The sequence below is a fragment of the Schistocerca gregaria genome, unplaced genomic scaffold (genome assembly GCF_023897955.1).
Source record: "Schistocerca gregaria isolate iqSchGreg1 unplaced genomic scaffold, iqSchGreg1.2 ptg000256l, whole genome shotgun sequence".
Taxonomy (NCBI): Eukaryota; Metazoa; Arthropoda; class Insecta; order Orthoptera; family Acrididae; genus Schistocerca; species Schistocerca gregaria.
Window position 1 is genome coordinate 4184888 of NW_026061762.1, and position 72089 is coordinate 4256976.

The following is a 72089-nucleotide window of genomic DNA, read 5'->3' on the forward strand; positions in this document are numbered from 1 at the left end:
GCAAAATCGTATGGTCCTAGGTCATGTCATAGCCACCAAAGCCGGCTAAAAAGTGAATAATCGACAACTAATACTTGAATTGTACTACTTCTTACTGGCTATTACTTCAACTTAGAACCTTCTTCTGGGTTCTACTATGGTGCTTTTAGTGTTTTGGCATACCGTAGCACGCGACATAGCTTTGCAGACGATAAATGTAACCGTTTGAGAGAGAAGAATGGCCAATGTGACGATCTGGCTTTAAGTCGATTCGATAACAAATGACGAAAACGGACGGATTTCTCAGGTTTTTACTACATATGAACACTTTTTACATTCTACCGTGCAACGCGGCTGCTAGTCCTCCTTTCATGCAAAATCCTAAGGTCCTAGGTCATGTCCAATCCACCAAAGCCGGCTAAAAAGTGAATAATCGACAACTAAAACTTGAATTGTACTACATCTTACTGGCTATTACTTCAACTCAGAAGCTTCTTCTGTGTTCTACTATGGTGCTTTTAGTGTTTCCGTATATCGCAGTACGCGACATAGCTTTGCAGACGATAAGTGTAACCGTTTCAGAGAAAAGAGCGGCCAATGTGACGATCTGGCTTTAAGTCGATTCGATAACAAATGACGAAAACGGACGGATTTCTCAGGTTTTACTACATATGAACACTTTTCACATTCTCCCGTGCAACGCGGCTGCTAGTCCTCCTTTCATGCAAAATCTTAATGTCCTAGGTCATGTCCAAGCGACTAAAGCCGGCAAAAATGTGAATAATCGACAACTAAAACTTGAATTGTATTTCTTCTTACTGGCTATTACTTCAACTTAGAAGCTTCTTCTGTGTTCTACTATGGTGCTTTTAGTGTCTCCGCATACCGCAGCACGCGACATAGCTTTGCAGACGATAAATGAAACCGTCTCCTGGCTTTAAGTCGATTCGATAACAAATGACGAAAACGGACGGATTTCTCAGGTTTTTCCAACATATGAACACTTTTCACATTCTCCCGTGCAACGCGGCTGCTAGTCCTCCTTTCATGCAAAATCTTAAGGTTCTAGGTCATGTCCAAGCCACCAAAGCCGGCTAAAAAGTGAATAATCGACAACTAAAACTTGAATTGTACTACTTCTTACTGGCTATTACTTCAACTTAGAAGCTTCTTCTGTGTTCTACTATGGTGCTTTTAGTGTCTCCGCATACCGCAGCACGCGACATAGATTTGCAGACGATAAATGTAACCGTCTCAGAGAGAAAAGCGGCCAATGAGACGAGCTGGCTTTAAGTCGATTCGATAGCAAATGACGAAAATGGACGGATTTCTCAGGTTTTTACTACATATGAACACTTTTCTCATTCTCCCGTGCAACGCGGCTGCTAGTCTTCCTTTCATGCAAAATCTTAAGGTTCCACCGCATGTCCAAGCCACCAAAGCCGGCTAAAAAGCGAATAATCGGCAACTAAAACTTGAATTGTACTACTTCTTACTGGCTATTACTTCAACTTAGAAGATTCTTCTGTGTTCTACTGTGGTGCTTTTAGTGTCTCCGCATACCGCAGCACGCGACATAGCTTTGCAGACAATTAATGTAAACGTCTCAGAGAGAAAAGCGACCAATGTGACGATCTGGCTTTAAGTCCATTCGATAACAAATGACGAAAATGGACGGATTTCTCAGGTTTTTACTACATATGAACACTTTTCACATTCTCCCATGCAACATGGCTGCTAGTCCTCCTTTCATGCAAAATCATAAGGTCCTAGGTCGTGTCCAAGCCACCATAGCCGGCTAAAAAGTGAATAATCGACAACTAAAACTTGAATTGTACTACTTCTTACTGGCTATTACGTCATTAGAAGCTTCTTCTGTGTTCTACTATGGTGCATTTATTGTTTCGGCATACCGCAGCACGTTACATAGCTTTGCAGACGATAAGTGTAACCGTTTCAGAGAGAAGAGCGGCCAATGTGACGATCTGGCTTTAAGTCGATTCGATAACAAATGACGAAAACGGACGGTTTTCTCAGGTTTTCACTATATATGAACCCTTTTCACATTCTCCCATGCAACGCGGCTGTTAGACCTCCTTTCATGCAAAATCTTAAGGTCCTAGGTCATGTCCAAGCCACCAAAGCCGCCTAAAAAGTGAATAATCGATAACTAAATCTTGAATTGTACTACTTCTTACTGGCTATTACTTCAACTTAGAAGCTTCTTCTGTGTTCTACTATGGTGCTTTTAGTGTTTCCGCATACTGCAGCACGCGACTTAGCTTTGCAGACGTTAAATGTAACCGTTTCAGAGAGAAAAGCGGCCAATGTGACGATCTGGCTTTAAGTCGATTCGATAACAAATGGCGAAAACAGACGGATTTCTCACGTTTTTACTACATATGAACACTTTTCACATTCTCCCATGCAACGCGCCTGCAAGTACTCCTTTCATGCAAAATCTTAAGGTCCTAGGTCATGTCCAAGCCACCAAAGCCGGCTAAAAAGTGAATAATCGACAACTAAAACTTGAATTGTACTACTTCTTACTGGCTATTACTTCAACTTAGAAGCTCCTTCTGTGTTCTACTATGGTGCTTTTAGTGTTTCGGCATATCGCAGCACGCGACATAGCTTTGCAGACGATAAATGTAACCGTTTGAGAGAGAAGAATGGCCAATGTGACGATCTGGCTTGAAGTCAATTCGATAACAAATGACGAAAATGGACGGATTTCTCAGGTTTTTACTACATATGAACACTTTTCACATTCTCCCATGCAACGCGGCTGTTAGACCTCCTTTCATGCAAAATCTTACGGTCCTAGGTCATGTCCAAGCCACCAAAGCCGCCTAAAAAGTGAATAATCGATAACTAAAACTTGAATTGTACTACTTCTTACTGGCTATTACTTCAATTTAGAAGCTTCTTCTGTGTTCTACTATGGTGCTTTTAGTGTCTCCGCATACCGCAGCACGCGACATAGCTTTGCAGACGATAAATGTAACCGTCTCAGAGAGAAAAGCGGCAAATGTGGCGATCTGGCTTTAAGTCGATTCCATAACAAATGACGAAAACGAACGGATTTCTCAGGTTTTTCCAACATATGAACACTTTTCACATTCTCCCGTGCAACGCGGCTGCTAGTCCTCCTTTCATGCAAAATCTTAAGGTCCTAGGTCATGTCCAAGCCACCAAAGCCGGCTAAAAAGTGAATAATCGACAACTAAAACTTGAATTGTACTACTTCTTACTGGCTATTACTTCAACTTAGAAGCTTTTTCTGTGTTCTACTATGGTGCTTTTAGTGTCTCCGCATACCGCAGCACGCGACATAGCTTTGCAGACGATAAATGTAACCGTCTCAGAGAGAAAAGGGGCCAATGAGACGATCTGGCTTTAAGTCGATTCGATAACAAATGACGAAAACGGACGGATTTCTCAGGTTTTTACTACATATGAACACTTTTCACATTCTCCCGTGCAACGCGGCTGCTAGTCTTCCTTTCATGCAAAATCTTAAGGTTCCACCGCATGTCCAAGCCACCAAAGCCGGCTAAAAAGTGAATAATCGACAACTAAAACTTGAATTGTACTACTTCTTACTGGCTATTACTTCAACATAGAAGCTCCTTCTGTGTTCTACTATGGTGCTTTTAGTGTTTCGGCATATCGCAGCACGCGACATAGCTTTGCAGACGATAAATGTAACCGTTTGAGAGAGAAGAATGGCCAATGTGACGATCTGGCTTGAAGTCAATTAGATAACAAATGACGAAAATGGACGGATTTCTCAGGTTTTTACTACTTATGAACATTTTTCACATTCTCCCATGCAACGCGGCTGCTAGTCCTCCATTCATGCAAAATCTTAAGGTCCTAGGTCATGTCCAAGAAACCAAAGCCGGCTAAAAAGTGAATAATCGACAACTAAAACTTCAATTGTACTACTTCTTACTGGCTATTACTTCAACATAGAAGCTTCTTCTGTGTTCTACTATGGTGCTTTTAGTGCTTCCGCATACCGCAGCACGCGACATAGCTTTGTAGACGATAAATGTAACCGTTTCAGAGAGAAAAGAGACCAATGTGACGATCTGGCTTTAAGTCGATTCGATAACAAATGACGAAAACGGACGGATTTCTCAGGTTTTTACAACATATGAACACTTTTCACATTCTCCCGTGCAACGCGGCTGCTAGTCCTCGTTTCATGCAAAAACTTATGGTCCTAGGTCATGTCATAGCCACCAAAGCCGGCTAAAAAGTGAATAATCGACAACTAATACTTGAATTGTACTACTTCTTACTGGCTATTACTTCAACTTAGAAGCTTCTTCTGTGTTCTACTATGGTGCTTTTAGTGTCTCCGCATACCGCAGCACGCGACATAGCTTTGCAGACAATAAATGTAACCGTCTCATTGAGGAAAGCAGCCAATGTGACGATCTGGCTTTAAGTCGATTCGATAACAAGTGACGAAAACGGACGGATTTCTTAGGTTTTTACTACATACGAACATTTTCACATTCTCACGTGCAACGCGGCTGCTAGTCCTCCTTTCATGCAAAATCTTATGGTCATAGTTCATGTCCAAGCCACCAAAGCCGTCTAAAAAGTGAATAATCGACAACTAAAACTTGAATTGTACTACTTCTTACTGGCTATTACTTCAACTTAGAAGATTCTTCTGGGTTCTACTATGGTGCTTTTAGTGTCTCCGCACACCGCAGCACGCGACATAGCTTTGCAGACGATAAATATAACCGTCTCAGAGAGAAAAGCGGCCAATGTGACGATCTGGCTTTAAGTCGATTCGATAACAAATGACGAAAACGGACGGATTTCTCACGTTTTTACTACATATGAACACTTTTCACATTCCCCCTTGCAACGCGGCTGCCAGTCCTCCTTTCATGCAAAATTTTAACGTCCTAGGTGATGTCCAAGCCACCAAAGCCGTCTAAAAAGTGAATAATCGACAACTAAAACTTTAATTGTACTACATCTTGCTGGCTATTGCTTCAACTTAGAAGCTTCTTCTGTGTTCTACTATGGTTCTTTTAGTGTCTCCGCATCCCGCAGCACGCGACATAGCTTTGCAGACGATAAATGTAACCGTCTCAGAGAGAAAAGCGGCCAATGTGACGATCTGGCTTTAAGTCGATTCGATAACAAAAGACGAAAACGGAAGGATTTCTCAGATTTTTAGTACATATGAACACTTTTCACATTCTCCCATGCAACGCGGCTGCTAGTCCTCCTTTCATGCAAAATCGTAAGGTCGTAGGTCATGTCTAAGCCACCAAAGCCGGCTAAAAAGTGAATAATCGACAACTAAACTTGAATAGTACTACTTCTTACTGCCTATTACGTCAACTTAGAAGCGTCTTCTGTGTTCTACTAAGGTGCTTTTAGTGTCTCCGCACACCGCAGCACGTGACATAGCTTTGCAGACGATAAGTGCAACCGTTTCAGAGAGAAGAGCGGCCAATGTGACGATCTTACTTGATGTCGATTCGATAACAAATGACGAAAACGGACGGATTTCTCAGGTTTTTACTACATATGAACACTTTTCACATTCTCCCATGCAACGCGGCTGCTAGTCCTCCTTTCATGCAAAATCTTAAGGTCATAGGTTATGTCCAAGCCACCAAAGCCGGCTAAAAAGTGAATAATCGACAACTAATATCTGAATTGTACTACTTCTTACTGGCTATTACTTCAACTTTGAAGCTTCTTCTGTGTTCTACTATGGTGCTTTTAGTGTCTCCGCATACCGCAGCACGCGACATAACTTTGCAGAGGGATAAATGTAACCGTCTCAGAGAGAAAAGCGGCCATTGTGACGATCTGGCTTTAAGTCGATTCGATAAGAAATGACGAAAACGGACGGATTTCTCAGGTTTTTACTACATATGAACACTTTTCACATTCTCCCGTGCAACGCAGCTGCTAGTCCTCCTTTCATGCAAAGTCTTAAGGTCCTAGGTCATGTCCAAGCCACCAAAGCCGGCTAAAAAGCGAATAATCGACAACTAAAACTTGAATTGTACTACTTCTTACTGCCTATTACTTCAACTTAGAAGCTTCTTCTGTGTTGTACTATGGTGCTTTTAGTGTCTCTGCATACCGCAGAACGCGACATAGCTTTGCAGAGGATAAATGTAACCGTCTCAGAGAGAAAAGCGGCCAATGTGACGATCTGGCTTTAAGTCGATTCGGTAACAAATGACGAAAACGGACGGATTTCTCAGGTTTTTACTACATATGAACACTTTTCACATTCCCCCTTGCAACGCGGCTGCCAGTCCTCCTTTCATGCAAAATTTTAACGTCCTAGGTGATGTCCAAGCCACAAAAGCCGTCTAAAAAGTGAACAATCGACGCCTAAAACTTGAATTGTACTACTTCTTGCTGGCTATTGCTTCAACTTAGAAGCTTCTTCTGTGTTCTACTATGGTTCTTTTAGTGTCTCCGCATCCCGCAGCACGCGACATAGCTTTGCAGACGATAAATGTAACCGTCTCAGAGAGAAAAGCGGCCAATGTGACGATATAACTTTAAGTCGATTCGATAACAAATGACGAAAACGGACGGATTTCTCAGGTTTTTACTACATATGAACACTTTTCACATTCTCCCGTGCAACGCGGCTGCTAGTCCTCCTTTCATGCAAAATCTTATGGTCCTAGGTCATGTCATAGCCACCAAAGCCGGCTAAAAAGTGAATAATCGACAACTAAAACTTGAATTGTACTACTTCTTACTGGCTATCACTTCAACTTAGAAGCTTCTTCTGTGCTCTACTATGGTGCTTTTAGTGTTTCCGCATACTGCAGCACGCGACATAGCTTTGCAGACGATAAATGTAACCGATTCAGAGAGAAGAGCGGCCAAGGTGACGATCTGGCTTTAAGTAGATTCGATAACAAATGACGAAAACGGGCGGATTTCTCAGGTTTTTGCTACATATGAACACATTTCACATTTCCCGTGCAACGCGGCTGCAAGTACTCTTTTCATGCAAAATCTTAAGGTCCTAGGTCATGTCCAAGCCACCAAAGCCGGCTAAAAAGTGAATAATCGACAACTAAAACTTGAATTGTACTACTTCTTACTGGCTATTACTTCAACTTACAAGTTTCTTCTGTGTTCCACTATGGTGCTTTTAGTGTCTCCGCATACCGCAGCACGCGACATAGCATTGCAGACAATAAATGAAACCTTCTCAGAGAGAAAAGTGGCCAATGTGGCGATCTGGCTTTAAGTCGATTCGATAACAAAAGACAAAAACGGACGGATTTCTCAGGTTTTTCCTACATATGAACACTCTTCACATTCTCCCATGCAACGCGGCTGCTAGTCCTCCTTTCATGCAAAATCTTAAGGTTCCACCTCATGTCCAGGGCACCAAAGCCGGCTAAAAATCAATAATCGATAACCAAAACCTGAATTGTACTGCTTCTTACTGGCTATTGCTTCAACTTTGAAGCTTCATCTGTGTTCTACTATGGTGCTTTTAGTGTCTCCGCATACCGCAGCACGCGACATAGCTTTGCAGACGATAAATGTAACCGTCTCAGAGAGAAAAGCGGCCATTGTGACGATCTGGCTTTAAGTCGATTCGATAAGAAATGACGAAAACGGACGGATTTCTCAGGTTTTTACTACATATGAACACTTTTCACATTCTCCCGTGCAACGCGGCTCCTAGTCCTCCTTTCATGCAAAGTCTTATGGTCCTAGGTCATGTCCAAGCCACTAAAGCCGGCTAAAAGGTGAATAATCAACAACTAATACTAGAATTGTACTACTTCTTACTTGCTATTACTTCAACTTAGACGCTTCTTCTGTGTTCTACTATGGTGCTTTTAGTGTGTCCGCATACCGCAGCACGCGACATAGGTTTGCAGACGATAAATGTAACCGTCTCTGAGAGAAAAGCGGCCAATGTGACGATCTGGCTTTAAGTCGATTCGATAACAAATTACGAAAACGGACGGATTTCTTAGGTTTTTACTACATATGAACACTTTTCACATTCTCCCGTGCAAAGCGGCTGCAAGTCCTCCTTTCATGCAAAATCTTAAGGTCCTAGGTCATGTCCAAGCCACCAAAGCCAGCTAAAATGTGAATAATCGACAACTAAAACTTGAATTGTACTACTTCTTACTGGCTATTACTTCAACTTAGAAGCTTCTTCTGTGTTCTACTATGGTGCTTTTAGTGTCTCCGCATACCGCAGCAGGCGACATAGATTTGCAGACGATAAATGTAACCGTCTCAGAGAGAAAAGCAGCCAATGTGACGATCTGGCTTTAAGTCGATTCGATAACAAATGACGAAAACGGACGGATTTCTCAGGTTTTTACTACATATGAACACTTTTCACATTCTCCCGTGCAACGCGGCTGCTAGTCCTCCTTTCATACAAAATCGTATGGTCCTAGGTCATGTCATAGCCACCAAAGCCGGCTAAAAAGTGAACAATCCACAACTAAAACTTAATTGTACTACTTCTTACTGGCTATTACTTCAACTTAGAAGTTTTTTCTGTGTTCTACTATGGTGCTTTTAGTGTCTCCGCATACCGCAGCGCGCGACATAGCTTTGCAGACGATAAATGTAACCGTTTCAGACAGAAGAGCGGCCAATGTGACGATCTGGCTTTAAGTCGATTCGATAACAAATGACGAAAACGGACGGATTTCTCAGCTTTTTACTACATATGAACACTTTTCACACTCTCCCGTGCAACGCGGCTGCTAGTCCTCCTTTCATGCAAAATCTTAAGGTCCTAGTTTATGTCCAAGCCACGAAAGCCGGCTAAAAAGTGAATAATGGACAACTAAAACTTGAATTGTACTACTTCTTACTGGCTATTACTGCAACTTAGAAGCTTCTTCTGTATTCTACTATGGTGCTTTTAGTGTTTCCGCATACCGCAGCACGCGACATAGCTTTTGCAGACGATAAATATAACCGTTTCAGAGAGAAGAGCGGCCAATGTGACGATCTGGCTTTAATTCGATTCGATAACAAATGACGAAAACGGACGGATTTCTCAGGTTTTTACTACATATGAACACTTTTCACATTCTCCCGTGCAACGCGGCTGCTAGTCCTCCTTTCAAGCAAAATCGTAAGGTCCTAGGTCATGTCCAAGCCACCAAAGCCGGCTAAAAAGTGAATAATCGACAACTACAACTTGAATTGTACTACTTCTTACTGGCTATTACTTCAACTTAGAAGCTTCTTCTGTGTTCTATGGTGCTCTTAGTGTCTCCGCATATTGCAGCACGCGACATAGCTTTGCAGACGATAAATGTAACCGTCTCAGAGAGAAAAGCGGCCAATGTGACGATCTGGCTTTAAGTCGATTCGATAACAAATGACGAAAACGGAGGGATTTCTCATGTTTTTACTACATATGAACACTTTTCACATCCTCCCGAGCAACGCGGCTGCAATTCCTCCTTTCATGCAAAATCTTATGGTCCTAGGTCATGTCCAAGCCACCAATGCGGGCTAAAAAGTGAATAATCGACAACTAAAACTTGAATTGTACTACTTCTTACTGGCTATTACTTAAACTTAGAAGCTTCTTCTGTGTTCTACTATGGTGCTTTTAGTGTTTCGGCTTACCGCAGCACGCGACATATCTTTGCAGACGATAAATGTAACCGTTTTAGAGGGAAGAATGGCCAATGTGACGATTTTCCTTCAAGTCGATTCGATAACAAATGACGAAAACGGACGGATTTCTCATGTTTTTACTACATATGAACACTTTTCACATTCTCCCGTGCAACGCGGCTGCTAGTCCTCCTTTCATGCAAAATCTTAAGGTCCTAGTTTATGTCCAAGCCACGAAAGCCGGCTAAAAAGTGAATAATCGACAACTAAAACTTGAAATGTACTACTTCTTACTGGCTACTGCTTCAACTTAGAAGCTTCTTCTGTGTTCTACTATGGTGCTTTTAGTGTCTTCGCATACCGCAGCACTCGACATAGCTTTGCAGACGATAAATGTAACCTTCTCAGCAGAAGAGCGGCCAATGTGACGATCGGGCTTTAAGTCGATTCAGTAACAAATGACGAAAACGGACGGATTTTTCAGGTTTTTACTACATATGAACACTTTTCACATTCTCCCGTGCAACGCGGCTGCAAGTCCTCCTTTCATGCAAAATCTTAAAGTCCTAGGTCCTGTCCAAGCCACCAAAGCCGGCTAAAAAGTGAATAATCGACAACTAAAACTTGAATTGCACTACTTCTTACTGGCTATTGCTTCAACTTAGAAGCTTCTCCTATGTTCTACTATGGTGCTTTTAGCATCTCCGCATACCGCAGCACGCGACATAGCTTTGCAGACGATAAATGTAACCGTTTCAGACAGAAGAGCGGCCAATGTGACGATCTGGCTTTAAGTCGATTCGATAACAAATGACGAAAACGGACGGATTTCTCAGCTTTTTACTACATATGAGCCCTTTTCACATTCTCCCGTGCAACGAAGCTGCTAGTCCTCCTTTGATGCAAAATCTTAAGGTTCCACCTCATGTCCAAGGCACCAAAGCCGGCTAAAAATCAATAATCGGTAACCTAAACTTGAATTGTACTACTTCTTACTGGCCATTGCTTCAACTTCGAAGCTTCATCTGTGTTCTACTATGGTGCTTTTAGTGTCTCCGCATACCGCAGCACGTGACATAGCTTTGCAGACGATAAACGTAACCGTTTCAGAGAGAAGAGCGGCCTATGTGACGATCTGGCTATAAGTCGATTCGATAACGAATGACGAAAACGGACGGATTTCTCAGGTTTTTACTACATATGAACCCTTTTCACATTCTCAGAAGCAACGCAGCTGCTAGTCCACCTTTCATGCAAAATCTTAAGGTTCCACCTCCTGTCCAAGGCACCAAAGCCGGCTAAAAATCAATAATCGATAACCAAAACTTGAATTGTACTACTTCTTACTGGCCATTGCTTCAACTTAGAAGCTTATTCTGTGTTCTACTATGGTGCTTTTAGTGTCTCCGCATACCGCAGCACGTTACATAGCTTTGCAGACGATAAATGTAACCGTCTCAGAGAGAAAAGCGGCCAATATGACTATCTGGCTTTAAGTCGATTCGATAACAAATTACGAAAACGGACGGATTTCTCAGGTTATTACTACATATGAACACTTTTGAGATTCTCCCGTGCACCGCAGCTGCTAGTCCTCCTTTCATGCAAAATCTTAAGGTTCCACCTCATATCCAAGGCACCAAAGCCGGCTAAAAATCAATAATCGATAACCAAAACTTGAATTGTACTACTTCTTACTGGCCATTGCTTCAACTTAGAAGCTTATTCTGTGTTCTACTATGGTGCTTTTAGTGTTTTCGCATACCGCAGCACGCGACATAGCTTGGCAGACGATAAATGTAACCGTTTCAGAGAGAAGAGCGGCCAATGTGACGATCTGGCTTTAAGTCGATTCGGTAACAAATGACGAAAACGGACGGATTTCTCAGGTTTTTACTACATATGAACACTTTTCACATTCCCCCTTGCAACGCGGCTGCCAGTCCTCCTTTCATGCAAAATTTTAACGTCCTAGGTGATGTCCAAGCCACAAAAGCCGTCTAAAAAGTGAACAATCGACGCCTAAAACTTGAATTGTACTACTTCTTGCTGGCTATTGCTTCAACTTAGAAGCTTCTTCTGTGTTCTACTATGGTTCTTTTAGTGTCTTCGCATCCCGCAGCACGCGACATAGCTTTGCAGACGATAAATGTAACCGTCTCAGAGAGAAAAGCGGCCAATGTGACGATATAACTTTAAGTCGATTCGATAACAAATGACGAAAACGGACGGATTTCTCAGGTTTTTACTACATATGAACACTTTTCACATTCTCCCGTGCAACGCGGCTGCTAGTCCTCCTTTCATGCAAAATCTTATGGTCCTAGGTCATGTCATAGCCACCAAAGCCGGCTAAAAAGTGAATAATCGACAACTAAAACTTGAATTGTACTACTTCTTACTGGCTATCACTTCAACTTAGAAGCTTCTTCTGTGCTCTACTGTGGTGCTTTTAGTGTTTCCGCATACTGCAGCACGCGACATAGCTTTGCAGACGATAAATGTAACCGATTCAGAGAGAAGAGCGGCCAAGGTGACGATCTGGCTTTAAGTAGATTCGATAACAAATGACGAAAACGGGCGGATTTCTCAGGTTTTTGCTACATATGAACACATTTCACATTTCCCGTGCAACGCGGCTGCAAGTACTCTTTTCATGCAAAATCTTAAGGTCCTAGGTCATGTCCAAGCCACCAAAGCCGGCTAAAAAGTGAATAATCGACAACTAAAACTTGAATTGTACTACTTCTTACTGGCTATTACTTCAACTTACAAGTTTCTTCTGTGTTCCACTATGGTGCTTTTAGTGTCTCCGCATACCGCAGCACGCGACATAGCATTGCAGACAATAAATGAAACCTTCTCAGAGAGAAAAGTGGCCAATGTGGCGATCTGGCTTTAAGTCGATTCGATAACAAAAGACAAAAACGGACGGATTTCTCAGGTTTTTCCTACATATGAACACTCTTCACATTCTCCCATGCAACGCGGCTGCTAGTCCTCCTTTCATGCAAAATCTTAAGGTTCCACCTCATGTCCAGGGCACCAAAGCCGGCTAAAAATCAATAATCGATAACCAAAACCTGAATTGTACTGCTTCTTACTGGCTATTGCTTCAACTTTGAAGCTTCATCTGTGTTCTACTATGGTGCTTTTAGTGTCTCCGCATACCGCAGCACGCGACATAGCTTTGCAGACGATAAATGTAACCGTCTCAGAGAGAAAAGCGGCCATTGTGACGATCTGGCTTTAAGTCGATTCGATAACAAATGACGAAAACGGACGGATTTCTCAGGTTTTTACTACATATGAACACTTTTCACATTCTCCCGTGCAACGCGGCTCCTAGTCCTCCTTTCATGCAAAGTCTTATGGTCCTAGGTAATGTCCAAGCCACTAAAGCCGGCTAAAAGGTGAATAATCAACAACTAATACTAGAATTGTACTACTTCTTACTTGCTATTACTTCAACTTAGAAGCTTCTTCTGTGTTCTACTATGGTGCTTTTAGTGTGTCCGCATACCGCAGCACGCGACATAGGTTTGCAGACGATAAATGTAACCGTCTCTGAGAGAAAAGCGGCCAATGTGACGATCTGGCTTTAAGTCGATTCGATAACAAATTACGAAAACGGACGGATTTCTTAGGTTTTTACTACATATGAACACTTTTCACATTCTCCCGTGCAACGCGGCTGCAAGTCCTCCTTTCATGCAAAATCTTAAGGTCCTAGGTCATGTCCAAGCCACCAAAGCCGGCTAAAATGTGAATAATCGACAACTAAAACTTGAATTGTACTACTTCTTACTGGCTATTACTTCAACTTAGAAGCTTCTTCTGTGTTCTACTATGGTGCTTTTAGTGTCTCCGCATACCGCAGCAGGCGACATAGATTTGCAGACGATAAATGTAACCGTCTCAGAGAGAAAAGCAGCCAATGTGACGATCTGGCTTTAAGTCGATTCGATAACAAATGACGAAAACGGACGGATTTCTCAGGTTTTTACTACATATGAACACTTTTCACATTCTCCCGTGCAACGCGGCTGCTAGTCCTCCTTTCATACAAAATCGTATGGTCCTAGGTCATGTCATAGCCACCAAAGCCGGCTAAAAAGTGAACAATCCACAACTAAAACTTAATTGTACTACTTCTTACTGGCTATTACTTCAACTTAGAAGTTTTTTCTGTGTTCTACTATGGTGCTTTTAGTGTCTCCGCATACCGCAGCGCGCGACATAGCTTTGCAGACGATAAATGTAACCGTTTCAGACAGAAGAGCGGCCAATGTGACGATCTGGCTTTAAGTCGATTCGATAACAAATGACGAAAACGGACGGATTTCTCAGCTTTTTACTACATATGAACACTTTTCACACTCTCCCGTGCAACGCGGCTGCTAGTCCTCCTTTCATGCAAAATCTTAAGGTCCTAGTTTATGTCCAAGCCACGAAAGCCGGCTAAAAAGTGAATAATGGACAACTAAAACTTGAATTGTACTACTTCTTACTGGCTATTACTGCAACTTAGAAGCTTCTTCTGTATTCTACTATGGTGCTTTTAGTGTTTCCGCATACCGCAGCACGCGACATAGCTTTTGCAGACGATAAATATAACCGTTTCAGAGAGAAGAGCGGCCAATGTGACGATCTGGCTTTAATTCGATTCGATAACAAATGACGAAAACGGACGGATTTCTCAGGTTTTTACTACATATGAACACTTTTCACATTCTCCCGTCAACGCGGCTGCTAGTCCTCCTTTCAAGCAAAATCGTAAGGTCCTAGGTCATGTCCAAGCCACCAAAGCCGGCTAAAAAGTGAATAATCGACAACTACAACTTGAATTGTACTACTTCTTACTGGCTATTACTTCAACTTAGAAGCTTCTTCTGTGTTCTATGGTGCTCTTAGTGTCTCCGCATATTGCAGCACGCGACATAGCTTTGCAGACGATAAATGTAACCGTCTCAGAGAGAAAAGCGGCCAATGTGGCGATCTGGCTTTAAGTCGATTCGATAACAAATGACGAAAACGGACGGATTTCTCATGTTTTTACTACATATGAACACTTTTCACATCCTCCCGAGCAACGCGGCTGCAAGTCCTCCTTTCATGCAAAATCTTATGGTCCTAGGTCATGTCCAAGCCACCAATGCGGGCTAAAAAGTGAATAATCGACAACTAAAACTTGAATTGTACTACTTCTTACTGGCTATTACTTAAACTTAGAAGCTTCTTCTGTGTTCTACTATGGTGCTTTTAGTGTTTCGGCTTACCGCAGCACGCGACATATCTTTGCAGACGATAAATGTAACCGTTTTAGAGGGAAGAATGGCCAATGTGACGATTTTCCTTCAAGTCGATTCGATAACAAATGACGAAAACGGACGGATTTCTCATGTTTTTACTACATATGAACACTTTTCACATTCTCCCGTGCAACGCGGCTGCTAGTCCTCCTTTCATGCAAAATCTTAAGGTCCTAGTTTATGTCCAAGCCACGAAAGCCGGCTAAAAAGTGAATAATCGACAACTAAAACTTGAAATGTACTACTTCTTACTGGCTACTGCTTCAACTTAGAAGCTTCTTCTGTGTTCTACTATGGTGCTTTTAGTGTCTTCGCATACCGCAGCACTCGACATAGCTTTGCAGACGATAAATGTAACCTTTTCAGCAGAAGAGCGGCCAATGTGACGATCTGGCTTTAAGTCGATTCAGTAACAAATGACGAAAACGGACGGATTTTTCAGGTTTTTACTACATATGAACACTTTTCACATTCTCCCGTGCAACGCGGCTGCAAGTCCTCCTTTCATGCAAAATCTTAAGGTCCTAGGTCCTGTCCAAGCCACCAAAGCCGGCTAAAAAGTGAATAATCGACAACTAAAACTTGAATTGCACTACTTCTTACTGGCTATTGCTTCAACTTAGAAGCTTCTCCTATGTTCTACTATGGTGCTTTTAGCATCTCCGCATACCGCAGCACGCGACATAGCTTTGCAGACGATAAATGTAACCGTTTCAGACAGAAGAGCGGCCAATGTGACGATCTGGCTTTAAGTCGATTCGATAACAAATGACGAAAACGGACGGATTTCTCAGCTTTTTACTACATATGAACCCTTTTCACATTCTCCCGTGCAACGAAGCTGCTAGTCCTCCTTTGATGCAAAATCTTAAGGTTCCACCTCATGTCCAAGGCACCAAAGCCGGCTAAAAATCAATAATCGGTAACCTAAACTTGAATTGTACTACTTCTTACTGGCCATTGCTTCAACTTCGAAGCTTCATCTGTGTTCTACTATGGTGCTTTTAGTGTCTCCGCATACCGCAGCACGTGACATAGCTTTGCAGACGATAAACGTAACCGTTTCAGAGAGAAGAGCGGCCTATGTGACGATCTGGCTATAAGTCGATTCGATAACGAATGACGAAAACGGACGGATTTCTCAGGTTTTTACTACATATGAACCCTTTTCACATTCTCAGAAGCAACGCAGCTGCTAGTCCACCTTTCATGCAAAATCTTAAGGTTCCACCTCCTGTCCAAGGCACCAAAGCCGGCTAAAAATCAATAATCGATAACCAAAACTTGAATTGTACTACTACTTACTGGCCATTGCTTCAACTTAGAAGCTTATTCTGTGTTCTACTATGGTGCTTTTAGTGTCTCCGCATACCGCAGCACGTTACATAGCTTTGCAGACGATAAATGTAACCGTCTCAGAGAGAAAAGCGGCCAATATGACTATCTGGCTTTAAGTCGATTCGATAACAAATTACGAAAACGGACGGATTTCTCAGGTTATTACTACATATGAACACTTTTCACATTCTCCCGTGCACCGCGGCTGCTAGTCCTCCTTTCATGCAAAATCTTAAGGTTCCACCTCATATCCAAGGCACCAAAGCCGGCTAAAAATCAATAATCGATAACCAAAACTTGAACTGTACTGCTTCTTATGGCTATTGCTTCAACTTAGAAGCTTCTTGTGTGTTCTACTGTGGTGCTTTCAGTGTCTCCGCATACCGCAGCACGCGACATTGCTTTGCAGACGATAAATGTAACCGTCTCAGAGAGAAAAGCGGCCAAAGTGACGATCTGGCTTTAAGTCGATTCGATAACAAAAGACGAAAACGGACGGATTTCTCAGGTTTTTACTACATATGAACACCTTTCACATTCTCCCGTGCAACGCGGCTACCAGTCCTCTTTTCATGCAAAATCTTAAGGTCCTAGGTCATGTCCAAGCCACCAAAACTGGCTAAAAAGTGAATAATCGACAACTAATACTTGAATTGTACTACTTCTTACTGGCTATAACTTCAACTTAGAAGCTTCTTCTGTGTTCTACTATGGTGCTCTTAGTGTCTCCGCATACCGCAGCACGCGATATAGCAGACGATGAATGTAACCGATTCAGAGAGAAGAGCGGCCAATGTGACGATCTGGCTTTAAGTAGATTAGATAACAAATGACGAAAACGGGCGGATTTCTCAGGTTTTTACTACATATGAACCCTTTTCACATTCTCCCGTGCAACGCAGCTGCTAGACCTCTTGTCATGCAAAATCTTAAGGTTCCACCTCATGTCCAAGGCACCAAAGCCGCTAAAAACAATAATCGATAACCAAAACTTGAATTGTACTGCTTCTTATGGCTATTGCTTCCACTTAGAAGCTTCTTCTGTGTTCTACTATGGTGCTTTTAGTGTCTCCGCATACCGCTGCACGCGACATTGCTTTGCAGACGATAAATGTAACCGTCTCAGAGAGAAAAGCGGCCAATGTGACGATCTGGCTTTAAGTCGATTCGATAACAAATGACGAAAACGGACGGATTTCTCAGGTTTTTACTACATATGAACACCTTTCACATTCTCCCGTGCAACGCGGCTACCAGTCCTCCTATCATGCAAAATCTTAAGGTCCTAGGTCATGTCCAAACCACCAAAACTTTCTAAAAAGTGAATAATCGACGCCTAAAACTTGAATTGTACTACTTCTTACTGGCTATTACTTCAACCTAGAAGCATCTTCTGTGTTCTACTATGGTGCTTTTAGTGTCTCCGCATACCGCAGCACGCGACATAGCTTTGCAGACGATAAATGTAACCGTCTCAGAGAGAAAAGCGTCAATGTGATGATCTGGCTTTAAGTCGATTCGATAACAAATGACGAAAACGGACGGATTTCTCAGGTTTTTACTACATATGAACACTTTTAACATTCTCCCGTGGAACGCGGCTGCTAGTCCTCCTTTCATGCAAAATCGTAAGGTACTAGGTCATGTCCAAGCCAATAAAGCCGCCTAAAAAGTGAATAATCGACAACTAATATTGAATTGTACTACTTGTTACTTTTTATTGCTTCAACTTAGAAGCTTCTTCTGTGTTCTACTATGGTGCTTTTAGTGTCTCCGCATACCGCAGCACGCGACATAGCTTTGCAGACGATAAATGTAACCGATCCAGAGAGAAGAGTGGCCAATGTGACGATCTGGCTTTAAGTAGATTAGATAACAAATGACGAAAACGGGGGGATTTCTCAGGTTTTTAATACATATGAACCCTTTTTACATTCTCCCGTGCAACGCAGCTGCTAGTCCTCCTTTCATGCAAAATCTTAAGGTTCCACCTCTTGTCCAAGGCACCAAAGCCGCTAGAAAACAATGATCGATAACCAAAACTTGAATTGTACTGCTTCTTATGGCTATTGCTTCAACTTAGAAGCTTCTTCTGTGCTCTACTATGGTGCTTTTAGTGTCTCCGCATACCGCAGCACGCGACATACCTTTGCAGACGATAAATGTAACCGTCTCAGAGAGAAAAGCGGCCAATGTGGAGATCTGGGTTTTAGTCGATTCGATAACAAATGACGAAAACGGACGGATTTCTCAGGTTTTTAGTACATATGAACACTTTTTCACATTCTCCCGTGCAACGCGACTGCTAGTCCTCCTTTCATGCAAAATCTTAAGGTCCTAGGTCATGTCCAAGCCACCAAAGCCGGCAAAAAAGTGAATAATCGACGCCTAAAACTTGAATTGTACTACTTCTTACTGGCTATTACTTCAACTTAGAAGCTTCTTCTGTGTTCTGCTATGGTGCTTTTAGTGTCTCCGCATACCGCAGCACGTGACATAGCTTTGTAGACGATAAACGTAACCGTTTCAGAGAGAAAAGCGGCCATAGTGACGATCTGGCTTTAAGTCGATTCGATAACAAATGACGAAAACGGACGGATTTCTGAGGTTTTTACTACATGCGAACCCTTTTCACATTCTCCCGTGCAACGCGCCAGCTAGTCCTCCTTTCAAGCAAAATCTTAAGGTTCCACCTCATGTCCAAGGCACCAAAGCCGGCTAAAATGTGAATAATCGACAACTAAAACCTGAATTGTACTACTTCTTACTGGCCATTGCTTCAACTTAGAAGCTTCATCTGTGTTCTACTATTGTGCTTTTAGTGTCTCCGCATACCGCAGCACGCGACATAGCTTTGCAGAAGATAAATGTAACCGTCTCAGAGAGAAAAGAGGCCAATGTGACTATCTGGCTTTAAGTCGATACGATAACAAATTACGAAAACGGACGGATTTCTCAGGTTTTTACTACATATGAACCCTTTACACATTCTCCCGTGCAACGCAGCTGCTAGTCCTCTTTTCATGCAAAATGTTAAGGTTCCACCTCTTGTCCAAGTCACCAAAGCCGCTAAAAATCAATAATCGATAACCAAAACTTGAATTGTACTACTTCTTACTGGCTATTACTTCGACTTAGAAGCTTATTCTGTGTTCTACTATGGTGCTTTTAAGGTCTCCGCATACCGCAGCACGCGACATAGCTTTGAGGACGATAAATGTAACCGTCTCAGAGAGAAAAGCGGCCAATGTGACGATCTGGCTTTAAGTCGATTTGATAACAAATGACGAAAACGGACGGATTTCTCAGGTTTTTAGTACATATGAACACTTTTTCACATTCTCCCGTGCAACGCGACTGCTAGTCCTCCTTTCATGCAAAATCTTAAGGTCCTAGGTCATGTCCAAGCCACCAAAGCCGGCTAAAAAGTGAATAATCGACGCCTAAAACTTGAATTGTACTACTTCTTACTGGCTATTACTTCAACTTAGAAGCTTCTTCTGTGTTCTACTATGGTGCTTTTAGTGTCTCCGCATACCGCAGCACGTGACATAGCTTTGTAGACGATAAACGTAACCGTTTCAGAGAGAAAAGCGGCCATAGTGACGATCTGGCTTTAAGTCGATTCGATAACAAATGACGAAAACGGACGGATTTCTGAGGTTTTTACTACATGCGAACCCTTTTCACATTCTCCCGTGCAACGCGGCTGCTAGTCCTCCTTTCAAGCAAAATCTTAAGGTTCCACCTCATGTCCAAGGCACCAAAGCCGGCTAAAAATCAATAATAGATAACCAAAACATTTAATTGTACTACTTCTTACTGACCATTGCTTCAACTTAGAAGCTTATTCTGTCTTCTACTATGGTGCTTTTAAGGTCTCCGCATACCGCAGCACGCGACATAGCTTTGAGGACGATAAATGTAACCGTCTCAGAGAGAAAAGCGGCCAATGTGACGATCTGGCTTTAAGTCGATTTGATAACAAAAGACGAAAACGAACGGATTTCTCAGGTTTTTACTACATATGAACACTTTTCACATTCTCCCGTGCACCGCGGCTGCTAGTCCTCCTTTCATGCAAAATCTTGAGGTCCTAGGTCATGTCCAAGCCACCAAAGCCGGCTAAAATGTGGATAATCGACAACTAACACTTGAATTGTACTACTTCTTACTGGCTATTGCTTTAACTTAGAAGCTTCTTCTGTGTTCTACTATGGTGCTTTTAGTGTCTCCGCATACCGCAGCACGCGACATAGCTTTGCAGACGATAAATGTAATCGTCTCAGAGAGAAAAGCGGCCAATGTGGCGATCTGGCTTTAAGTCGATTCGATAACAAATGCCGAAAACGGACGGATTTCTCAGGTTTTTACTACATATGAACACTTTTCACATTCTCCCGTGCACCGCGGCTGCTAGTCCTCCTTTCATGCAAAATATTAAGGTCCTAGGTCATGTCCAAGCCACCAAAGCCGGCTAAAATGTGAATAATCGACAACTAAAACCTGAATTGTACTACTTCTTACTGGCCATTGCTTCAACTTAGAAGCTTCATCTGTGTTCTACTATGGTGCTTTTAGTGTCTCCGCATACCGCAGCACGCGACATAGCTTTGCAGAAGATAAATGTAACCGTCTCAGAGAGAAAAGAGGCCAATGTGACGATCTGGCTTTAAGTCGATACGATAACAAATTACGAAAACGGACGGATTTCTCAGGTTTTTACTACATATGAACCCTTTACACATTCTCCCGTGCAACGCAGCTGCTAGTCCTCTTTTCATGCAAAATGTTAAGGTTCCACCTCTTGTCCAAGTCACCAAAGCCGCTAAAAATCAATAATCGATAATCAAAACTTGAATTGTACTGCTTCTTATGGCTATTGCTTCAACTTAGAAGCTTTTTCTGTGTTCTACTATGGTGCTTTTAGTGTCTCCGCATACCGCAGCACGCGACGTAGCTTTGCAGACGATAAATGTAACCATCTCAGAGAGAAAAGCGGCCAATGTGACGATCTGGCTTTAAGTCGATTCGATCACAAATGACGAAAACGGACGGATTTCTCAGGTTTTTACTACATATGAACACCTTTCACATTCTCCCGTGCAACGCGGCTACCAGTCCTCCTTTCATGCAAAATCTTAAGGGCCTAGGTCATGTCCAAGCCACCAAAACTGGCTAAAAAGTGAATAATCGACGCCTAAAACTTGAATTTTACTACTTCTTACTGGCTATTACTTCAACTTAGAAGCTTCTTCTGTGTTCTACTATGGTGCTCTTAGTGTCTCCGCATACCGCAGCACGCGACATAGCTTTGCAGACGATAAATGTAACCGTCTCAGAGAGAAAAGCGGCCAATGTGACGATCTGGCTTTAAGTCGATTCGATAACAAATGACGAAAACGGACGGATTTATCAGGTTTTTAGTACATATGAACACTTTTCACAGTCTCCCGTGCAACGCGGCTGCTAGTCCTCCTTTCATGCAAAATCTTAAGGTACTAGGTCATGTCCAAGCCAATAAAGCCGGCTAAAAAGTCAATAATCGACAATTAATACTTGAATTGTACTACTTGTTATTTTATATTGCTTCAACTTAGAATTTTCTTCTGTGTTCTACTATGATGATTTTAGTGTCTCCGCATACCGCAGCACGTGACATAGCTTTGCAGACGATAAACGTAACCGTTTCAGAGAGAAAATCGTCCATAGTGACGATCTGGCTTTAAGTCGATTCGATAACAAATGACGAAAGCGAACGGATTTCTCAGGTTTTTACTACATATGAACACTTTTCACATTCTCCCGTGCACCGCGACTGCTAGTCCTCCTTTCATGCAAAATATTAAGGTCCTAGGTCATGTCCAAGCCACCAAAGCCGGCTAAAATGTGAATAATCGACAACTAAAACCTGAATTGTACTACTTCTTCCTGGCCATTGCTTCAACTTAGAAGCTTCATCTGTGTTCTACTATGGTGCTTTTAGTGTCTCCGCATACCGCAGCACGCGACATAGCTTTGCAGAAGATAAATGTAACCGTCTCAGAGAGAAAAGAGGCCAATGTGACGATCTGGCTTTAAGTCGATTCGATCACAAATGACGAAAACGGACGGATTTCTCAGGTTTTTACTACATATGAACACCTTTCACATTCTCCCGTGCAACGCGGCTACCAGTCCTCCTTTCATGCAAAATCTTAAGGGCCTAGGTCATGTCCAAGCCACCAAAACTGGCTAAAAAGTGAATAATCGACGCCTAAAACTTGAATTTTACTACTTCTTACTGGCTATTACTTCAACTTAGAAGCTTCTTCTGTGTTCTACTATGGTGCTCTTAGTGTCCCAACATACCGCAGCACGCGACATAGCTTTGCAGACGATAAATGTAACCGTCTCAGAGAGAAAAGCGGCCAATGTGACGATCTGGCTTTAAGTCGATTCGATAACAAATGACGAAAACGGACGGGTCTCTCAGGTTTTTACTACATATGAACACCTTTCACATTCTCCCGTGCAACGCGGCTACCAGTCCTCCTATCACACAAAATCTTAAGGTCCTAGGTCATGTCCAAGCCACCAAAACTTCCTAAAAAGTGAATAATCGACGCCTAAAACTTGAATTGTACTACTTCTTACTGGCTATTACTTCAACCTAGAAGCTTCTTCTGTGTTCTACTATGGTGCTTTTAGTGTCTCCGCATACCGCAGCACGCGACATAGCTTTGCAGACGATAAATGTAACCGTCTCAGAGAGAAAAGCGTCAATGTGACGATCTGGCTTTAAGTCGATTCGATAACAAATGACGAAAACGGACGGATTTCTCAAGTTTTTACTACATATGAACACTTTTAACATTCTCCCGTGGAACGCGGCTGCTAGTCCTCCTTTCATGCAAAATCGTAAGGTACTAGGTCATGTCCAAGCCAATAAAGCCGCCTAAAAAGTGAATAATCGACAACTAATATTGAATTGTACTACATGTTACTTTTTATTGCTTCAACTTAGAAGCTTCTTCTGTGTTCTACTATGGTGCTTTTAGTGGCTCCGCATACCGCAGCACGCGACATAGCTTTGCAGACGATAAATGTAACCGTCTCAGAGAGAAAAGCGGCCAATGTGGCCATCTGGCTTTAAGTCGATTCGATAACAAATGACGAAAACGGATGGATTTCTCAGGTTTTTAGTACATATGAACACTTTTTCACATTCTCCCGTGCAACGCGACTGCTAGTCCTCCTTTCATGCAAAATCTTAAGGTCCTAGGTCATGTCCAAGCCACCAAAGCCGGCTAAAAAGTGAATAATCGACGCTTAAAACTTGAATTGTACTACTTCTTACTGGCTATTACTTCAACTTAGAAGCTTCTTCTGTGTTCTACTATGGTGCTTTTAGTGTCTCCGCATACCGCAGCACGTGACATAGCTTTGTAGACGATAAACGTAACCGTTTCAGAGAGAAAAGCGGCCATAGTGACGATCTGGCTTTAAGTCGATTCGATAACAAATGACGAAAACTTACGGATTTCTGAGGTTTTTACTACATACGAACCCTTTTCACATTCTCCCGTGCAACGCGGCTGCTAGTCCTCCTTTCAAGCAAAATCTTAAGGTTCCACCTCATGTCCAAGGCACCAAAGCCGGCTAAAAATCAATAATAGATAGCCAAAACTTGAATTGTACTACTTCTTACTGGCCATTGCTTCAACTTAGAAGCTTATTCTGTGTTCTGCTATGGTGCTTTTAGTGTCTTCGCATACCGCTGCTCGCGACATAGCTTTGAGGACGATAAATGTAACCGTCTCAGAGAGAAAAGCGGCCAATGTGACGATCTGGCTTTAAGTCGATTTGATAACAAAAGACGAAAACGAACGGATTTCTCAGGTTTTTACTACATATGAACACTTTTCACATTCTCCCGTGCACCGCGGCTGCTAGTCCTCCTTTCATGCAAAATCTTAAGGTCCTAGGTCATGTCCAAGCCACCAAAGCCGGCTAAAATGTGGATAATCGACAACTAACACTTGAATTGTACTACTTCTTACTGGCTATTGCTTCAACTTAGAAGCTTCTTCTGTGTTCTACTATGGTGCTTTTAGTGTCTCCGCATACCGCAGCACGCGACATAGCTTTGCAGACGATAAATGTAACCGATTCAGAGAGAAGAGCGGCCAATGTGACGATCTGGCTATAAGTAGTTTAGATAACAAATGACGAAAACGGGCGGATTTCTCAGGTTTTTACTACATATGAACCCTTTTCACATTCTCCCGTGCAACGCAGCTGCTAGTCCTCCTTTCATGCAAAATCTTAAGGTTCCACCTCTTGTCCAAGGCACAAAAGCCTCTAAAAAACAATAATCGATAACTAAAACTTGAATTGTACTGCTTCTTATGGCTATTGCTTCAACTTAGAATCTTCTTCTGTGTTCTGCTATGGTGCTTTTAGTGTCTCCGCATACCGCAGCACGTGACATAGTTTTGCAGACGATAAACGTAACCGTCTCAGAGAGAAAAGCGGCCTATGTGACGATCTGGCTTTAAGTCGATTCGATAACAAATGACGAAAACGGACGGATTTCTCAGGTTTTTACTACATATGAACACTTTTCACATTCTCCCGTGCACCGCGGCTGCTAGTCCTCCTTTCATGCAAAATATTAAGGTCCTAGGTCATGTCCAAGCCACCAAAGCCGGCTAAAATGTGAATAATCGACGCCTAAAACTTGAATTGTACTACGTCTTACCGGCTATTACTTCAACTTAGAAGCTTCTTCTGTGTTCTACTATGGTGCTTTTAGTTTCTCCGCATACCGCAGCACGTGAGATAGCTTTGCAGACGATAAACGTAACCGTTTCAGAGAGAAAAGCGGCCAATGTGACGATCTGGCTTTAAGTATATTCGATAACAAATGAAGAAAACGGACGGATTTCTCAGGTTTTTACTACATATGAACCCTTTTCACAATCTCCCGTGCAACGCAGCTGCTAGTCCTCCTTTCATGCAAAATCTTAAGGTTCGACCTCATGTCCCAGGCACCAAAGCCGGCTAAAAATCAATAATCGATAACCAAAACATGAATTGTACTACTTCTTACTGACCATTGCTTCAACTTAGAAGCTTATTCTGTGTTCTACTATGGTGCTTTTAAGGTCTCCGCATACCGCAGCACGCGACATAGCTTTGCAGACGATAAATGTAACCGTCTCAGAGAGAAAAGCGGCGAATGTGACGATCTGGCTTTAAGTCGATTCTATAACAAATGACGAAAACGGAAGGATTTCTCAGGTTTTTACTACATATGAACACTTTTCACATTCTCCCGTGCAACGCGGCTGCTAGTCCTCCTTTCATGCAAAATCTTAAGGTCCTAGGTCATGTCCAAGCCACCAAAGACGGCTAAAAAGTGAATAATCGACGCCTAAAACTTGAATTGTACTACTTCTTACTGGCTATTACTACAACATAGAAGCTTCTTCTGTGTTCTACTATGGTGCTTTTAGTGTCACCGCATACCGCAGCACGCGACATAGCTTTGCAGACGATAAATGTAACCGTCTCAGAGAGAAAAGCGGCCAATGTGACGATCTGGCTTTAAGTCGATTCGATAACAAATGACGAAAACGGACGGATTTCTCAGGTTTTTACTACATATGAACACCTCTCACATTCTCCCGTGCAACGCTTCTACTAGTCCTCCTTTCATGCAAAATCTTAAGGTCCTAGGTCATGTCCAAGCCACCAAACTGGCTAAAAAGTGAATAATCGACGCCTAAAACTTGAATTGTACTAATTCTTACTGGCTATTACTTCAACTTAGAAGCTTCTTCTGTGTTCTACTATGCTGCTTTCAGTGTCTCCGCATACCGCAGCACGTGACATAGTTTTGCAGACGATAAACGTAACCGTCTCAGAGAGAAAAGCGGCAATAGTGACGAGATGGCTTTAAGTCGATTCGATAACAAATGACGAAAACGGACGGATTTCTCAGGTTTTTACTACATATGAACACTTTTCACATTCTCCCGTGCACCGCGGCTGCTAGTCCTCCTTTCATGCAAAATCTTAAGGTCCCAGGTCATGTCCAAGCCACCAAAGCCGGCTAAAATGTGAATAATCGACAACTAAAACTTGAATTGTACTACTTCTTACTGGCTATTGCTTCAACTTAGAAGCTTATTCTGTGTTCTACTATGGTGCTTTTAGTATCTCCGCATACCGCAGCACGCGACATAGCTTTGAAGACGATAAATGTAACCGATTCAGAGAGAAGAGCGGCCAATGTGACGATCTGGCTTTAAGTAGTTTCGATAACAATTGACGAAAACGGGCGGATTTCACAGGTTTTTACTACATATGAACGCTTTTCACATTTTCCCGTGCAACGCGGCCTGCTAGTCCTCCTTTCATGCAAAATCATATGGTTCCACCCATTGTCCAAGGCACCAAAGCCGCCTAAAAAGTGAATAATCGATAACCAAAACTTGAATTGTACTGCTTCTTATGGCTATTGCTTCAGCTTAGAAGGTTCTTCTGTGTAATACTATGGTGCTTTTAGTGTCTCCGCATACCGCAGCACGCGACATAGCTTTGCAGACGATAAATGTAACCGTCTCAGAGAGAAAAGCGGCCAATGTGACGATCTGGCTTTAAGTCGATTCGATAACAAATGACGAAAACGGACGGATTTCTCAGGTTTTTACTACATATGAACACTTTTCACATTCTCCCGTGCAACGCGGCTGCTAGTCCTCCTTTCATGCAAAATCTTAAGGTCCTAGGTCATGTCCAAGCCACCAAAGACGGCTAAAAAATTAATAATCGATTACCAAAACTTGAATTGTACTACTTCTTACTGGCTATTACTACAACATAGAACCTTCTTCTGTGTTCTACTATGGTGCTTTTAGTGTCACCGCATACCGCAGCACGCGACGTAGCTTTGCAGACGATAAATGTAACCGTCTCAGAGAGAAAAGCGGCCTATGTGACGATCTGGCTTTAAGTCGATTCGATAACAAATGACGAAAACGGACGGATTTCTCAGGTTTTTAGTACATATGAACACTTTTCACATTCTCCCGTGCAACGCGGCTGCAAGTCCTCCTTTCATGCAAAATCTTAAGGTCCTAGGTCATGTCCAAGCCACCAAAGCCGGCTAAAAAGTGAATAATCGACACCTAAAACTTGAATTGTACTACTTCTTATGGCTATTACTTCAACATAGAAGCTTCTTCTGTGTTCTACTATGGTGCTTTTAGTGTCTCTGCATACCGCAGCACGCGACATAGCTTTGCAAACGATAAATGTAACCGTCTCAGAGAGAAAAGCGGCCAATGTGACGATCTGGCTTTAAGTCGATTCGATAACAAATGACGAAAACGGACGGATTTCTCAGGTATTTACTACATATGAACACTTTTCACATTCTCCCGTGCAACGCAGCTGCTAGTCCTCCTTTCATGCAAAATCTTAAGGTTCCACCTCTTGTCCAAGGCACCAAAGCCGCTAAAAAACAATAATCGATAACCAAAACTTGAATTGTACTTCTTCTTATGGCTATTGCTTCAACTTAGAAGCTTCTTCTGTGTTCTACTATGGTGCTTTTAGTGTCTCCGCATACCGCAGCACGTGACATAGTTTTGCAGACGATAAACGTAACCGTCTCAGAGAGAAAAGCGGCAATAGTGACGATCTGGCTTTAAGTCGATTCGATAACAAATGACGAAAACGGACGGATTTCTCAGGTTTTTACTACATATGAACACTTTTCACATTCTCCCGTGCACCGCGGCTGCTAGTCCTCCTATCATGCAAAATATTAAGGTCCCAGGTCATGTCCAAGCCACCAAACCCGGCTAAAATGTGAATAATCGACAACTAAAACTTGAATTGTACTACTTCTTACTGGCTACTGCTTCAACTTAGAAGCTTATTCTGTGTTCTACTATGGTGCTTTTAGTATCTCCGCATAACGCAGCACGCGACATAGCTTTGAAGACGATAAATGTAACCGATTCAGAGAGAAGAGCGGCCAATGTGACGATCTGGCTTTAAGTAGATTCGATAACAATTGACGAAAACGGGCGGATTTCTCAGGTTTTTACTACATATGAACGCTTTTCACATTTTCCCGTGCAACGCGGCTGCTAGTCCTCCTTTCATGCAAAATCATATGGTTCCACCCATTGTCCAAGGCACCAAAGCCGCCTAAAAAGTGAATAATCGATAACCAAAACTTGAATTGTACTGCTTCTTATGGCTATTGCTTCAGCTTAGAAGCTTCTTCTGTGTAATACTATGGTGCTTTTAGTGTCTCCGCATACCGCAGCACGCGACATAGCTTTGCAGACGATAAATGTAACCGTCTCAGAGAGAAAAGCGGCCAATGTGACGATCTGGCTTTAAGTCGATTCGATAACAAATGACGAAAACGGACGGATTTCTCAGGTTTTTACTACATATGAACCCTTTTCACAATCTCCCGTGCAACGCAGCTGCTAGTCCTCCTTTCATGCAAAATCTTAAGGTCCTAGGTCATGTCCAAACCACCAAAGACGGCTAAAAAGTGAATAATCGACGCCTAAAACTTGAATTGTACTACTTCTTACTGGCTATTACTACAACATAGAAGCTTCTTCTGTGTTCTACTATGGTGCTTTTAGTGTCACCGCATACCGCAGCACGCGACATAGCTTTGCAGACGATAAATGTAACCGTCTCAGAGAGAAAAGCGGCCAATGTGACGATCTGGCTTTAAGTCGATTCGATAACAAATGACGAAAACGGACGGATTTCTCAGGTTTTTACTACATATGAACACCTCTCACATTCTCCCGTGCAACGCTTCTACTAGTCCTCCTTTCATGCAAAATCTTAAGGTCCTAGGTCATGTCCAAGCCACCAAACTGGCTATAAAGTGAATAATCGACGCCTAAAACTTGAGTTGTACTAATTCTTACTGGCTATTACTTCAACTTAGAAGCTTCTTCTGTGTTCTACTATGCTGCTTTTAGTGTCTCCGCATACCGCAGCACGCGACATAGCTTTGCAGACGATAAATGTAACCGTCTCAGAGAGAAAGACGGCCAATGTGACGATCTGCCTTTAAGTCGATTCGATAACAAAAGACGAAAACGGACGGATTTCTCAGGTTTTTACTACATATGAACTCTTTTCACATTCTCCCGTGCATCTCGGCTGCTAGTCCTCCTTTCATGCAAAATCTTAAGGTCCTAGGTCATGTCCAAGCCACCAAAACTGGCTAAAAAGTGAATAATCGACGCCTAAAACTTGAATTGTACTACTTCTTACCGGCTATTACTTCAACTTAGAAGCTTCTTCTGTGTTCTACTATGGTGCTTTTAGTGTCTCCGCATACCGCAGCACGCGACATAGCTTTGCAGACGATAAATTTAACCGTCTCAGAGAGAAAAGCGGCCAATGTGACGATCTGGCTTTAAGTCGATTCGATAACAAATGACGAAAACGGACGGATTTCTCAGGTTTTTGCTACATATGAACACTTTTCACATTCTCCCGTGCAACGCAGCTGCAAGTCCTCCTTTCATGCAAAATCTTTAGGTACTAGGTCATGTCCAAGCCAATAAAGCCGGCTAAAAAGTGAATAATCGACAACTAATACTTGAATTGTACTACTTGTTACTTTTTATTGCTTCAACTTAGAAGCTTCTTCTGTGTTCTACTATGGTGCTTTTAGTGTCTCCGCATACCGCAGCACGTGACATAGCTTTGCAGACGATAAACGTAACCATTTCAGAGAGAAAAGCGGCCATAGTGACGATCTAGCTTTAAGTCGATTCGATAACAAATGACGAAAACGGACGGATTTCTCAGGTTTTTACTACATATGAACCCTTTTCACATACTCCCGTGCAACGCAGCTACTAGTCCTTCTTTCAAGCAAAATCTTGAGGTTCGACCTCATGTCCAAGGCACCAAAGCCGGCTAAAGATCAATAATCGATAGCCAAATCTTGAATTGTACTACTTCTTACTGGCCATTGCTTCAACTTAGAAGCTTATTCTGTGTTCCACTATGGTGCTTTTAGTGTCTCCGCATACCGCAGCACGCGACATAGCTTTGCAGACGATAAATGTAACCGTCTCAGAGAGAAAAGCGGCCAATGTGACGATCTGGCTTTAAGTCGATTCGATACCAAATGACGAAAACGGACGGATTTCTCAGCTTTTTACTACATATGAACACTTTTCACATTCTCCCGTGCAACGCGGCTGCTAGTCCTACTTTCATGCAAAATCTTAAAGTCCTAGGTCATGTCCAAGCCACCAAAGCCGGCTAAAAAGTGAATAATCGACGCCTAAAACTTGAATTGTACTACTTCTTACTGGCTATTACTTCATTTTAGAAGCTTCTTCTGTGTTCTACTATGGTGCTTTTAGTGTCTCCGCATACCACAGCACGCGATATAGCTTTGCAGACGATAAATGTAACCGTCTCAGAGAGAAAAGCGGCCAATGTGACGATCTGGCTTTAAGTCGATTCGTTAACAATTGACGAAAACGGACGGATATCACAGGTTCTTACTACTTATGAACACCTTTCACATTCTCCCGTGCAACGCGGCTACCAGTCCTCCTTTCATGCAAAATCTTAAGGTCCTAGGTCATGTCCAAGCCACCAAAACTGGCTAAAAAGTGAATAATCGACGCCTAAAACTTGAATTGTACTACTTCTTACTGGCTATTACTTCAACTTAGAAGCTTCTTCTGTGTTCTACTATGGTGCTTTTAGTGTCTCCGCATACCGCAGCACGCGACATAGCCTTGCAGACGATAAACGTAACCATTTCAGAGAGAAAAGCGGCCATAGTGACGATCTGGCTTTAAGTCGATTCGATAACAAATGACGAAAACGGACGGTTTTCTCAAGTTTTTACTACATATGAACCCTTTTGACATTCTCCCGTGCAACGCAGCTGCTAGTCCTCCTTTCAAGCAAAATCTTAAGGTTCGACCTCATGTCCAAGGCACCAAAGCCTGCTAAAGATCAATAATCGATAGCCAAGACTTGAATTGTACTACTTCTTACTGGCCATTGTTTCAACTTAGAAGCTTATTCTGTGTTCCACTATGGTGCTTTTAGTGTCTCCGCATACCGCAGCACGCGACATAGCTTTGCAGACGATAAATGTAACCGTCTCAGAGAGAAAAGCGGCCAATGTGACGATCTGGCTTTAAGTCGATTCGATAACAAATGACGAAAACGGACGGATTTCTCAGGTTTTTAGTACATATGAACACTTTTCACATTCTCCCGTGCAACGCGGCTGCTAGTCCTCCTTTCAAGCAAAATCTTAAGGTACTAGGTCATGTCCAAGCCAATAAAGCCGGCTAAAAAGTGAATAATCGACAACTAATACTTGAATTGTTCTACTTCGTACTGGTTATTGCTTCAACTTAGAAGCTTCTTCTGTGTTCTACTATGGTGCTTTTAGTGTCTCCGCATACCGCAGCACGCGACATAGCTTTGCAGACGATAAATGTAACCGTCTCAGAGATAAAAGCGGCCAATGTGGCGATCTGGCTTTAAGTCGAATCGATAACAAATGACGAAAACGGACGGATTTCTCAGGTTTTTACTACATATGAACACCTTTCACATTCTCCCGTGCAACGCGGCTACCAGTCCTCCTTTCATGCAAAATCTTAAGGTCCTAGGTCATGTCCAAGCCACCAAAACTGGCTAAAAAGTGAATAATCGACGCCTAAAACTTGAATTGTACTACTTTTTACTGGCTATTGCTTCAACTTAGAAGCTTCTTCTGTGTTCTACTATGGTGCTTTTAGTGTCTCCGCATACCGCAGCACGCGACATAGCTTTGCAGACGATAAATGTAACCGGCTCAGAGAGAAAAGCGGCCAATGTGACGATCTGGCTTTAAGTCGATTCGATAACAAATGACGAAAACGGACGGATTTCTTAGGTTTTTAGTACATATGAACACTTTTCACATTCTCCCGTGCAACGCGGCTGCAAGTCCTCCTTTCATGCAAAATCTTTAGGTACTAGGTCATGTCCAAGCCAATAAAGCCGGCTAAAAAGTAAATAATCGACAACTAATACTTGAATTGCACTACTTGTTACTTTTTATTGCTTTGAACATAGAAGCTTCTTCTGTGTTCTACTATGGTGTTTTTAGTGTCTCCGCATACCGCAGCACGTGACATAGCTTTGCAGACGATAAACGTAACCATTTCAGATAGAAAAGCGGCCATAGTGACGATCTGGCTTTAAGTCGATTCGATAACAAATGACGAAAACGGACGGATTTCTCAGGTTTTTACAACATATGAACCCTTTTCACATACTCCCGTGCAACGCAGCTGCTAGTCCTTCTTTCAAGCAAAATCTTAAGGTTCGACCTCATGTCCAAGGCACCAAAGCCGGCTAAAGATCAATAATCGATAGCCAAACTTGAATTGTACTACTTCTTACTGGCCATTGCTTCAACTTAGAAGCTTATTCTGTGTTCCACTATGGTGCTTTTAGTGTCTCCGCATACCGCAGCACGCGACATAGCTTTGCAGACGATAAATGTAACCGTCTCAGAGAGATAAGCGGCCAATGTGACGATCTGGCTTTAAGTCGATTCGATAACAAATAACGAAAACGGACGGATTTCTCAGCTTTTTACTACATATGAACACTTTTCACATTCTCCCGTGCAACGCGGCTGCTAGTCCTACTTTCATGCAAAATCTTAAAGTCCTAGGTCATGTCCAAGCCACCAAAGCCGGCTAAAAAGTGAATAATCGACGCCCAAAACTTGAATTGTACTACTTCTTACTGGCTATTACTTCATTTTAGAAGCTTCTTCTGTGTTCTACTATGGTGCTTTTAGTGTCTCCGCATACCACAGCACGCGACATAGCTTTGCAGACGATAAATGTAACCGTCTCAGAGAGAAAAGCGGCCAATGTGACGATCTGGCTTTAAGTCGATTCGTTAACAAATGACGAAAACGGACGGATATCTCAGGTTTTTACTACATATGAACACATTTCACATTCTCCCGTGCAACGCGGCTACCAGTCCTCCTTTCATGCAAAATCATAAGGTCCTAGGTCATGTCCAAGCCACCAAAACTGGCTAAAATGTGAATAATCGACGCCTAAAACTTGAATTGTACTACTTCTTACTGGCTATTACTTCAACTTAGAAGCTACTGCTGTGTTCTACTATGCTGCTTTTAGTGTCTCCGCATACCGCAGCACACGACATAGCCTTGCAGACGATAAATGTAACGGTCTCAGAGAGAAAAGCGGCCAATGTGACGATCTGGCTTTAAGTCGATTCGATAACAAATGACGAAAACGGACGGATTTCTCAGGTGTTTACTACATATGAGCACTTTTCACATTCTCCCGTGCAACGCAGCTGCTAGTCCTCCTTTCATGCAAAATCTTAAGGTTCCACCTCTTGTCCAAGGCACCAAAGCCGCTAAAAAACAATAATCGATACCCAAAACTTGAATTGTACTGCTTCTTATGGCTATTGCTTCAACTTAGAAGCTTCTTCTGTGTTCTACTATGGTGCTTTTAGTGTCTCCGCATACCGCAGCACGTGACATAGTTTTGCAGACGATAAACGTAACCGTCTCAGAGAGAAAAGCGGCAATAGTGACGATCTGGCTTTAAGTCGATTCGATAACAAATGACGAAAACGGACGGATTTCTCAGGTTTTTACTACATATGAACACTTTTCACATTCTCCCGTGCACCGCGGCTGCTAGTCCTCCTTTCATGCAAAATATTAAGGTCCCAGGTCATGTCCAAGCCACCAAAGCCGGCTAAAATGTGAATAATCGACAGTTAAAACTTGAATTGTACTACTTCTTACTGGCTATTGCTTCAACTTAGAAGCTTATTCTGTGTTCTACTATGGTGCTTTTAGTATCTCCGCATACCGCAGCACGCGACATAGCTTTGAAGACGATAAATGTAACCGATTCAGAGAGAAGAGCGGCCAATGTGACGATCTGGCTTTAAGTCGATTCGATAACAATTGACGAAAACGGGCGGATTTCTCAGGTTTTTACTACATATGAACGCTTTTCACATTTTCCCGTGCAACGCGGCTGCTAGTCCTCCTTTCATGCAAAATCATAAGGTTCCACCTCTTGTCCAAGGCACCAAAGCCGCCTAAAAAGTGAATAATCGATAACCAAAACTTGAATTGTACTGCTTCTTATGGCTATTGCTTCAGCTTAGAAGCTTCTTCTGTGTAATACTATGGTGCTTTTAGTGTCTCCGCATACCGCAGCACGCGACATAGCTTTGCAGACGATAAATGTAACCGTCTCAGAGAGAAAAGCGGCCAATGTGACGATCTGGCTTTAAGTCGATTCGATAACAAATGAAGAAAACGGACGGATTTCTCAGGTTTTTACTACATATGAACCCTTTTCACAATCTCCCGTGCAACGCAGCTGCTAGTCCTCCTTTCATGCAAAATCTTAAGGTTCGACCTCATGTCCAAGGCACCAAAGCCGGCTAAAAATCAATAATCGATAACCAAAACATGAATTGTACTACTTCTTACTGACCATTGCTTCAACTTAGAAGCTTATTCTGTGTTCTACTATGGTGCTTTTAAGGTCTCCGCATACCGCAGCACGCGACATAGCTTTGCAGACGATAAATGTAACCGTCTCAGAGAGAAAAGCGGCGAATGTGACGATCTGGCTTTTAGTCGATTCTATAACAAATCTACATCTACATCTACATCTACATCCGTACTCCGCAAGCCACCTGACGGTGTGTGGCGGAGGGTACCCTGAGTACCTCTATCGGTTCTCCCTTCTATTCCAGTCTCGTATTGTACGTGGAAAGAAGGACTGTCGGTATGCTTCTGTGTGGGCTCTAATCTCTCTGATTTTATCCTCATGGTCTCTTCGCGAGATATACGTAGGAGGGAGCAATATACTGCTTGACTCTTCGGTGAAGGTATGTTCTCGAAACTTCAACAAAAGCCCGTACCGAGCTACTGAGCGTCTCTCCTGCAGAGTCTTCCACTGGAGTTTATCTATCATCTCCGTAACGCTTTCGCAATTACTAAATGATCCTGTAACGAAGCGCGCTGCTCTCCGTTGGATCTTCTCTATCTCTTCTATCAACCCTACCTGGTGCGGATCCCACACTGCTGAGCAGTATTCAAGCATTGGGCGAACAAGCGTACTGTAACCTACTTCCTTTGTTGTCGGATTGCATTTCCTTAGGATTCTTCCAATGAATCTCAGTCTGGCATCTGCTTTACCGACGATCAACTTTATATGATCATTCCATTTTAAATCACTCCTAATGCGTACTCCCAGATAATTTATGGAATTAACTGCTTCCAGTTGCTGACCTGCTATTTTGTAGCTAAATGATAAGGGACCTATCTTTCTATGTATTCGCATCACATTACACTTCGCTACATTGAGATTCAATTGCCATTCCGTGCACCATGCGTCAATTCGCTGCAGATCCTCCTGCATTTCAGTACAATTTTCCATTGTTGCAACCTCTCGATACACCACAGCATCATCTGCAAAAAGCCTCAGTGAACTTCCGATGTCATCCACCAGGTCATTTATGTATATTGTGAATAGCAACGGTCCTATGACACTCCCCTGCGGCACACCTGAAATCACTCTTACTTCGGAAGACTTCTCTCCATTGAGAATGACGTGCTGCGTTCTGTTATCTAGGAACTCCTCAATCCAATCACACAATTGATCTGATAGTCCGTATGCTCTTACTTTGTTCATTAAACGACTATGGGGAACTGTGTCAAACGCCTTGCGGAAGTCAAGAAACACGGCATCTACCTGTGAACCCGTGTCTAAGGCCCTCTGAGTCTCGTGGACGAATAGCGCGAGCTGGGTTTCACACGATCGTCTTTTTCGAAACCCATGCTGATTCCTACAGAGTAGATTTCTAGTCTCCAGAAAAGACATTATACTCGAACATAGTACGTGTTCCAAAATTCTACAACTGATCGACGTTAGAGATATAGGTCTATAGTTCTGCACATCTGTTCGACGTCCCTTCTTGAGAACGGGGATGACCTGTGCCCTTTTCCAATCCTTTGGAACGCTTCGCTCTTCTAGAGACCTACGGTACACCGCTGCAAGAAGGGGGGCAAGTTCCTTCGCGTACTCTGTGTAAAATCGAACTGGTATCCCATCAGGACCAGCGGCCTTTCCTCTTTTGAGCGATTTTAATTGTTTCTCTATCCCTCTGTCGTCTACTTCGATATCTACCATTTTGTCAACTGTGCGACAATCTAGAGAAGGAAGCACAGTGCAGTCTTCCTCTGTGAAACAGCTTTGGAAGAAGACATTTAGTAATTCGGCCTTTAGTCTGTCATCCTCTGTTTCAGTACCATTTTGGTCACAGAGTGTCTGGACATTTTGTTTTGATCCACCTACCGCTTTGACATAGGACCAAAATTTCTTAGGATTTTCTGCCAAGTCAGTACATAGAACGTTACTTTCGAATTCATTGAAAGCCTCTCGCATAGCCCTCCTCACACTACATTTCGCTTCGCGTAATTTTTGTTTGTCTGCAAGGCTTTGGCTATGTTTATGTTTGCTGTGAAGTTCCCTTTGCTTCCGCAGCAGTTTTCTAACTCGGTTGTTGTACCACGGTGGCTCTTTTCCATCTCTTACGATCTTGCTTGGCACATACTCATCTAACGCATATTGTATCATGGTTTTGAACTTTGTCCACTGATCCTCAACACTATCTGCACTTGAGACAAAACTTTTGTGTTGAGCCGTCAGGTACTCTGTAATCTGCTTATTGTCACTTTTGCTAAACAGAAAAATCTTCCTACCTTTTTTAATATTTCTATTTACGGCTGAAATCATCGACGCAGTAACCGCTTTATGATCGCTGATTCCCTGTTCTGCATTAACTGATTCAAATAGTTCGGGTCTGTTTGTCACCAGAAGGTCTAATATATTATCGCCACGAGTCGGTTTTCTGTTTAACTGCTCAAGGTAGTTTTCAGATAAAGCACTTAAAAATATTTCACTGGATTCTTTGTCCCTGCCACCCGTTATGAACGTTTGAGTCTCCCAGTCTATATCCGGCAAATTAAAATCTCCACCCAGAACTATAACATGGTGGGGAAATCTACTCGAAATATTTTCCAAATTATTCTTCAGGTGCTGAGCCACAACAGCTGCTGAGCCCGGGGGCCTATAGAGACATCCAATTACCATGTCTGAGCCTGCTTTAACCGTGACCTTCACCCAAATCATTTCACAATTCGAATCTCCGTCAATTTCCTTCGATACTATTGCACTTCTTATCGCTATAAACACGCCTCCCCCTTCACTGTCCAGCCTATCTCTGCGGTATACATTCCAATCAGAGTTTAGGATTTCATTACTGTTTACGTCTGGATTCAGCCAACTTTCTGTACCTAGTACTATATGGGCGTTGTGACCGTTTATTAATGAGAGCAGTTCTGGGACCTTTCTATAGACGCTTCTGCAGTTTACTATTAGCACATTAATATTGTTATTCCTTGTTGCATTTTGCCTACTCCTGCCTTGCCGCGTCTCAGGAGGCGTCTTGTCGGGCCTAGGGAGGGAATTCTCTAACCTAAAAAAACCCCATGTGCACTCCACACGTACTCCGCTACCCTCGTAGCCGCTTCCGGCGTGTAGTGCACGCCTGACCTATTCAGGGGGACCCTACATTTCTCCACCCGATAGCGGAGGTCGAGAAATTTGCACCCCAGCTCTCCGCAGAATCGTCTGAGCCTCTGGTTTAAGCCTTCCACTCGGCTCCAAACCAGAGGACCGCGATCGGTTCTCGGAACGATACTACAAATAGTTAGCTCTGATTCCACCCCGCGAGCGAGGCTTTCCACCTTCACCAACTCCGCCAACCGCCTGTACGAACTGAGGATGACCTCTGAACCCAGACGGCAAGAGTCATTGGTGCCGGCATGAGCAACAATTTGCAGTCGGGTGCACCCAGTGCTCTCTATCGCCGCCGGTAGGGCCTCCTCCACATCTCGGATGAGACCCCCCGGCAAGCAGACAGAGTGAACACTGGCCTTCTTCCCCGACCTTTCCGCTATTTTCCTAAGGGGCTCCATCACCCGCCTAACGTTGGAGCTCCCAATAACTAATAAACCCCTCCCCCCGTGTGCCTGCTCGGACCTTGCTGAAGGAGCAGCCACATGTCCACTCACAGGCAGAGCGGGCGATGCCACACGGCCAGCCTCCACATTGACCCTCCACCTCGTGCGCCGCGAACGCCGCTGAACCCGCCACTCCCCTTGGGGAGAGGGTGGCCCAACCGCGCCCGGTACCAGCGAAGATGTCTCGACAGCAGGGACAGTGGGTGAAGCATGTAACACCTGGGGTGTACCTTGCGACGCACCAGACTCCCCACTGCCGCTACACTCCGAGGCAGCAGCCTGAAGACGGCTGACCGCGGCCATCAACACCCTCAGCTGTTCGCGAAGAGTGGCCAGCTCCTCCTGCGTCCGTACACAGCAGCCACACATCCTAGCCATCCTAAGAAATCAATTTACTATAGAGTGTTAATCAGCTTTTAACTAGACTGCTAATTCACTAAAGGCGGTTGATTATTGACTAAACTGTGATTGCTAACCACTTCTTGTAGAAACAAGGAAAATAGCACTACCTGTCTCTGGACGGTATTGAAAACAAACACTAGCACTACGAGCACTATGGCTGACTAAAGGGACTCTCTGACTGTATTCGAAACACACACGAGATCTATGGAACACTTAATAGCACTCTACTATTAAAGCTTCCTAAAAGCAAAAACACGCAGAAGAAGTAGTGACAAGTAAGAAAAATACAGATAATACTTAAATTAAGGTAGCTCGCTGCACAGCAGACGTGAAGCAGACGGCGGTTAGGGCGACACTGACACTACTGGCACTATGGCTGACTAAAGGGACTCTGACTGTATTCAAAACAAACACGAGATCTATGGAACACTTAATAGCACTCTACTATTAAAGCTTCCTAAAAGCAAAAACACGCAGAAGAAGAAGTGACAAGTAAGAAAAATACAGATAATACTTAAATTAAGGTAGCTCGCTGCACAGCAGACGTGAAGCAGACGGCGGTTAGGGCGACACCGACACTACTGGCACTATGGCTGACTAAAGGGACTCTGAATTAAGGTAGCTCGCTGCACAGCAGACGTGAAGCAGACGGAAGGATTTCTCAGGTTTTTACTACATATGAACACTTTTCACATTTTCCCGTGCAACGCGGCTGCTAGTCCTCCTTTCATGCAAAATCTTAAGGTCCTAGGTCATGTCCAAGCCACCAAAGACGGCTAAAAAGTGAATAATCGACGCCTAAAACTTGAATTGTACTACTTCTTACTGGCTATTACTACAACATAGAAGCTTCTTCTGTGTTCTACTATGGTGCTTTTAGTGTCACCACATACCGCAGCACGCGACATAGCTTTGCAGACGATAAATGTAACCGTCTCAGAGAGAAAAGCGGCCAATGTGACGATCTGGCTTTAAGTCGATTCGATAACAAATGACGAAAACGGACGGATTTCTCAGGTTTTTACTACATATGAACACCTCTCACATTCTCCCGTGCAACGCTTCTACTAGTCCTCCTTTCATGCAAAATCTTAAGGTCCTAGGTCATGTCCAAGCCACCAAACTGGCTAAAAAGTGAATAATCGACGCCTAAAACTTGAATTGTACTAATTCTTACTGGCTATTACTTCAACTTAGAAGCTTCTTCTGTGTTCTACTATGCTGCTTTTAGTGTCTCCGCATACCGCAGCACGCGACATAGCTTTGCAGACGATAAATGTAACCGTCTCAGAGAGAAAAGCGGCCAATGTGACGATCTGGCTTTAAGTCGATTCGATAACAAAAGACGAAAACGGACGGATTTCTCAGGTTTTTACTACATATGAACACTTTTCACATTCTCCCGTGCACCGCGGCTGCTAGTCCTCCTTTCATGCAAAATATTAAGGTCCCAGGTCATGTCCAAGCCACCAAAGCCGGCTAAAATGTGAATAATCGACAATTAATACTTGATTTGTACTACTTCTTACTGGCTATTGCTTCAACTTAGAAGCTTATTCTGTGTTCTACTATGGTGCTTTTAGTGTCTCCGCATACCGCAGCACGCGACATAGCTTTGAAGACGATAAATGTAACCGATTCAGAGAGAAGAGCGGCCAATGTGACGATCTGGCTTTAAGTAGATTCGATAACAATTGACGAAAACGGGCGGATTTCTCACGTTTTTACTACATATGAACGCTTTTCACTTTTTCCCGTGCAACGCGGCTGCTAGTCCTCCTTTCATGCAAAATCATAAGGTTCCACCTCTTGTCCAAGGCACCAAAGCCGCCTAAAAAGTGAATAATCGATAACCAAAACTTGAATTGTACTGCTTCTTATGGCTATTGCTTCAGCTTAGAAGCTTCTTCTGTGTAATACTATGGTGCTTTTAGTGTCTCCGCATACCGCAGCACGCGACATAGCTTTGCAGACGATAAATGTAACCGTCTCAGAGAGAAAAGCGGCCAATGTGACGATCTGGCTTTAAGTCGATTCGATAACAAATGACGAAAACGGACGGATTTCTCAGGTTTTTACTACATATGAACACTTTTCACATTCTCCCATGCAACGCGGCTGCTAGTCCTCCTTTCATGCAAGATCTTAAGGTCCTAGGTCATGTCCAAGCCACCAAAACTGGCTAAAAAGTGAATAATCGACGCCTAAAACTTGAATTGTACTACGTATTACCGGCTATTACTTCAACTTAGAAGCTTCTTCTGTGTTCTACTATGGTGCTTTTAGTGTCTCCGCATACCGCAGCACGTGAGATAGCTTTGCAGACGATAAACGTAACCGTTTCAGAGAGAAAAGCGGCCAATGTGACGATCTGGCTTTAAGTAGATTCGATAACAAATGAAGAAAACGGACGGATTTCTCAGGTTTTTACTACATATGAACCCTTTTCACAATCTCCCGTGCAACGCAGCTGCTAGTCCTCCTTTCATGCAAAATCTTAAGGTTCGACCTCATGTCCAAGGCACCAAAGCCGGCTAAAAATCAATAATCGATAACCAAAACATGAATTGTACTACTTCTTACTGACCATTGCTTCAACTTAGAAGCTTATTCTGTGTTCTACTATTGTGCTTTTAAGGTCTCCGCATACCGCAGCACGCGACATCGCTTTGCAGACGATAAATGTAACCGTCTCAGAGAGAAAAGCGGCGAATGTGACGATCTGGCTTTAAGTCGATTCTATAACAAATGACGAAAACGGAAGGATTTCTCAGGTTTTTACTACATATGAACACTTTTCACATTTTCCCGTGCAACGCGGCTGCTAGTCCTCCTTTCATGCAAAATCTTAAGGTCCTAGGTCATGTCCAAGCCACCAAAGACGGCTAAAAAGTGAATAATCGACGCCTAAAACTTGAATTGTACTACTTCTTACTGGCTATTACTACAGCATAGAAGCTTCTTCTGTGTTCGACTATGGTGCTTTTAGTGTCACCACATACCGCAGCACGCGACATAGCTTTGCAGACGATAAATGTAACCGTCTCAGAGAGAAAAGCGGCCAATGTGACGATCTGGCTTTAAGTCGATTCGATAACAAATGACGAAAACGGACGGATTTCTCAGGTTTTTACTACATATGAACACCTCTCACATTGTCCCGTGCAACGCTTCTACTAGTCCTCCTTTCATGCAAAATCTTAAGGTCCTAGGTCATGTCCAAGCCACCAAACTGCCTAAAAAGTGAATAATCGACGCCTAAAACTTGAATTGTACTAATTCTTACTGGCTATTACTTCAACTTAGAAGCTTCTTCTGTGTTCTACTATGGTGCTTTTAGTGTCTCCGCATACCGCAGCACGCGACATAGCTTTGCAGACGATAAATGTAACCGTCTCAGAGAGAAAAGCGGCCAATGTGACGATCTGGCTTAAAGTCGATTCGATAACAAAAGACGAAAACGGACGGATTTCTCAGGTTTTTACTACATATGAACACTTTTCACATTCTCCCGTGCAACGCGGCTGCTAGTCCTCCTTTCATGCAAAATCTTAAGGTCCTAGGTCATGTCCAAGCCACCAAAACTGGCTAAAAAGTGAATAATCGACGCCTAAAACTTGAATTGTACTACTTCTTACCGGCTATTACTTCAACTTAGAAGCTTCTTCTGTGTTCTGCTATGGTGCTTTTAGTGTCTCCGCATACCGCAGCACGCGACGTAGCTTTGCAGACGATAAATGTAACCGTCTCAGAGAGAAAAGCGGCCAATGTGACGATCTGGCTTTAAGTCGATTCGATAACAAATGACGAAAACAGACGGATTTCTCAGGTTTTTAGTACATATGAACACTTTTCACATTCTCCCGTGCAACGCGGCTGCAAGTCCTCCTTTCATGCAAAATCATAAGGTCCTAGGTCATGTCCAAGCCACCAAAGCCGGCTAAAAAGTGAATAATCGACGCCTAAAACTTGTATTGTACTACTTCTTATGGCTATTACTTCAACATAGAAGCTTCTTCTGTGTTCTACTATGGTGCTTTTAGTGTCTCCGCATACCGCAGCACGCGACATAGCTTTGCAGACGATAAATGTAACCGTCTCAGAGAGAAAAGCGGCCAATGTGACGATCTGGCTTTAAGTCGATTCGATATCAAATGACGAAAACGGACGGATTTCTCAGGTTTTTAGTACATATGAACACTTTTCACATTCTCCCGTGCAACGCGGCTGCAAGTCCTCCTTTCATGCAAAATCTTTAGGTACTAGGTCATGTCCAAGCCAATAAAGCCGGCTAAAAAGTGAATAATCGACAACTAATACTTGAATTGTACTACTTGTTACTTTTTATTGCTTCAACTTAGAAGCTTCTTCTGTGTTCTACTATGGTGCTTTTAGTGTCTCCGCATACCGCAGCACGTGACATAGCTTTGTAGACGATAAACGTAACCATTTCAGAGAGAAAAGCGGCCATAGTGACGATCTGGCTTTAAGTCGATTCGATAACAAATGACGAAAACGGACGGATATCTCAGGTTTTTACTACATATGAACCCTTTTCACATTCTCCCGTGCAACGCAGCTACTAGTCCTTCTTTCAAGCAAAATCTTGAGGTTCGACCTCATGTCCAAGGCACCAAAGCCGGCTAAAGAATAATAATCGATAGCCAAAACTTGAATTGTACTACTTCTTACTGGCCATTGGTTCAACTTAGAAGCTTATTCTGTGTTCCACTATGGTGCTTTTAGTGTCTCCGCATACCGCAGCACGCGACATAGCTTTGCAGACGATAAATGTAACCGTCTCAGAGAGAAAGCGGCCAATGTGACGATCTGGCTTTAAGTCGATTCGATAACAAATGACGAAAACTGACGGATTTCTCAGCTTTTTACTACATATGAACACTTTTCACATTCTCCCGTGCAACGCGGCTGCTAGTCCTACTTTCATGCAAAATCTTAAAGTCCTAGGTCATGTCCAAGCCACCAAAGCCGGCTAAAAAGTGAATAATCGACGCCTAAAACTTGAATTGTACTACTTCTTACTGGCTACTACTTCTTTTTAGAAGCTTCTTCTGTGTTCTACTATGGTGCTTTTAGTGTCTCCGCATACCACAGCACGCGACATAGCTTTGCAGACGATAAATGTAACCGTCTCAGAGAGAAAAGCGGCCAATGTGACGATCTGGCTTTAAGTCGATTCGATAACAAATGACGAAAACGGACGGATTTCTCAGGTTTTTACTACATATGAACCCTTTTCACATTCTCCCGTGCAACGCAGCTGCTAGTCCTCCTTTCAAGCAAAATCTTAAGGTTCGACCTCATGTCCAAGGCACCAAAGCTGGCTAAAGATCAATAATCGATAGCCAAGACTTGAATTGTACTACTTCTTACTGGCCATTGCTTCAACTTAGAAGCTTATTCTGTGTTCCACTATGGTGCTTTTAGTGTCACCGCATACCGCAGCACGCGACATAGCTTTGCAGACGATAAATGTAACCGTCTCAGAGAGAAAAGCGGCCAATGTGACGATCTGGCTTTAAGTCGATTCGATAACAAATGACGAAAACGGACGGATTTCTCAGGTTTTTACTACATATGAACACCTCTCACATTCTCCCGTGCAACGCTTCTACTAGTCCTCCTTTCATGCAAAATCTTAAGGTCCTAGGTCATGTCCAAGCCACCAAACTGGCTAAAAAGTGAATAATCGACGCCTAAAACGTGAATTGTACTAATTCTTACTGGCTATTACTTCAACTTAGAAGCTTCTTCTGTGTTCTACTATGCTGCTTTTAGTGTCTCCGCATACCGCAGCACGCGACATAGCTTTGCAGACGATAAATGTAACCGTCTCAGAGAGAAAAGCGGCCAATGTGACGATCTGGCTTTAAGTCGATTCGATAACAAATGACGAAAACGGACGGATTTCTCAGGTTTTTAGTACATATGAACACTTTTCACATTCTCCCGTGCAACGCGGCTGCTAGTCCTCCTTTCAAGCAAAATCTTAAGGTACTAGGTCATGTCCAACCCAATAAAGCCGGCTAAAAAGTGAATAATCGACAACTAAAACTTGAATTGTACTACTTCGTACTGGTTATTGCTTCAACTTAGAAGCTTCTTCTGTGTTCTACTATGGTGCTTTTAGTGTCTCCGCATACCGCAGCACGCGACATAGCTTTGCAGACGATAAATGTAACCGTCTCAGAGATAAAAGCGGCCAATGTGGCGATCTGGCTTTAAGTCGAATCGATAACAAATGACGAAAACGGACGGATTTCTCAGGTTTTTAGTACATATGAACACTTTTCACATTCTCCCGTGCAACGCGGCTGCTAATCCTCCTTTCATGCAAAATCTTAAGGTACTAGGTCATGTCCAAGCCAATAAAGCCGGCTAAAAAGTGAATAATCGACAACTAATACTTGAATTATACTACTCGTTACTTTTTATTGCTTCAACTTAGAAGCTTCTTCTGTGTTCCACTATGGTGCTTTTAGTGTCTCCGCATATCGCAGCACGCGACATAGCTTTGCAGACGATAAATGTAACCGTCTCAGAGAGAAAAGCGGCCAATGTGACGATCTGGCTTTAAGTCGATTCGATAACAAATGACGTAAACGGACGGATTTCTCAGGTTTTTAGTACATATGAACACTTTTCACATTCTCCCGTGCAACGCGGCTGCTAGTCCTACTTTCATGCAAAATCTTTAAGTCCTAGGTCATGTCCAAGCCACCAAAGCCGGCTAAAAAGTGAATAATCGACGCCCAAAACTTGAATTGTACTACTTCTTACTGGCTATTACTTCAACTTAGAAGCTTCTTCTGTGTTCTACTATGGTGCTTTTAGTGTCTCCGTATACCACAGCACGCGACATAGCTTTGCAGACGATAAATGTAACCGTCTCAGAGAGAAAAGCGGCCAATGTGACGATCTGGCTTTAAGTCGATTCGTTAACAAATGACGAAAACGGACGGATATCTCAGGTTTTTACTACATATGAACACATTTCACATTCTCCCGTGCAACGCGGCTACCAGTCCTCCTTTCATGCAAAATCTTAAGGTCCTAGGTCATGTCCAAGCCACCAAAACTGGCTAAAAAGTGAATAATCGACGCCTAAAACTTGAATTGTACTACTTCTTACTGGCTATTACTTCAACTTAGAAGCTTCTTCTGTGTTCTACTATGCTGCTTTTAGTGTCTCCGCATACCGCAGCACGCGACATAGCTTTGCAGACGATAAATGTAACGGTCTCAGAGAGAAAAGCGGCCAATGTGACGATCTGGCTTGAAGTCGATTCGATAACAAATGACGAAAACGGACGGATTTCTCAGGTTTTTAGTACATAGGAACACTTTTCACATTCTCCCGCGCAACGCTTCTGCAAGTCCTCCTTTCATGCAAAATCTTAAGGTAATAGGTCATGTCCAAGCCAATAAAGCCGGCTAAAAAGTGAATAATCGACAACTAATACTTGAATTGTACTACTCGTTACTTTTTATTGCTTCAACTTAGAAGCTTCTTCTGTGTTCTACTATGGTGCTTTTAGTGTCTCCGCATACCGCAGCACGTGACATAGCCTTGCAGACGATAAACGTAACCATTTCAGAGAGAAAAGCGGCCATAGTGACGATCTGGCTTTAAGTCGATTCGATAACAAATGACGAAAACGGACGGATTTCTCAGGTTTTTACTACATATGAACCCTTTTCACATTCTCCCGTGCAACGCAGCTGCTAGTCCTCTTTTCAAGCAAAATCTTAAGGTTCGACCTCATGTCCAAGGCACCAAAGCCGGCTAAAGATCAATAATCGATAGACAAAACTTGAATTGTACTACCTCTTACTGGCCATTGCTTCAACTTAGAAGCTTATTCTGTGTTCCACTATGGTGCTTTTAGTGTCTCCGCATACCGCAGCACGTGACATAGGTTTGCAGGCGATAAATGTAACCGTCTCAGAGAGAAAAGCGGCCAATGTGACGATCTGGCTTTAAGTCGATTCGATAACAAATGACGAAAACGGACGGATTTCTCAGGTTTTTAGTACATATGAACACTTTTCACATTCTCCCGTGCAACGCGGCTGCTAATCCTCCTTTCATGCAAAATCTTAAGGTACTAGGTCATGTCCAAGCCAATAAAGCCAGCTAAAAAGTGAATAATCGACAACTCTTACATGAATTGTACAACTTGTTACTTTTTATTGCTTCAACTTAGAAGCTTCTTCTGTGTTCTACTATGGTGCTTTTAGTGTCTCCGCATACCGCAGCACGTGACATTGCTTTGCAGACGATAAACGTAACCATTTCAGAGAGAAAAGCGGCCATAGTGACGATCTGGCTTTAAGTCGATTCGATAACAAATGACGAAAACGGACGGATTTCTCAGGTTTTTACTACATATGAACCCTTTTCACATACTCCCGTGCAACGCAGCTGCTAGTCTTTCTTTCAAGCAAAATCTTAAGGTTCGACCTCATGTCCAAGGCACCAAAGCCGGCTAAAGATCAATAATCGATAGACAAAACTTGAATTGTACTACCTCTTACTGGCCATTGCTTCAACTTAGAAGCTTATTCTGTGTTCCACTATGGTGCTTTTAGTGTCTCCGCATACCGCAGCACGCGACATAGCTTTGCAGACGATAAATGTAACCGTCTCAGAGAGAAAAGCGGCCAATGTGACGATCTGGCTTTAAGTCGATTCGTTAACAAATGACGAAAACGGACGGATATCTCAGGTTTTTACTACATATGAACACCTTTCACATTCTGCCGTGCAACGCGGCTACCAGTCCTCCTTTCATGCAAAATCTTAAAGTCCTAGGTCATGTCCAAGCCACCAAAACTCGCTAAAAAGTGAATAATCGACGCCTAAAACTTGAATTGTACTACTTCTTACTGGCTATTACTTCAACTTAGAAGCTTCTTCTGTGTTCTACTATGCTGCTTTTAGTGTCTCCGCATACCGCAGCACGCGACATAGCTTTGCAGACGATAAATGTAACCGTCTCAGAGAGAAAAGCGGCCAATGTGACGATCTGGCTTTAAGTCGATTCGATAACAAATGACGAAAACGGACGGATTTCTCAGGTTTTTAGTACATAGGAACACTTTTCACATTCTCCCGTGCAACGCTTCTGCAAGTCCTCCTTTCATGCAAAATCTTAAGGTAATAGGTCATGTCCAAGCCAATAAAGCCGGCTAAAAAGTGAATAATCGACAACTAATACTTGAATTGTACTACTCGTTACTTTTTATTGCTTCAACTTAGAAGCTTCTTTTGTGTTCTACTATGGTGCTTTTAGTGTCTCCGCATACCGCAGCACGTGACATAGCCTTGCAGACGATAAACGTAACCATTTCAGAGAGAAAAGCGGCCATAGTGACGATCTGGCTTTAAGTCGATTCGATAACAAATGACGAAAACTGACGGATTTCTCAGGTTTTTACTACATATGAACCCTTTTCACATTCTCCCGTGCAACGCAGCTGCTAGTCCTCCTTTCAAGCAAAATCTTAAGGTTCGACCTCATGTCCAAGGCACCAAAGCCGGCTATAGATCAATAATCGATAGCCAAGACTTGAATTGTACTACTTCTTACTGGCCAATGTTTCAACTTAGAAGCTTATTCTGTGTTCCACTATGGTGCTTTTAGTGTCTCCGCATACCGCAGCACGCGACATAGGTTTGCAGACGATAAATGTAACCGTCTCAGAGAGAAAAGCGGCCAATGTGACGATCTGGCTTTAAGTCGATTCGATAACAAATGACGAAAACGGACGGATTTCTCAGGTTTTTAGTACATATGAACGCTTTTCACATTCTCCCGTGCAACGCGGCTGCTAGTCGTCCTTTCAAGCAAAATCTTAAGATACTAGGTCATGTCCAAGCCAATAAAGCCGGCTAAAAAGTGAATAATCGACAACTAATACTTGAATTGTACTACTCGTTACTTTTTATTGCTTCAACTTAGAAGCTTCTTCTGTGTTCTACTATGGTGCTTTTAGTGTCTCCGCATACCGCAGCACGTGACATAGCCTTGCAGACGATAAACGTAACCATTTCAGAGAGAAAAGCGGCCATAGTGACGATCTGGCTTTAAGTCGATTCGATAACAAATGACGAAAACGGACGGATTTCTCAGGTTTTTACTACATATGAACCCTTTTCACATTCTCCCGTGCAACGCAGCTGCTAGTCCTCCTTTCAAGCAAAATCTTAAGGTTCGACCTCATGTCCAAGGCACCAAAGCTGGCTAAAGATCAATAATCGATAGCCAAGACTTGAATTGTACTACTTCTTACTGGCCATTGCTTCAACTTAGAAGCTTATTCTGTGTTCCACTATGGTGCTTTTAGTGTCTCATCATACCGCAGCACGCGACATAGCTTTGCAGACGATAAATGTAACCGTCTCAGAGAGAAAAGCGGCCAATGTGACGATCTGGCTTTAAGTCGATTTGATAACAAAAGACGAAAACGAACGGATTTCTCAGGTTTTTAGTACATATGAACACTTTTCACATTCTCCCGTGCACCGCGGCTGCTAGTCCTCCTTTCATGCAATATCTTAAGGTTCCACCTCATGTCCAAGGCACCAAAGCCGGCTAAAAATCAATAATCGATAGCCAAAACTTGAATTGTACTACTTCTTACTGACCATTGCTTCAACTTAGAAGCTTTTTCTGTGTTCTACTATGGTGCTTTTAGTGTCTCCGCATACCGCAGCACGTGACATAGCTTTGCAGACGATAAACGTAACCGTTTCAGAGAGAAAAGCATCCAATGTGACGATCTGGCTTTAAGTCGATTCGATAACGAATGACGAAAACGGACGGATTTCTCAGGTTTTTACTACATATGAACCCTTTTCACATTCTCCCGTGCAACGCGGCTGCTAGTCCTCCTTTCAAGCAAAATCTTAATGTACTAGGTCATGTCCAAGCCAATAAAGCCGGCTAAAAAGTGAATAATCGACAACTAAAACTTGATTTGTACTACTTCTTACTGGCTATTGCCTCAACTTAGAAGCTTCTTCAGTGTTCTACTATGGTGCTTTTAGTGCCTCCGCATACCGCAGCACGCGACATAGCTTTGCAGACGATAAATGTAACCGATTCAGAGAGAAGAGCGGCCAATGTGACGATCTGGCTTTAAGTAGATTCGGTAACAAATGACGTAAACGGGTGCATTTCTCAGGTTTTTTCTACATATGAACCCTTTTCACATTCTCCCGTGCAACGCAGCTGCTAGTCCTCCTTTCATGCAAAATCTTAAGGTTCCACCTCATGTCCAAGGCACCAAAGCCGGATAAAATCAATAATCGATAACCAAAACTTGAATTGTACTGCTTCTTATGGGTATTGCTTCAACTTAGAAGCTTCTTCTGTGTTCTACTATGGTGCTTTTAGTGCCTCCGCATACCGCAGCACGCGACATAGCTTTGCAGACGATAAATGTAACCGTCTCAGAGAGAAAGGCGGCCATAGTGACGATCTGGCTTTAAGTCGATTCGATAACAAATGACGAAAACGGACGGATTTCTCAGGTTTTTACTACATATGAACACTTTTCACATTCTCCCGTGGAACGCGGCTGCTAGTCCTCCTTTCATGCAAAATCGTAAGGTACTAGGTCATGTCCAAGCCAATAAAGCCGCCTAAAAAGTGAATAATCGACAACTAATATTGAATTGTACTACTTGTTACTTTTTATTGCTTCAACTTAGAGGCTTCTTCTGTGTTCAACTATGGTGCTTTTAGTGTCTCCGCATACCGCAGCACGCGACATAGCTTTGCAGACGATAAATGTAACCGTCTCAGAGAGAAGAGCGTCAATGTGACGATCTGGCTTTAAGTCGATTCGATAACAAATGACGAGAAGGGACGGATTTCTCAGGTTTTTACCACATATGAACACTTTTCACATTCTCCCGTGGAACGCGGCTGCTAGTCCTCCTTTCATGCAAAATCGTAAGGTACTAGGTCATGTCCAAGCCAATAAAGCCGCCTAAAAAGTGAATAATCGACAACTAATATTGAATTGTACTACTTGTTACTTTTTATTGCCTCAACTTAGAGGCTTCTTCTGTGTTCAACTATGGTGCTTTTAGTGCCTCCGCATACCGCAGCACGCGACATAGCTTTGCAGACGATAAATGTAACCGATTCAGAGAAAAGAGCGGCCAATGTGACGATCTGGCTTTAAGTAGATTAGATAACAAATGACGAAAACGGGCGGATTTCTCAGGTTTTTACTACATATGAACCCTTTTTACATTCTCCCGTGCAACGCAGCTGCTAGTCCTCCTTTCATGCAAAATCTTAAGGTTCCACCTCTTGTCCAAGGCACTAAAGCCGCTAAAAAACAATAATCGATAACTAAAACTTGAATTGTACTGCTTCCTATGGCTATTGCTTCAACTTAGAAGCTTCTTCTGTGTTCTACTATGGTGCTTTTAGTGTCTCCGCATACCGCAGCACGCGACATAGCTTTGCAGACGATAAATGTAACCGTCTCAGAGAGAAAAGCGGCCAATGTGGCGATCTGGCTTTAAGTAGATTAGATAACAAATGACGAAAACGGACGGATTTCTCAAGTTTTTACTACATATGAACACTTTTCACATTCTCCCGTGCAACGCGGCTGCTAGTCCTCCTTTCATGCAAAATCTTAAAGTCCTAGGTCATGTCCAAGCCACCAAAGCCGGCTAAAAAGTGAATAATCGACGCCTAAAACTTGAATTGTACTACTTCTTACTGGCTATTACTTCAACTTAGAAGCTTCTTCTGTGTTCTACTATGGTGCTTTTAGTGTCTCCGCATACCGCAGCACGTGACATAGCTTTGTAGACGATAAACGTAACCGTTTCAGAGAGAAAAGCGGCCATAGTGACGATCTGGCTTTAAGTCGATTCGATAACAAATGACGAAAACGTACGGATTTCTGAGGTTTTTACTACATACGAACCCTTTTCACATTCTCCCGTGCAACGCGGCTGCTAGTTCTCCTTTCATGCAAAATCTTAAGGTTCAACCTCATGTCCAAGGCACCAAAGACGGCTAAAAATCAATAATCGATAGCCAAAACTTGAATTGTACTACTTCTTACTGGCCATTGCTTAAACTTAGAAGCTTATTCTGTGTTCTACTATGGTGCTTTTAGTGTCTTCGCATACCGCTGCTCGCGACATAGCTTTGAGGACGATAAATGTAACCGTCTCAGAGAGAAAAGCGGCCAATGTGACGATCTGGCTTTAAGTCGATTTGATAACAAAAGACGAAAACGAACGGATTTCTCAGGTTTTTACTACATACGAACACTTCTCACATTCTCCCGTGCACCGCGGCTGCTAGTCCTCCTTTCATGCAAAATCTTAAGATTCCACCTCATATCCAAGGCACCAAAGCCGGCTAAAAATCAATAATCGATAGCCAAAACTTGAATTGTACTACTTCTTACTGACCATTGCTTCAACTTAGAAGCTTTTTCTGTGTTCTACTATGGTGCTTTTAGTGTCTCCGCATACCGCAGCACGTGACATAGCTTTGCAGACGATAAACGTAACCGTTTCAGAGAGAAAAGCATCCAATGTGACGATCTGGCTTTAAGTCGATTCGATAACGCATGACGAAAACGGACGGATTTCTCAGGTTTTTACTACATATGAACCCTTTTCACATTCTCCCGTGCAACGCGGCTGCTAGTCCTCCTTTCAAGCAAAATCTTAAGGTACTAGGTCATGTCCAAGCCAATAAAGCCGGCTAAAAAGTGAATAATCGGCAACTAAAACTTGATTTGTACTACTTCGTACTGGTTATTGCTTCAACTTAGAAGCTTCTTGTGTGTTCTACTATGGTGATTTTAGTGTCTCCGCATACCGCAGCACGTGACATAGCTTTGCAGACGATAAACGTAACCGTTTCAGAGAGAAAATCGTCCATAGTGACGATCTGGCCTTAAGTCGATTCGATAACAAATGACGAAAGCGAACGGATTTCTCAGGTTTTTACTACATATGAACACTTTTCACATTCTCCCGTGCACCGCGGCTGCTAGTCCTCCTTTCATGCAAAATATTAAGGTCCTAGGTCATGTCCAAGCCACCAAAGCCGGCTAAAATGTGAATAATCGATAGCCAAAACTTGAATTGTACTACTTCTTACTGCCTATTGCTTCAACTTAGAAGCTTCTTCTGTGTTCTACTATGGTGCTTTTAGTGTCTCCGCATACCGCAGCACGCGACATAGCTTTGAAGACGATAAATGTAACCGTCTCAGAGAGAAAAGCGGCCAATGTGACGATCTGGCTTTAAGTCGATTCGATAACAAATGACGAAAAATGACGGATTTCTCAGGTTTTTAGTACATATGAACACTTTTCACATTCACCCGTGCAACGCGGCTGCTAGTCCTCCTTTCATGCAAAATCTTAAGGTCCTAGGTCATGTCCAAGCCACCAAACACGGCTAAAAAGTGAATAATCGACGCCTAAAACTTGAATTGTACTACTTCTTACTGGCTATTACTTCAACATAGAAGCTTCTTCTGTGTTCTACTATGGTGCTTTTAGTGTCTCCGCATACCGCAGCACGCGACATAGCGTTGCAGACGATAAATGTAACCGTCTCAGAGAGAAAAGCGGCCAATGTGACGATCTGGCTTTAAGTCGATTCGATAACAAATGACGAAAACGGACGGACTTCTCAGGTTTTTACTACATATGAACACCTCTCACATTCTCCCGTGCAACGCTTCTACTAGTCCTCCATTCATGAAAATCTTAAGATCCTAGGTCATGTCCAAGCCACCAAACTGGTTAAAAAGTGAATAATCGACGCCTAAAACTTGAATTGTACTAATTCTTACTGGCTATTACTTCAACCTAGAAGCTTCTTCTGTGTTCTACTATGGTGCTTTTAGTGTCTCCGCATACCGCAGCACGCGACATAGCTTTGCAGACGATAAATGTAACCGTCTCAGAGAGAAGAGCGTCAATGTGACGATCTGGCTTTAAGTCGATTCGATAACAAATGACGAGAAGGGACGGATTCTTAAGGTTTTTACCACATATGAACACTTTTCACATTCTCCCGTGGAACGCGGCTGCTAGTCCTCCTTTCATGCAAAATCGTAAGGTACTAGGTCATGTCCAAGCCAATAAAGCCGCCTAAAAAGTGAATAATCGACAACTAATATTGAATTGTACTACTTGTTACTTTTTATTGCTTCAACTTAGAGGCTTCTTCTGTGTTCAACTATGGTGCTTTTAGTGTCTCCGCATACCGCAGCACGCGACATAGCTTTGCAGACGATAAATGTAACCGATTCAGAGAAAAGAGCGGCCAATGTGACGATCTGGCTTTAAGTAGATTAGATAACAAATGACGAAAACGGGCGGATTTCTCAGGTTTTTACTACATATGAACCCTTTTTACATTCTCCCGTGCAACGCAGCTGCTAGTCCTCCTTTCATGCAAAATCTTAAGGTTCCACCTCTTGTCCAAGGCACTAAAGCCGCTAAAAAACAATAATCGATAACTAAAACTTGAATTGTACTGCTTCCTATGGCTATTGCTTCAACTTAGAAGCTTCTTCTGTGTTCTACTATGGTGCTTTTAGTGTCTCCGCATACCGCAGCACGCGACATAGCTTTGCAGACGATAAATGTAACCGTCTCAGAGAGAAAAGCGGCAAATGTGGCGATCTGGCTTTAAGTAGATTAGATAACAAATGACGAAAACGGACGGATTTCTCAGGTTTTTACTACATATGAACACTTTTCACATTCTCCCGTGCAACGCGGCTGCTAGTCCTCCTTTCATGCAAAATCTTAAAGTCCTAGGTCATGTCCAAGCCACCAAAGCCGGCTAAAAAGTGAATAATCGACGCCTAAAACTTGAATTGTACTACTTCTTACTGGCTATTACTTCAACTTAGAAGCTTCTTCTGTGTTCTACTATGGTGCTTTTAGTGTCTCCGCATACCGCAGCACGTGACATAGCTTTGTAGACGATAAACGTAACCGTTTCAGAGAGAAAAGCGGCCATAGTGACGATCTGGCTTTAAGTCGATTCGATAACAAATGACGAAAACGTACAGATTTCTGAGGTTTTTACTACATACGAACCCTTTTCACATTCTCCCGTGCAACGCGGCTGCTAGTTCTCCTTTCATGCAAAATCTTAAGGTTCAACCTCATGTCCAAGGCACCAAAGACGGCTAAAAATCAATAATCGATAGCCAAAACTTGAATTGTACTACTTCTTACTGGCCATTGCTTAAACTTAGAAGCTTATTCTGTGTTCTACTATGGTGCTTTTAGTGTCTTCGCATACCGCTGCTCGCGACATAGCTTTGAGGACGATAAATGTAACCGTCTCAGAGAGAAAAGCGGCCAATGTGACGATCTGGCTTTAAGTCGATTTGATAACAAAAGACGAAAACGAACGGATTTCTCAGGTTTTTACTACATACGAACACTTCTCACATTCTCCCGTGCACCGCGGCTGCTAGTCCTCCTTTCATGCAAAATCTTGAGATTCCACCTCATATCCAAGGCACCAAAGCCGGCTAAAAATCAATAATCGATAGCCAAAACTTGAATTGTACTACTTCTTACTGACCATTGCTTCAACTTAGAAGCTTTTTCTGTGTTCTACTATGGTGCTTTTAGTGTCTCCGCATACCGCAGCACGTGACATAGCTTTGCAGACGATAAACGTAACCGGTTCAGAGAGAAAAGCATCCAATGTGACGATCTGGCTTTAAGTCGATTCGATAACGCATGACGAAAACGGACGGATTTCTCAGGTTTTTACTACATATGAACCCTTTTCACATTCTCCCGTGCAACGCGGCTGCTAGTCCTCCTTTCAAGCAAAATCTTAAGGTACTAGGTCATGTCCAAGCCAATAAAGCCGGCTAAAAAGAGAATAATCGGCAACTAAAACTTGATTTGTACTACTTCGTACTGGTTATTGCTTCAACTTAGAAGCTTCTTGTGTGTTCTACTATGGTGATTTTAGTGTCTCCGCATACCGCAGCACGTGACATAGCTTTGCAGACGATAAACGTAACCGTTTCAGAGAGAAAATCGTCCATAGTGACGATCTGGCTTTAAGTCGATTCGATAACAAATGACGAAAGCGAACGGATTTCTCAGGTTTTTACTACATATGAACACTTTTCACATTCTCCCGTGCACCGCGGCTGCTAGTCCTCCTTTCATGCAAAATATTAAGGTCCTAGGTCATGTCCAAGCCACCAAAGCCGGCTAAAATGTGAATAATCGATAGCCAAAACTTGAATTGTACTACTTCTTACTGCCTATTGCTTCAACTTAGAAGCTTCTTCTGTGTTCTACTATGGTGCTTTTAGTGTCTCCGCATACCGCAGCACGCGACATAGCTTTGAAGACGATAAATGTAACCGTCTCAGAGAGAAAAGCGGCCAATGTGACGATCTGGCTTTAAGTCGATTCGATAACAAATGACGAAAACGGACGGATTTCTCAGGTTTTTAGTACATATGAACACTTTTCACATTCACCCGTGCAACGCGGCTGCTAGTCCTCCTTTCATGCAAAATCTTAAGGTCCTAGGTCATGTCCAAGCCACCAAACACGGCTAAAAAGTGAATAATCGACGCCTAAAACTTGAATTGTACTACTTCTTACTGGCTATTACTTCAACATAGAAGCTTCTTCTGTGTTCTACTATGGTGCTTTTAGTGTCTCCGCATACCGCAGCACGCGACATAGCGCTGCAGACGATAAATGTAACCGTCTCAGAGAGAAAAGCGGCCAATGTGACGATCTGGCTTTAAGTCGATTCGATAACAAATGACGAAAACGGACGGATTTCTCAGGTTTTTACTACATATGAACACCTCTCACATTCTCCCGTGCAACGCTTCTACTAGTCCTCCATTCATGCAAAATCTTAAGATCCTAGGTCATGTCCAAGCCACCAAACTGGTTAAAAAGTGAATAATCGACGCCTAAAACTTGAATTGTACTAATTCTTACTGGCTATTACTTCAACTTAGAAGCTTCTTCTGTGTTCTACTATGGTTCTTTTAGTGTCTCCGCATACCGCAGCACGCGACATAGCTTTGCAGACGATAAATGTAACCGTCTCAGAGAGAAAAGCGGAAAATGTGACGATCTGGCTTTAAAACGATTCGATAACAAATGACGAAAACGGACGGATTTCTCAGGTTTTTAGTACATATGAACTCTTTTCACATTCTACCGTGCAACGCGGCTGCTAGTCCTCCTTTCATGCAAAATCTTAGGGTACTGGGTCATGTCCAAGCCAATAAAGCCGGCTAAAAAGTAAATAATCGACAACTAATACTTGAATTGTACTACTTGTTACTTTTTATTGCTTCAACTTAGAAGCTTCGTCTGTGTTCTACTATGGTGCTTTTAGTGTCTCCGCATACCGCAGCACGTGACATAGCTTTGCAGACGATAAACGTAACCGTTTCAGAGAGGAAAGCGGCAATAGTGACGATCTGGCTTTAAGTCGATTCGATAACAAATGACGAAAACGGACGGATTTCTCAGGTTTTTAGTACATATGAACACTTTTCACATTCTCCCGTGCACCGCGGCTGTTAGTCCTCCTTTCATGCAAAATATTAAGGTCCTAGGTCATGTCCAAGCAACCAAACTGGCTAAAAAGTGAATAATCGACGCCTAAAACTTGAATTGTACTAATTCTTACTGGCTATTACTTCAACTTAGAAGCTTCTTCTGTGTTCTACTATGGTGCTTTTAGTGTCTCCGCATACCGCAGCACGCGACATAGCATTGCAGACGATAAACGTAACCGTCTCAGAGAGAAAAGCGGCCAATGTGACGATCTGGCTTTAAGTTGATTCGATAACAAATGACGAAAACGGACGGATTTCTCAGGTTTTTACTACATATGAACCCTTTTCACATTCTCCCGTGCAACGCAGCTGCTAGTCCTTCTTTCAAGCAAAATCTTAAGGTTCGACCTCATGTCCAAGGCACCAAAGCCGGCTAAAGATCAATAATCGATAGCCAAAACTTGAATTGTACTACTTCTTACTGGCCATTGCTTCAACTTAGAAGCTTATTCATTGTTCCACTATGGTGCTTTTAGTGTCTCCGCATACCGCAGCACGCGACATAGCTTTGCAGACGATAAATGTAACCGTCTCAGAGAGAAAAGCGGCCAATGTGACGAACTGGCTTTAAGTCGATTCGATAACAAATGACGAAAACGGACGGATTTCTCAGCTTTTTACTACATATGAATACTTTTCACATTCTCCCGTGCAACGCGGCTGCTAGTCCTACTTTCATGCAAAATCTTAAAGTCCTACGGCATGTCCAAGCCACCAAAGCCGGCTACAAAGTGAATAATCGACGCCTAAAACTTGAATTGTACTACTGCTTACTGGCTATTACTTCATTTTAGAAGCTTCTTCTGTGTTCTACTATGGTGCTTTTAGTGTCTCCGCATACCACAGCACGCGACATAGCTTTGCAGACGATAAATGTAACAGTCTCAGAGAGAAAAGCGGCCAATGTGACGATCTGGCTTTAAGTCGATTCGATAACAAATGACGAAAACGGACGGATATCTCAGGTTTTTACTACATATGAACACCTTTCACATTCTCCCGTGCAACGCGGCTACCAGTCCTCCTTTCATGCAAAATCTTAAGGTCCTAGGTCATGTCCAAGCCACCAAAACTGGCTAAAAAGTGAATAATCGACGCCTAAAACTTGAATTGTACTACTTCTTACTGGCTATTACTTCAACTTAGAAGCTTCTTCTGTGTTCTACTATGGTGCTTTTAGTGTTTCCGCATACCGCAGCACGCGACATAGCTTTGCAGACGATAAATGTAACCGTCTCAGAGAGAAAAGCGGCCAAAGTGACGATCTGGCTTTAAGTCGATTCGATAACAAATGACGAAAACGGACGGATTTCTCAGGTTTTTAGTACCTATGAACACTTTTCACATTCTCCCGTGCAACGCGGCTGCTAGTCCTCCTTTCAAGCAAAATCTTAAGGTACTAGGTCATGTCCAAGTCAATAAAGCCGGCTAAAAAGTGAATAATCGACAACTAAAACTTGAATTGTACTACTTCGTACTGGTTATTGCTTCAACTTAGAAGCTTCTTCTGTGTTCTACTATGGTGCTTTTAGTGTCTTCGCATACCGCAGCACGCGACATAGCTTTGCAGACGATAAATGTAAGCGTCTCAGAGAGAAAAGCGGCCAATGTGGCGATCTGGCTTTAAGTCGATTCGATAACAAATGACGAAAACGGACGGATTTCTCAGGTTTTTAGTACATATGAACACTTTTCACATTCTCCCGTGCAACGCGGCTGCTAATCCTCCTTTCATGCAAAATCTTAAGGTACTAGGTCATGTCCAAGCCAATAAAGCCGGCTAAAAAGTGAATAATCGACAACTAATACTTGAATTGTACTACTCGTTACTTTTTATTGCTTCAACTTAGAAGCCACTTCTGTGTTCTACTATGGTGCTTTTAGTGTCTTCGCATACCGCAGCACGTGACATAGCCTTGCAGACGATAAACGTAACCATTTCAGAGAGAAAAGCGGCCAAAGTGACGATCTGGCTTTAAGTCGATTCGAAAACAAATGACGAAAACGGACGGATTTCTCAGGTTTTTACTACATATGAACCCTTTTCACATTCTCCCGTGCAACGCAGCTTCTAGTCCTCCTTTCAAGCAAAATCTTAAGGATCGACCTCATGTCCAAGGCACCAAAGCCGGCTAAAGATCAATAATCGATAGCCAAGACTTGAATTGTACTACTTCTTACTGGCTATTGCTTCAACTTAGAAGCTTATTCTGTGTTCCACTATGGTGCTTTTAGTGTCTCCGCATACGGCAGCACGCGACATAGCTTTGCAGACGATAAATGTAACCGTCTCAGAGAGAAAAGCGGCCAATGTGACGATCTGGCTTTAAGTCGGTTCGATAACAAATGACGAAAACGGACGGATTTCTCAGGTTTTTAGTACATATGAACACTTTTCACATTCTCCCGTGCAACGCGGCTGTTAGTCCTCCTTTCATGCAAAATCTAAAGGTTCCAACTCTTGTCCAAGGCACCAAAGCCGCTAAAAATCAATAATCGATAACCAAAACTTGAATTGTACTGCTTCTTATGGCTATTGCTTCAACTTAGAAGCTTCTTCTGTGTTCTACTATGGTGCTTTTAGTGTCTCCGCATACCGCAGCACGCGACATAGCTTTGCAGACGATAAATGTAACCGTCTCAGAGAGAAAAGCGGCCAATGTGACGATCTGGCTTTAAGTCGATTCGATAACAAATGACGAAAACGGACGGATTTCTCAGGTTTTTAGTACATATGAACACTTTTCACATTTTCCCGTGCAACGCGGCTGCTAATCCTCCTTACATGCAAAATCTTAAGGTACTAGGTCATGTCTAAGCCAATAAAGCCAGCTAAAAAGTGAATAATCGACAACTCTTACATGAATTGTACTACTTGTTACTTTTTATTGCTTCAACTTAGAAGCTTCTTCTGTGTTCTACTATGGTGCTTTTAGTGTCTCCGCATACCGCAGCACGTGACATAGCTTTGCAGACGATAAACGTAACCGTTTCAGAGAGAAAAGCGGCCATAGTGACGATCTGGCTTTAAGTCGATTCGATAACAAATGACGAAAACGGACGGATATCTCAGGTTTTTACTACATATGAACACCTTTCACATTCTCCCGTGCAACGCGGCTACCAGTCCTCCTTTCATGCAAAATCTTAAGGTCCTGGGTCATGTCCAAGCCACCAAAACTGGCTAAAAAGTGAATAATCGACAACTAATACTTGAATTGTACTACTTGTTACTTTTTATTGCTTCAACTTAGAAGCTTCTTCTGTGTTCTACTATGGTGCTTTTAGTGTCTCCGCATACCGCAGCACGCGACATAGCTTTGCAGACGATAAATGTAACCGTCTCAGAGAGAAAAGCGGCCAATGTGACGATCTGGCTTTAAGTCGATTCGATAACAAATGACGAAAACGGACGGATTTCTCAGGCTTTTAGTACATATGAACACTTTTCACATTCTCCCGTGCAACGCGGCTGCTAGTCCTCCTTTCAAGCAAAATCTTAAGGTACTAGGTCATGTCCAAGTCAATAAAGCCGGCTAAAAAGTGAATAATCGACAACTAAAACTTGAATTGTACTACTTCGTACTGGTTATTGCTTCAACTTAGAAGCTTCTTCTGTGTTCTACTATGGTGCTTTTAGTGTCTCCGCATACCGCAGCACGCGACATAGCTTTGCAGACGATAAATGTAACCGTCTCAGAGAGAAAAGCGGCCAATGTGGCGATCTGGCTTTAAGTCGATTCGATAACAAATGACGAAAACGGACGGATTTCTCAGGTTTTTAGTACATATGAACACTTTTCACATTCTCCCGTGCAACGCGGCTGCTAATGCTCCTTTCATGCAAAATCTTAAGGTACTAGGTCATGTCCAAGCCAATAAAGCCGGCTAAAAAGTGAATAATCGACAACTAATACTTGAATTGTACTACTCGTTACTTTTTATTGCTTCAACTTAGAAGCCTCTTCTGTGTTCTACTATGGTGCTTTTAGTGTCTCCGCATACCGCAGCACGTGACATTGCTTTCCAGACGATAAACGTAACCGTCTCAGAGAGAAAAGCGGCCAATGTGGCGATCTGGCTTTAAGTCGGTTCGATAACAAATGACAAAAACGGATGGATTTCTCAGGTTTTTAGTACATATGAACATTTTTCACATTCTCCCGTGCAACGCGGCTGTTAGTCCTCCTTTCATGCAAAATCTAAAGGTTCCACCTCTTGTCCAAGGCACCAAAGCCGCTAAAAATCAATAATCGATAACCAAAACTTGAATTGTACTGCTTCTTATGGCTATTGCTTCAACTTAGAAGCTTCTTCTGTGTTCTACTATGGTGCTTTTAGTGTCTCCGCATACCGCAGCACGCGACATAGCTTTGCAGACGATAAATGTAACCGTCTCAGTGAGAAAAGCGGCCAATGTGACGATCTGGCTTTAAGTCGATTCGATAACAAAAGACGAAAACGGACGGAATTCTCAGGTTTTTACTACATATGAACACTTTTCACATTCTCCCGTGCAACGCGGCTGCTAGTCCTCCTTTCATGCAAAATCTTAAGGTCCTAGGTCATGTCCAAGCCACTAAAGCCGGCTAAAAAGTGAATAATCGACGCCTAAAACTTGAATTGTACTACTTCGAACTGGTTATTGCTTCAACTTTGAAGCTTCTTCTGTGTTCTACTATGGTGCTTTTAGTGTCTCCGCATACCGCAGCACGTGACATTGCTTTGCAGACGATAAACGTAACCGTTTCAGAGAGAAGAGCGGCCAATGTGACGATCTGGCTTTAAGTCGATTCGATAACAAATGACGAAAACGGACGGATTTCTCAGGTTTTTACTACATATGAACCCTTTTCACATTCTCCCGTGCAACGCAGCTGCTAGTCCTCCTTTCATGCAAAATCTTAAGGTTCCACCTCATGCCCAAGGCACCAAAGCCGGCTAAAACTCAATAATCGATAACCAAAACTTGAATTGTACTACCTCTTACTGAACATTGCTTCAACTTAGAAGCTTATTCTGTGTTCTACTATGGTGCTTTTAGTGTCTCCGCATACCGCAGCACGCGACATAGCTTTGCAGACGATAAATGTAACCGTCTCAGAGAGAAAAGCGGCCAATGTGACGATCTGGCTTTAAGTCGATTCGATAACAAATGACGAAAACGGATTGATTTCTCAGGTTTTTACTACATATGAACACTTTTCACATTCTCCCGTGCACCGCGGCTGCTAGTCCTCCTTTCATGCAAAATATTAAGGTCCTAGGTCATGTCCAAGCCACCAAAGCTGGCTAAAATGTGAATAATCGACAACTAAAACTTGAATTGTACTACTTCTTACTGGCTATTGCTTCAACTTAGAAGCTTCTTCTGTGTTCTACTATGGAGCTTTTAGTGTCTCCGCATAGCGCAGCACGCGACATAGCTTTGCAGACGATAAATGTAAACAATTCAGAGAGAAGAGCGGCCAATGTGACGATCTGGCTTTAAGTCGATTCGATAACAAATGACGAAAACGGGCGGATTTCTCAGGTTTTTACTACATATGAACCCTTTTCACATTCTCCCGTGCAACGCAGCTGCTAGTCCTCCTTTCATGCAAAATCTTAAGGTTCCACCTCTTGCCCAATTCACCAAAGCCGCCAAAAATCAATAAACGATAAACAAAACTTGAATTGTACTGCTTCTTATGGCTATTGCTTCAACTTAGAAGCTTCTTCTGTGTTCTACTATGGTGCTTTTAGTGTCTCCGCATACCGCAGCACGTGACATAGCTTTGCCGACGATAAACGTAACCGTTTCAGAGAGAAAAGCGGCCAATGTGACGATCTGGCTTTAAGTCGATTCGATAACAAATGACGAAAACCGACGGATTTCTCAGGTTTTTACTACATATGAACACTTTTCACATTCTCCCGTGCAACGCGGCTGCTAGTCCTCCTTTCATGCAAAATCTTAAGGTTCCACCTCTTGTCCAAGGCAATAAAGCCGCAAAAAATCAATAATCGATAACCAAAACTTGAATTGTACTGCTTCTTACGGCTATTGCTTCAACTTAGAAGCTTCTTCTGTGTTCTACTATGGTGCTTTTAGTGTCTCCGCATACCGCAGCACGCGACATAGCTTTGCAGACGATAAATATAACCGTCTCAGAGAGAAAAGCGGCCAATGTGTGCGATCTGGCTTTAAGTCGGTTCGATAACAAATGACGAAAACGGACGGATTTCTCAGGTTTTTAGTACATATGAACACTTTTCACATTCTCCCGTGCAACGCGGCTGTTAGTCCTCCTTTCATGCAAAATCTAAAGGTTCCACCTCTTGTCCAAGGCACCAAAGCCGCTAAAAATCAATAATCGATAACCAAAACTTGAATTGTACTGCTTCTTATGGCTATTGCTTCAACTTAGAAGCTTCTTCTGTGTTCTACTATGGTGCTTTTAGTGTCTCCACATACCGCAGCACGCGACATAGCTTTGCAGACGATAAATGTAACCGTCTCAGAGAGAAAAGCGGCCAATGTGACGATCTGGCTTTAAGTCGATTCGATAAGAAATTACGAAAACGGACGGATTTCTCAGGTTTTTACTACATATGAACACTTTTCACATTCTCCCGTGCACCGCGGCTGCTATTCCTCCTTTCATGCAAAATATTATAGTCCTAGGTCATGTCCAAGCCACCAAAGCCGGCTAAAATGTGAATAATCCACAACTAAAACTTCAATTGTACTACTTCTTACTGGCTATTGCTTCAACTTAGAAGCTTCTTCTGTGTTCTACTATGGTGCTTTTAGTGTCTCCGCATACCGCAGCACGCGACATAGCTTTGCAGACGATAAATGTAACCGATTCAGAGAGAAGAGCGGCCAATGTGACGATATGGCTTTAAGTAGATTCGATAACAAATGACGAAAACGGGCGTATTTCTCAGGTTCTTGCTACATATGAACCCTTTTCACATTCTCCCGTGCAACGCAGCTGCTAGTCCTCCTTTCATGCAAAATCATAAGGTTCCACCTCATGTCCAAGGCACCAAAGCCGGCTAAAAATCAATAATCGATAACCAAAACTTGAATTGTACTGCTTCTTATGGCTATTGCTTCAACTTAGAAGCTTCTTCTGTGTTCTACTATGGTGCTTTTAGTGTCTCCGCATACCGCAGCACGCGACATAGCTTTGCAGACGATAAACGTAACCGTCTCAGAGAGAAAAGCGGCCAATGTGACGATCTGGCTTTAAGTCGATTCGATAACAAATTACGAAAACGGACAGATATCTCATGTTTTTACTACATATGAACACTTTTCACATTCTGCCGTGCACCGCGGCTGCTAGTCCTCCTTTCATGGAAAATATTAAGGTCCTAGGTCATGTCCAAGCCACCAAAGACGGCTAAAATGTGAATACTCGACAACTAAAACTTGAATTGTACTACTTCTTACTGGCTATTGCTTCAACTTAGAAGCTTCTTCTGTGTTCTACTATGGTGCTTTTAGTGTCTCCGCATACCGCAGCACGCGACATAGCTTTGCAGACGATAAATGTAACCGATTCAGAGAGAAGAGCGGCCAATGTAACGATCTGGCTTTAAGTTGATTGGATAACAAATGACGAAAACGGGCGGATTTCTCAGGTTTTTGCTACATATGAACCCTTTTCACATTCTCCCGTGCAACGCAGCTGCTAGTCCTCCTTTCATGCAAAATGTTAAGGTTCCACCTCATGTCCAAGGCAGCAAAGCCGGCTAAAAATCAATAATCGATAACCAAACCTTGAATTGTACTGCTTCTTATGGCTATTGCTTCCACTTAGAAGCTTCTTCTGTGTTCTACTATGGTGCTTTTAGTGTCTCCGCATACCGCAGCACGCGACATAGCTTTGCAGACGATAAATGTAACCGTCTCAGAGAGAAAAGCGGCCAATGTGACGATCTGGCTTTAAGGCGATTCGATAACAAATTACGAAAACGGACGGATTTCTCAGGTTTTTACTACATATGAACACTTTTCACATTCTCCCGTGCACCGCGGCTGCTATTCCTCCTTTCATGCAAAATATTATAGTCCTAGGTCATGTCCAAGCCACCAAAGCCATCTAAAAAGTGAATAATCGACGCCTAAAACTTGAATTGTACTACTTCGAACTGGTTATTGCTTCAACTTTGAAGCTTCTTCTGTGTTCTACTATGGTGCTTTTAGTGTCTCCGCATACCGCAGCACGTGACATTGCTTTGCAGACGATAAACGTAACCGTTTCAGAGAGAAAAGCGGCCAATGTGACGATCTGGCTTTAAGTCGATTCGATAACAAATGACGAAAACGGACGGATTTCTCAGGTTTTTACTACATATGAACCCTTTTCACATTCTCCCGTGCAACGCAGCTGCTAGTCCTCCTTTCATGCAAAATCTTAAGGTTCCACCTCATGCCCAAGGCACCAAAGCCGGCTAAAACTCAATAATCGATAACCAAAACTTGAATTGTACTACTTCTTACTGGCCATTGCTTCAACTTAGAAGCTTATTCTGTGTTCTACTATGGTGCTTTTAGTGTCTCCGCATACCGCAGCACGCGACATAGCTTTGCAGACGATAAATGTAACCGTCTCAGAGAGAAAAGCGGCCAATGTGACGATCTGGCTTTAAGTCGATTCGATAACAAATGACGAAAACGGATTGATTTCTCAGGTTTTTACTACATATGAACACTTTTCACATTCTCCCGTGCACCGCGGCTGCTAGTCCTCCTTTCATGCAAAATCTTAAGGTTCCACCTCTTGCCCAATTCACCAAAGCCGCTAAAAATCAATAAACGATAAACAAAACTTGAATTGTACTGCTTCTTATGGCTATTGCTTCAACTTAGAAGCTTCTTCTGTGTTCTACTATGGTGCTTTTAGTGTCTCCGAATACCGGAGCACGCGACATAGCTTTGCAGACGATAAATGAAAGCGTCTCAGAGAGAAAAGCGGCCAATGTGACGATCTGGCTTTAAGTCGATTCGATAATAAATGACGAAAACAGACGGATTTCTCAGGTTTTTACTACATATGAACACTTTTCACATTCTCCCGTGCACCGCGGCTGCTATTCCTCCTTTCATGCAAAATATTATAGTCCTAGGTCATGTCCAAGCCACCAAAGCCGGCTAAAATGTGAATAATCCACAACTAAAACTTCAATTGTACTACTTCTTACTGGCTATTGCTTCAACTTAGAAGCTTCTTCTGTGTTCTACTATGGTGCTTTTAGTGTCTCCGCATACCGCAGCACGCGACATAGCTTTGCAGACGATAAATGTAACCGATTCAGAGAGAAGAGCGGCCAATGTGACGATATGGCTTTAAGTAGATTCGATAACAAATGACGAAAACGGACGGATTTCTCAGGTTTTTAGTACATATGAACACTTTTCACATTCTCCCGTGCAACGCGGCTGCTAGTCCTCCTTTCAAGCAAAATCTTAAGGTACTAGGTCATGTCCACGCCAATAAAGCCGGCTAAAAAGTGAATAATCGACAACTAAAACTTGATTTGTACTACTTCGTACTGGTTATTGCTTCAACTTAGAAGCTTCTTGTGTGTTCTACTATGGTGCTTTTAGTGTCTCCACATACCGCAGCACGTGACATAGCTTTGCAGACGATAAACGTAACCGTTTCAGAGAGAAAAGCGGCCAATGTGACGATCTGGCTTTAAGTAGATTCGATAACAAATGACGAAAACGGACGGATTTCTCAGGTTTTTACTACATATGAACCCTTTTCACATACTCCCGTGAACGCAGCTGCTAGTCCTCCTTTCATGCAAAATCTTAAGGCTCCACCTCATGTCCAAGGCACCAAATCCGGCTAAAAATCAATAATCGATAACCAAAACTTGAATTGTACTGCTTGTTAAGGCTATTGCTTCAACTTAGAAGCTTCTTCTGTGTTCTACTATGGTGCTTTTAGTGTCTCCGCATACCGCAGCACGTGACATAGCTTTGCAGACGATAAACGTAACCGTTTCAGAGAGAAAAGCGGCCAATGTGACGATCTGGCTTTAAGTCGATTCGATAACAAATGACGAATACCGACGGATTTCTCAGGTTTTTACTACATATGAACACTTTTCACATTCTCCCGTGCAACGCGGCTGCTAGTCCTCCTTTCATGCAAAATCTTAAGGTTCCACCTCTTGTCCAAGGCAATAAAGCCGCAAAAAATCAATAATCGATAACCAAAACTTGAATTGTACTGCTTCTTACGGCTATTGCTTCAACTTAGAAGCTTCTTCTGTGTTCTACTATGGTGCTTTTAGTGTCTCCGCATACCGCAGCACGCGACATAGCTTTGCAGACGATAAATATAACCGTCTCAGAGAGAAAAGCGGCCAATGTGTGCGATCTGGCTTTAAGTCGGTTCGATAACAAATGACGAAAACGGACGGATTTCTCAGGTTTTTAGTACATATGAACACTTTTCTTATTCTCCCGTGCAACGCGGCTGTTAGTCCTTTCATGCAAAATCTAAAGGTTCCACCTCTTGTCCAAGGCACCAAAGCCGCTAAAAATCAATAATCGATAACCAAAACTTGAATTGTACTGCTTCTTATGGCTATTGCTTCAGCTTAGAAGCTTCTTCTGTGTTCTACTATGGTGCTTTTAGTGTCTCCACATACCGCAGCACGCGACGTAGCTTTGCAGACGATAAATGTAACCGTCTCAGAGAGAAAAGCGGCCAATGTGACGATCTGTCTTTAAGTCGATTCGATAAGAAATTACGAAAACGGACGGATTTCTCAGGTTTTTACTACATATGAACACTTTTCACATTCTCCCGTGCACCGCGGCTGCTATTCCTCCTTTCATGCAAAATATTATAGTCCTAGGTCGTGTCCAAGCCACCAAAGCCGGCTAAAATGTGAATAATCCACAACTAAAACTTCAATTGTACTACTTCTTACTGGCTATTGCTTCAACTTAGAAGCTTCTTCTGTGTTCTACTATGGTGCTTTTAGTGTCTCCGCATACCGCAGCACGCGACATAGCTTTGCAGACGATAAATGCAACCGATTCAGAGAGAAGAGCGGCCAATGTAACGATCTGGCTTTAAGTTGATTGGATAACAAATGACGAAAACGGGCGGATTTCTCAGGTTTTTGCTACATATGAACCCTTTTCACATTCTCCCGTGCAACGCAGCTGCTAGTCCTCCTTTCATGCAAAATGTTAAGGTTCCACCTCATGTCCAAGGCACCAAAGCCGGCTAAAAATCAATAATCGATAACCAAACCTTGAATTGTACTGCTTCTTATGGCTATTGCTTCCACTTAGAAGCTTCTTCTGTGTTCTACTATGGTGCTTTTAGTGTCTCCGCATACCGCAGCACGCGACATAGCTTTGCAGACGATAAATGTAACCGTCTCAGAGAGAAAAGCGGCCAATGTGACGATCTGGCTTTAAGGCGATTCGATAACAAATTACGAAAACGGACGGATTTCTCAGGTTTTTACTACATATGAACACTTTTCACATTCTCCCGTGTAACGCGGCTACTAGTCCTCCTTTCATGAAAAATCTTAAGGTCCGAGGTCATGTCCAAGCTACCAAAACTGGCTAAAAAGTAAATAATCGACGCCTAAAACTTGAATTGTACTACATCTTATTGGCTATTACTTCAACTTAGAAGCTTCTTCTGTGTTCTACTATGGTGCATTTAGTGTCTCCGCATACCGCAGCACGCGACATAGCTTTGCAGACGATAAATGTAACCGTTTCAGAGAGAAAAGCAGCCAATGTGACGATCTGGCTTTAAGTCGATTCTATAACAAATGACGAAAACGAACGGATTTCTCAGGTTTGTACTACATATGAACACTTTTCACATTCTCCCGTGCAACGCAGCTGCTAGTCCTCCTTTCATGCAAAGTCTTAAGGTCCCAAATCATGTCCAAGCCACCAAAGCCGGCTAAAAAGTGAATAATCGACAACTAAATCTTGAATTGTACTACATCTTACTCACTATTGCTTCAACTTAGAAGCTTCTTCTGTGTTCTACTTTGGTGCTTTTAGTGTCTCCGCATACCGCAGCACGCGACATAGGTTTGCAGACGATAAATGTAACCGTCTCAGAGAGAAAAGCGGCCAATGTGACGATCTGGCTTTAAGTCGATTCGATATCAAATGACGAAAACGGACGGATTTCTCAGGTTTTTAGTACATATGAACACTTTTCACATTCTCCCGTGCAACGCGGCTGCTAGTCCTCCTTTCAAGCAAAATCTTAAGGTACTAGGTCATGTCCAAGCCAATAAAGCCGGCTAAAAAGTGAATAATCGACAACTAAAACTTGATTTGTACTACTTCGTACTGGTTATTGCTTCAACTTAGAAGCTTCTTCTGTGTTCTACTATGGTGCTTTTAGTGTCTCCACATACCGCAGGACGTGACATAGCTTTGCAGACGATAAACGTAACCGTTTCAGAGAGAAAAGAGGCCAATGTGACGATCTGGCTTTAAGTCGATTCGATAACAAATGACGAAAACGGACGGATTTTTCAGGTTTTTACTACATATGAACCCTTTTCACATACTCCCGTGAACGCAGCTGCTAGTCCTCCTTTCATGCAAAATCTTAAGGCTCCACCTCATGTCCAAGGCACCAAAGCCGGCTGAAAATCAATAATCGATAACCAAAACTTGAATTGTACTGCTTGTTAAGGCTATTGCTTCAACTTAGAAGCTTATTCTGTGTTCTACTATGGTGCTTTTAGTGTCTCCGCATACCGCAGCACGTGACATAGCTTTGCAGACGATAAACGTAACCGTTTCAGAGAGAAAAGCGGCCAATGTGACGATCTGGCTTTAAGTCGATTCGATAACAAATGACGAAAACGGACGGATTTCTCAGGTTTTTACTACATATGAACCCTTTTCACATTCTCCCGTGCAACGCCGCTGCTAGTCCTCCTTTCATGCAAAATCTTAAGGTTCCACCTCTTGTCCAAGGCACCAAAGCCGCAAAAAATCAATAATCGATAACCAAAACTTGAATTGTACTGCTTCTTACGGCTATTGCTTCAACTTAGAAGCTTCTTCTGTGTTCTACTATGGTGCTTTTAGTGTCTCCGCATACCGCAGCACGCGACATAGCTTTGCAGACGATAAATGTAACCGTCTCAGAGAGAAAAGCGGCCAATGTGACTATCTGGCTTTAAGTCGGTTCTATAACAAATGACGAAAACGGACGGATTTCTCAGGTTTTTAGTACATATGAACACATTTCACATTCTCCCGTGCAACGCGGCTGCTAGTCCTCCTTTCATGCAAAATCTTAAGGTTCCACCTCTTGTCCAAAGCACCAAAGCCGCAAAAAATCAATAATCGATAACCAAAACTTGAATTGTACTGCTTCTTACGACTATTGCTTCAACTTAGAAGCTTCTTCTGTGTTCTACTATGGTGCTTTTAGTGTCTCCGCATACCGCAGCACGCGACATAGCTTTGCAGACGATAAATGTAACCGTCTCAGAGAGAAAAGCGGCCAATGTGACTATCTGGCTTTAAGTCGGTTCGATAACAAATGACGAAAACGGACGGATTTCTCAGGTTTTTAGTACATATGAACCCTTTTTACATTCTCCCGTGCAACGTGGCTGCTAGTCCTCCTTTCATGCAAAATCTAAAGGTTCCACCTCTTGTCCAAGGCACCAAAGCCGCTAAAAATCAATAATCGATACCCAAACTTGAATTCTACTGCTTCTTATGGCTATTGCTTCAACTTAGAAGCTTCTTCTGTGTTCTACTATGGTGCTTTTAGTGTCTCCACATACCGCAGCACGCGACATAGCTTTGCAGACGATAAATGTAACCGTCTCAGAGAGAAAAGCGGCCAATGTGACGATCTGGCTTTAAGTCGATTCGATAAGAAATTACGAAAACGGACGGATTTCTCAGGATTTTACTACATATGAACACTTTTCACATTCTCCCGTGCACCTCGGCTGCTAGTCCTCCTTTCATGCAAAATATTAAGCTCCTAGGTCATGTCCAAGCCACCAAAGCCGGCTAAAATGTGAATAATCCACAACTAAAACTTGAATTGTACTACTTCTTACTGGCTATTGCTTCAACTTAGAAGCTTCTTCTGTGTTATACTATGGTGCTTTTAGTGTCTCCGCATACCGCAGCACGTGACATAGCTTTGCAGACAATAAACGTAACCGTTTCAGAGAGAAAAGCGGCCAATGTGACGATCTGGCTTTAAGTCGATTCGATAACAATTGACGAAAACGGACGGATTTCTCAGGTTTTTACTACATATGAAACCTTTTCACATTCTCCCGTGCAACGCAGCTGCTAGTCCTCCTTTCATGCAAAATCTTAAGGTTCCACCTCATGTCCAAGGCACCAAAGCCGGCTAAAAATCAATAATCGATAACCAAAACTTGAATTGTACTACTTCTTACTGGCCATTGCTTCAACTTAGAAGCTGCTTCTGTGTTCTACTAAGGTTCTTTTAGTGTCTCCACATACCGCAGCACGCGACATAGCTTTGCAGACGATAAATGTAACAG